Source organism: Protomyctophum bolini, assembly GCF_963924005.1.
Source record: "Protomyctophum bolini genome assembly, chromosome: 21".
In the NCBI taxonomy this organism is placed as follows: Eukaryota; Metazoa; Chordata; class Actinopteri; order Myctophiformes; family Myctophidae; genus Protomyctophum; species Protomyctophum bolini.
In genome coordinates, this window is record NC_137882.1 from 3,773,915 (window position 1) to 3,846,003 (window position 72,089).

Consider the following 72,089-nt stretch of genomic DNA (forward strand, 5'->3'; position numbering starts at 1 on the left):
TATTTTTATTAACATTAACAAATTAACTAAATCGATACATGCTGTTCCCTGGAGTGCATATAGCCCTTATTACTATAGGACGCTGGACAGAAGACGGTTCTTCGTGTCATATGTAGGCCTACAAACAAATGTAGGCTATGTTTTGGGTGAATTAAATAACATTGACCTACATGTAGTGAGGACTTACAGCGCCAGAGATGTCTGCGTAGGGCGAGAGGCATATTAAGACCCCTCTCATCCAAACGCACGCAAATAGATAGATTTATAGATCGATGCATATATATTAATCTATCTATGAATCCATGATTCCACCTGGTGAGGTGTAGGAGGTGCCCGGCCACGAGTCAACCCACAGTTCATAGTCCCTCCAAGTGCCGGATGGCCCGCCCAGTACCGGCAGAGTAGTTCTGGAGCAGCGGATTGTGTGTTCCTGGTTTTCCCCGATTGGGACTGATCGAGGGTATAGCTACTGGGACGTAAGTCGGGACTTGATCACCCTGGCTGGGTCACCCGAGTGAGGGGTATGATGTTGGAACTTGGAAGACCCGAAACCCCGATGACCTTGGGATACGTCCCAGTTGCATCCTAGCGATATTTTTTTTTATAGTTCTGTGAAGTTGCGTGAAGCAAATGAGGGAGTTTCATCTCCGTTCTTAGAATACTAAGAATAGAGTAGAAATTTCCTGAGAACCACAAAGGTCAATTTTCAGATTTGATGTCCGAAGTGAGAGTATAGGTGACTCGGTTGTCCCATTTGTCTTTTGGTCAGGCAACTCCTTCCACAGTGTGTGTTTGGCTGTGTGCACGTCAAGTGCACGCTGTTCGGCGTTTGGTGTGGGCGAGATAACATTTTGTGCACATGTATGCTGCAACAAGGTGTCCAGTTGTCATATTCCATCAATAGACTACATTCAGATAGATATATAGATATTAATCAACTACATCAATATTAGTCCATGAGCCAGACCCCCCTAATTTGCGCGTTAATTACGAAATTGGTGGGCAAATTCTTGTTTGAATTTTTGACTAGCTGTAGGCCTACATCTCTACTTCACATTTCTGTATGATAACAGACTAGCAGCTTAGTGGTAGTTATCATGCATCGAATACATGCACACCTATAAAGTCACACGCAAATTGTGACAACAAATATATGATCAACTTTTGAGCCTTACTTTGTGCAGAGACCAATTAAACCACTTCTGCATACCGTAATTCAAATATGGGGAATTGATTAGATTGGTTATTTTACTTCCACAAAACTTCCATATAGGCTTAAATGGCCATTTAATGCAGTACATTTTGCACAAACACACAAGACATTTAAAATAAGGCTCGTAAATATCCCCATTTTGTAAGTGTGTGCTGAGAAGCAACATGTTCCTAATGGCTATAGAAAACTGCTCACCATTCTAAGCTTTAACATGTGTTTGTAAGTTTTGTAACTCTAGAGATACAATCAGAAACACTATTATAGTGTGATAACACGAGCCGGGGCCCTAAAATCGAGCTATAGAATCAAATGGGTGGGCAAAGCTGGTGCGATCGTTTTCAACTTGCTGTGCATCTCTACTTCACAGTTTGTCATGGTAACCATTGCAGACATGTAGCTTAGTGGTCGTTATCATGCATTGAATATGTGGACCCCTATATTACCACACATTGTTACAAATATATGATCAACCTTTGAGCCATTATTGTGTAGAGACCTATGAGCACACCTTTCTGCATAATTATGGGTAATTGATTGGAATAGTTATTTTACTTATTCAATACTTTCATGCTTAAATGGCTTTTAATGCAAGATTCTGCACACTAATTGAATAATTATTTCCCAATTTGAAAGTATGTGCCGAGAACCAACATGCTCTTAATGTCTGTAGAGATCAACACGTTTGATAAACGGATCATTTGGTCCTTCATAAAGCTCTTTCATATATGAAGTAAACCATTTTAGTTCATTTTGACTTGAGGTAGCCTATATAAAAAGGTAAACAAAAATAAATAAAGGTTGATGATATGTTCATGAAGTGTGGGTCATGACCGAAAGAATAAGGTCGCGAATACAAGCGGCCGAAATGAGATTTCTTCGACGGGTGGCTGGCATCGGGCGTCTCTCTAGCCGGGAACCCCTTTTGGTGTCTTACCCCCTCAGGCCGGGAACCCATATTTGGGTTCTGTACAGTATATACAGTATTCAAAAATTACAAAAAATTGATGCTGCTATATAAATATTTGAAGTTTTTCAGAAAGCTTAGGTCAGGCTTTAGAAGGCGTTTTTAGAATCGGCCTTAGGCCTAAATGGGCTAGGGAGGTCCTCGAGGCACGTCCCACTGGGAGGAGACCTACGGGGCAGACCAAGGATCACGTCCCACTGGGAGGAGACCCCGGGGCAGACCAAGGATCACGTCCCACTGGGAGGAGACCCCGGGGCAGACCAAGGACCCCGTCCCACTGGGAGGAGACCCCGGGGCAGACCAAGGACCACGTCCCACTGGGAGGAGACCCCGGGGAAGACCAAGGCGCAGTTGGAGGAAACACATGGACTCACTGGCCTTGGAACGTCTCGGGATCCCCCCCAGGAGGAGGTCACTAATGTTGCCCTGGAGGAGAGGGAAGTCTGGAGCACTCTGGTGGAGCTTAAATCAATACACATAATATGCGTCTCATCATGCCGAATAACTTTTGTGCACCAACTTGCATGTACAGTGCTCCTTTGAGAACTAGCCCAAAATTATTATGTACAGCCCTGTACATAGTATACATGTTTATGAAACTTTACAGTACAGTAGAGGGTCATGCCAAATAGCACTGAAACCAGTCTTACTCCAATTGGCCAAAGGGGGGCGCTATAGCATTTTTTCTTTATGAAACCTTTGAACAGGCATAACTCATGCCTCATTTGGCCAAATGGCATGGCACATGTTTCCACATGTTCCTTGACTCATTGGGAACACATCTGTCACTTTGACCAGCAAGCTCGGCCCTCAGATTTCCGCCATTTTGAGCAGTTTGAAAAACGCTTATTCCTGATTTTCTGCCTGGACTTTTGAGTAAGTTTGTAAGTCAAAACATGAACAGCAAACACATTGTCCAAAACCACACACGTAATTGTTATCAAACAAACTGAATGATTTTGCGTTTACAATAAAACTGATTGTGTCCGTATAGCTCAGTGGGTAGAGCTCTCGCCTTTGGACCACAATTTGTTCAAATCCAGGCACCGCCAACTTAGATTGGTGTGCGCAGAGGCTTCAATAACCCTGCCCCCGCACAACTAAAACCTAACTTGTCACAACTACATGGTCTTCTTTTTCTAAAATGCAGTCTTCATTTTTTCTTTGGCTTATTGTTGTGCATATTGTTCTTATTGCTTATTGCCTTCCTGCTTGGTCCCGCCTTATCGCTGCTTGCAGCTATATTTTTCCCTTTGGAGTTCAGAGAAGTTAAATGACTGAAACTCTTTTTCAAAGGATTGTCTGCAGTGTGGCAACGCTGGTGATAGTTTAGAGAAGTTAACTGACAGAAACTCTTGTCACAAAGTTTACACTTGAAAGGTTTTTCTCCAGTGTGGATACGCTGGTGTGTCTTCAGCTCCCTTTTCTGTTTGAAACATTTGTCACAATATGTACAATGGAAAGGTCTTTCTTTAGAGTGGTAACTCTCATGCACCCGCAGATAACTTGATGTACTAAAACTCTTGTCACATTGTTTACACTGGAAAGGTTTTTCTCCTGTGTGGGTAACCTGGTGTGACTTCAGTAGGTTTAACGCAGTGAAACTCTTGCCACAATGTTCACACTGGAAAGATTTTTCTCTGTAACTGTGAATACTCTGGTGCTTCTTCAGGGTATTTGCACGGGTGAATCTCCTGTTGCAATGTTTACATTGGAAAGGTTTTTCTCCAGTGTGGATATATTGGTGTCTCTTCAGGTCAGTTGGATGAAGGTAACTCTTGTCACAATGTTTACATTGGAAAGGTTTCTCTCCAGTGTGGATAGTCTGGTGCCTAATCAGAAAACCTATCCGGCTGTAACTCTTTTCACAATGTTTACATTGGAAAGGTTTCTCTTCTACATGTGCGTCACACATGTGTGTCTTAAAGCCCATTTCTGTAATGAAACCCTTTTCACAATGTGTACAGATGTGAGCCTCTGAAGACCGGGAACTCACTCCTGAGAGAGAGAGAGAGAGAGAGAGAGAGAGAGAGAGAGAGAGAGAGAGAGAGAGAGAGAGAGAAAAGCGTTGAATAAGCAGGTTAATGCTTTTTTCAAATTTAGCTTTTGTTCTCCTAATTTAGTAACTGTACCAACTCTGTTTTCCCAACAAATGTAGTTCGTGTCCCTGTGTTTAACACTGACTGACCTCCACCATGCTCCTCCCGATAATCACTGTCTTCAGTGTCAGATTCACTGGACTCATCGGTGTCTTCAGTGTCAGATTCAACTTTGACGTGCGAAGAAATGTCTTCATCTTCTCTTTTCACTGCTAGTAATGTCAACGTTGACCCATCAGGCTCCTCTGGTCTTTGAAGTAGCTCCTCCTGTTCTTCTTTAATCCCTGGAGGCTCTGGTTCCTCCTGAAGCAGACTGGGGCTCCTCTCCCGTTTAGGAGAAAACTCCTCTTGGATGTCTAGGAGCAGAAAAACAACATGATAGTCATCAACACTGGAGTCCATTTTCTGTCCTTTCCATGTACAACATTAGCTATTACCAGTTACGAAGTAGACTTCTGATATAAAACAAAATTAATTAGTACGATTTAAGCAAAATACATTTCCAACAGTGTTCATGAGGCAGAGCTCCCATGTGCGTACTTATGCACTGAAACTACCTCTGGGAGACTCATTAAAGAATATAATAATATGCATCCATGATTACTTAATGTTATAATATACAAACGTACAGGTATCACTATCTGTATAGCACTATCAAAGAGCTGTGCTTTCCTTTGGAGTGTCTATGGGACTAAATGCTTTTTTTGCCAACTGACTGAATATGACGCTACACAGCCCAACCATGATGCGATTACACATCAGCCTTCCGATGCCCGTTATTCTGACGTGTCGCCATTCCGACTAGCCGCATTACTAACCGTGTCGATAACTGCAGGCGGAAGCTACGTATAGTCGGAATGGCGGAATGACACTCTGCCCCCCCCCCCCCATGAGGGGATCCAGCGTCCCCTAGTTAAAACCCACTCACCGAAGTCAAAGTTGTGGAAGTGCTGCGGTAATTGTCTCTGTCTCCGTCTCTTCCCCCGTCGTCCTGCTGGGAGCTCTGGAGAAATGGTTCCGGCTGCTTCTGGAGAACTCATCTTCACCTGCAGGCTGGACTCCATAGACCGGCCTGGGGTCTCTGACATGAAGGAACAGAATAAGGACGTTGACATTGACGTTTACAACGTGTGTTGTGTTCGCTCCCTGTGTCATACAGTACCATATACTGCCGTTGTACAAACACAGGCAGTGGTTGGCACTAGTGGTGCAAAATAAAAATCGATTATTAAATTAATCGCGATGCCGTCAATGGACGATAATTCATCAATTCACACAAAAATCTATTATATAAAAACAAAATACCGGAGCGAAAGCGTGGAACTGATCTGCGACTGTTTTCTATTATCTATTATCTAAAACCATTGCTATAATGTATAAAGCTAAACCTATTCTGAACCAGAACTCACTATATATGCTGTATTGCTCCCTCGTACTCCCATACATCAATTGGGAAGCACCCTATGATCCGACCGTCCGAGGTGCGCTGGGGGTCGGGAGAGGGTGGGTGGTTAGGTTTAGGTGTCTGCCCCGGGGGAGGTTAGGGTTAGGGTGAGGGTTTGAGGTAGGTTGTCGATCGGACCAATGGACCGTCGGCATATTGACGCGGACCCACATCAATTACTGTGTGGAGGTATGGGGGAACAACTACAAAACCACTATCCAGCCAATATTCGTACTATATTCCTAAAAAAGCCATAAGAATTGTCACCCAATCTGATTATTACGCACCAACCAACTTATTATTCATTCAATTAAACACCCTAAAACTCCAAGATATAGTCGATCTAAATACCGCAATAACAATGTATAAGGCACTAGAGAGAGCCGCTACAACCTAAGAGGCACTTCCATATTCAAACCAACTAATGCTAGAATAAACATCAAAGAGAGGTGCATATCGGTCAGAGGGGTCCAGCTGTGGAATGGATTGGATGACGAACTAAAAAACTGTAGTACAATAAATATTTAAAAAATCCAATAGGACTTTTTCTATGGGATTATTATCCTATAAGAAATTATCCAATAGGATTTGTTCCAAATTCTTATAGGATTGTTTAATTGGATTTCCAATAGGACTTTTTCTATGGGATTATTATCCTATAAGAAATTATCCAAAAGGATTTGTTCCAAAATCTTATAGGATTTTTTTCTCATAGGATTTACTTCTATAGGATTATTATCCAATAAGAAATCCAATAGGATCCCATTTGATTCTTGTACTGGAATCCTACTGGATTCCTCTGCTGGATTCCTATAGGATTCCTAGACTATAATCCAATAGAATTCTGAAAATAAATTCTGAAAGAAATGAAAGCAAACACAATCGAACAGTATGCTAATTTATTTCAGTTTCAGAGAGATAGAAATGTCATTAAATAGGACTGTAGACTATTATGCATGTCAAACTGGGGGTCCTTGAAATTCTGTTTTTTTTTATTTATTTAAGCTATATGCAATACTTGCCATTAATATAGTGGTTGCAACTGTATTAATTGATTGCCCGATTGAGTCCCGTGGTGGGAGTTGCAACACATGTAATTTCCATTATTATTATTGTAAAAAACAAAACAAAAAACATACCTTCCCGGATGGCGTATTCTGGTAGAAAACACACTTTAACACATCCAAAGTGGGGGAACTGTTCTAGTCTCGACTCTCGAGAGTCTCTCCACTGTACTTGAAGCTATCTTAGCATTAGCGTTTGCATACAAAACAAACAGTCTTTGAACCGAACCTATAATGTGCAAATTCCTCCGGTTTTCACAACTAGCCAGTCACTCTTTAGACTGTCGCGCAAGGAGAATCTCAGACACAAGTTGCACAAAGGGTTGTACTGCAAAATGTATTATCATCATCACACAGACATTCTGTATCACGTTCAGGTTTGTTTGGGAGGAGAGCTGTGTCTAGTTAACACGGATAATGGAGCACGGATAAGACTTCCGGTGGCCGACCTCTTCAGAATAAAGGTGCTCTCTAAAGCAAGCAAACAAAAACTAACAATTATAGGCCTATACTTCAAAATACTAGTGTATACAACATTCTTTTGGTTTCTGGTTGAGACGAAAGCCCAGGAGGTCGAGGCAGATCATGGCCAAAGGCAAAGGTCAAGACGAGTCGCTGCGGTCGAGCATGGAGTTGGCTCTACCTGACATTAGCAACAGAATGATAAACATGGCATTATAGAGATTGATTGATTGATTGAACATGTTATTTCACAGTAGGCCTACGTAGAATGGGTTCATTTCAAACGATTGCCAATACAAAAACTATTCCTACTTTCAGGACGACACCGAAAATCACTAGACTTTATTCCTCCATTTTCAATTCATCAGAACATTTAAAGAGGTACAGATGTGCACTTCTATGAAAAAGAGGAAATCGTCATATAAAGAAAGTAAAAAAAAAAAAAAGAAAATGTAGCCTACAGTAGGTTATGGGGAAAAGGGGGGGGGGGACTTTGACTTATTTTTTTAAGGGGGCCAGTTTCGAATTGCAGCCGTCCGTATACAGTAGGCTATAGGTGCTCTTTGAGAGCGGTTTTGAAAGAGTCAAGGGATTCACATTTCTTAATGGCGAAATGTATTTAATCCCAATTGTTTGAGTCTGGGTTGCACGTGGTTTGTTGAGTGACACACACGTACACTGTACACACGCACGTGCCCACACAGGCACAGGCACACACACACACACACACACACACACACACACACACTTGCTTGAGAACATTAATCCTATAGGCCTATACCCGTATATATATATATATATATATATATATATATATATAGTGAGGCTTTTAAGTAAAGAAAGTGAGCTCTTCTTCCACCACTGCAGTGTTGTTTTTGGCAGTAAATTTAGATTTTAGTTTTAGCCATAGTCTCTTCTCTTGAATAGTTTTAATTTAGTTTTAGTCACATTTTAGTCACCTGGAATGTTGTAGTGTTAGTCTAGTTTTAGTCAACTAAATCTACAGTTGATTTAGTCGAACAACATTTATTTTGTCGGGCATTGATGCCGTCGTAATCACTTGCTGAAAATAGGTAAGTCGATGAAAAAGTTTCGTCTTGGTTTTAGTCGACGGAAACAACACTGACTGCACCACTCTTGCATCATCATGGAAATAGTCTTATCAGCCTGTGTCGTCACTTAATTGTCGTCATACCAGCTTTCTTGCGTCATACAAGGAAGCACACACACATGAACATGCACTCCCACACGTACAATGCACACACACACACGCGCGCACACACACACACACACACACACACGAACATGCACTCCACACGTGCCTGTAGCAGTGGCACAGCCCCTCCCCGTTGGGAATCTCCATCTATTTTTAGCACATCAACGTTGGTGATATTTTTAGCCAAGGGCCAGCATGCTATAAAAAGAACTTGCGTACAACCATCAACAGCATGCTCTTTAATTAGCTCAGTGTCCGTGGAAGTCACGGCATCGTTTTCATAGATGAGCAGTTATATTGAAGTTATATTGTTGAGTCAAATACTCACTCAGCAGAAACAAACAGATGTTTATTGGGCATGTTGTATAGACTGGTCAATGCATGTGTCATGAAGTACTCTATGTGTAAGAAGAGAGATGAGGCATTATGACTGTTTCTTCTATTAAAAATTAAGTTCTGTTGACCTTCCATAAACCTGTTACACTCTAACCAAAGTTAAAGATAAACGTTCAGTGTTTCTTAAAACAAATTCTGGACTTCCCCACAGTGGAACAGTAGGCATATACATACATATATATATACACACATTAATAGTTAAATTATTAAGCTGTGCATTGCACATGCTAACTTGATAAGTATACACACACACACACACACACACACACACACACACACACACACACACACACACCTTTATTCCATAATGCATTCCTATGCACTTAATATGCACACAAACCTCTCTCACTCTATTACACAATCCTGTCCTGGCATGGAAAGCCCCAGCTACAACCTACTTAAGGAACTGGTAGAGGCTGTCTCTCAGCACACCCGCAGGGACAGACTAGAGACACACTACACACTTTGGGCCCTGGACGCTTTGTAAGAAGAGGAAGCTGACAGTCGCACACCTGCACAGACAGACACCTCACACAGAGACACCTGGCAGTCAGTCACACACCTGCACAGACCAGACACCTCACACAGACACCTAGCAGTCAGTCACACACCTGCACAGACTAGACACCTCACACAGAGACACCTGACAGTCAGTCACACACCTGCACAGACCAGACACCTCACACAGAGACACCTGACAGTCAGTCACACACCTGGACAGACAGACACCTCACACAGAGACACCTGGCAGTCAGTCACACACCTGCACAGACCAGACACCTCACACAGAGACACCTGGCAGTCAGTCGCACACCTGCACAGCCACAGACAGACACCTCACACAGAGACACCTGGCAGTCAGACACACACCTGCACAGCCACAGACAGACCCGCACAGAGACATGGGCAAGCCGACCAATCATTGTGGAGCCGGGACTAGAGTCCTGGCAGCTCTGAGCATCCTCCTCATCCTCTCCAGCCTCATCACCGGCACACAGTCAGGTGAGTGTTGTGCACAAACTCTCAGAGTGGAAGAAGGATTTTTTTTTTTTATTATTAATATTATAGTTTACTTTTGCTTTATATATAGTCAATGGGAAATATGTGTAACCATTGTAACTATATTACTAATACTTACATGCTACACTCATTTGATATCACATGGCTATTCTACAATTTACAATTCAGGCATTTAGCAGACGTTAATTAATCCAGAGCGACTTACATTAAGCAAGAACAAAAACATGACGATACATACATAAAAACTAGTTATTATCAATCATAGCTAAGAACATAATAGTGGAATATCTATATAATTAAACCATGCGTATATTATACTATAGAGTGCTATGTCTACATAAAATGCTATCTGCCTAAGTTGAACCTTTGCATTCGCCTGTAAGGTCGTCGGGGCTAGGGCAAGTGCTACAGCAAGTGCTACGGGCAATAAAGTGCTTCCCACATGTTTCCAAACCAAGGCACCCCTTCATTAATAGTACATTTCTTGTCATGGTCCGTGGCCCAAGTAAAAATGTGTTTTTAATCTGAATGATTATTGCTTGTTTCTTTCTTAAATGTAATTCAAATGTAGCCTATTTAGTATTTTCATGTATGGAATGTTAACCCATTAAACTTGGGAAAGCATAAACGATACGTGTGCTTTACATTTTTTGCGTTTTGCAAACTTGTACATCTGCTATTTTTGGGGGAAAAAATCTTGAAATGTGTGAGAACTGAGAACCACTGATTTAGAAGACATTCGTCAAATTTCCGGTATACTTTTACTTCTATTCCACCACTACATATCAGAGGCAAATATTGTACTTTTACTCCACTACAATTATGTGGCAACTTTAGTTACTAGTTACTTTGTAGATTTTCATTATTATTACAAAACAATAAAACATACAATGAATGTTTACCACTTCAGCACTATATACAGTACATTTCAGTACATTTGTAAATATCCGATCCAGGCACAATGTGTCGCATCGCGACAGATTGTGAGCTTCTACTTAAGAGTATTTCTACATTGCAGGATCGATGCTCTTATTTAAATTAACCCATTTTGGGCGGGAACCCCTTTTGCATTACGTTATGCTTTAGCCATTTAAAAATAGCAGATCTACAAGCTCGTGGCGCGCTATGAGCTTGTAGGTCTGCTATTTTTGAAAAATCGAAGAACGACTGACGTAGAAGACATTTTTAGAATCTGATCTCAGGTCAGAATGGAAAACTGTCAGGATGTAGAAGACATTTTTATAATCTGATCTCAGGTCAGAATGGAAAACTGTCAGGATGTAGAAGACATTTTTAGAATCTGATCTCAGGTCAGAGAATGGAAAACTGTCAGGATGTAGAAGACATTTTTAGAATCTGATCTCAGGTCAGAATGGAAAACTGTCAGGATGTAGAAGACATTTTTAGAATCTGATCTCAGGTCAGAGAATGGAAAACTGTCAGGATGTAGAAGACAATTTTAGAATCTGATCTCAGGTCAGAGAATGGAAAACTGTCAGGATGTAGAAGACATTTTTAGAATCTGAACTCAGGTCAGAGAATGGAAAACTGTCAGGATGTAGAAGACATTTTTAGAATCTGATCTCAGGTCAGAATGGGTTAAATGGTGAGTATACTTTGTGTGTGTTCTGCAGCCAGCTGCTGCGTGCGGTACCGGCGGCGGCCACTGCACTGCAGGCGGCTCTCCGCTTACAGCCTGCAGACCATCAACAAGTCCTGTGACATCACTGCTATCATGTGAGTATAAATACTTTACCTCCTCAGTTCACACCATTTCAATTTCAAATTCCAAGTGCCAAGTGTCACAATATAATAAAAACTGTTGAAAATGGGGGAAAGTATATACAGTTGCATTTTGTAAAACAGCTATGTCACATTGCAACGTTATCAGTTTCTGTGCCGTCACTTTTGGGATCCACATTTCTTAATGGCTGTTGGTAGGGCGTTCAACATATTTGTGGCATAGGAGCGAAATTAATTTTAAAGGAGCATTCAGTGATTTGAAACCACTGGGGGGGGGGGGGGGGGGACGCGGCAGGCCAACACCACACACACCAAGGCCCCGCCCCCGCTCGATCATAATTGGCGGATTAAGGCCCCTGTGTAATGCTGCTTGTTACTGATTGGCCGTGGTCATGTTTCAGGAGTAGACTGAAGGCTCATTCAATAGTCTATATTTTCGGTGGTGAGGTGAGGTGACCAACGAACTACAACATGACGTCACTGAGGTGACCACAGAACTACAACATGACGTCACTGAGGTGACCACCGGACTACAGACCACATACATCCAAACAGAAAAAAACCCTGTCTGAATGACAGCCCATGTGCATCCAAACAGAAAAGTGCTATCCGTAGTATATCTGATTGCATTAAACGTTAAGCAACATTAAACTCACTTCGCCACTCACTTTCTGCATCTGCATACCCATATAGGCTATACTGCTTGTTTCCCCCACTCATTAACACACAGATGCATCATCTCATCCTGTCTTGTGCAGATTCCACACTCACACAGGTTTCGAGTGTGCTGACCCTTCCAAGGACTGGGTTCTTCGCCTAATGCGCTGTGTTGAGTGAGTACAACGAGCCATGTTCCTCTCTTTTGTTCTTCTTTGTATGTTGTATCTGTGTGTGTGTGTGTGTGTGTGTGTGTGTGTGTGTGCGTGTGTGTGTGTGTGTGTGTGTGTGTGTGCATGTGTGGCGTGCACGCCAGCATTAACATAACATCTCATTGAATATACTGTCTCTCTGGTGTTTCCTTACAGTGAAAAGAGGAGAAAAGAGGAAATCTACTCCGTACCACAGTAGCTGTGTATCTGTACTCTGTGCTACTAGCTGTGTATCATCATAATCACCTACCTTTTACCTGCACTATATATAGTTACTGTTTAATACTGTATTGGATCATGTAGCCTGCTGTTTTTGAGGGCCTCCTATTTCTTACTCCTAAGTCACACGCTTTGTGTGTTTGTGTGCCCCCCCATAGCGATGATTTGATTGTAAATTCATGCTCAATTCATTGTCAATGGCAATGATATGTGCCATAATCTACACTATAGCTGTTTATAGGAGGGGCTAGCACTCCTCAAAAATCTATAATTGATACCTTGATCAAATAAGTAATTCATAATTGATCGGTGGGCATGACATTACAGGTGAAAAATTTCGAAAAATGTAAAAACTAAAGTGAAATCACCCACGAGCTATACAAGCTCACAATGTGACGCATAGGGACTTTATGTGGTTTTCACACTTTTTCATGTCACAGACCCCTAAATCCATAATGTATATTTGGCCACAGAGCCCATCTGATAATGTTTTGTTTTCTGCCAGCTGGGATTCCTAGAAGAGAAGATTTAAAGTGTTAAAATAGGTGCTATTGTCATATATGAACTTTGACATCATTGTCCTGTTCTGTTTTATAAACAGAGAATGTATAGTATTATTATATGTACAAAACTGTAGCTTCAATTGATTGAAGAAGCATGAAAACATTATGTTTTATTAAGTGACCACACTCAAATTATATCTCTGCTGTCAGGAAGAAACCTCCAAAATGTTCATTTTTCAGAAAATGAAAAACATAGTTTTTTCAGGAAATGAAGAAAACCTTATAGTATGAAAACAAAGCAATACTGCCTCATCAAAGTCGGCGGTGTGACTTTATATATTGTGATCGTCTTGCATGAGAGGGGGAGAGGTGGTGGAGTTAACTGCTTTAGCAGACAGTTTGAGGGTCCAATGGAGATGAGAGGTTTTGTCCGAAGCGCTTTTTTGTACTTTCCATTGGTTCAATATATGTTTTAACCAACACACAGATGTAAATGGTGTTGAATAGCACTGATGTATGCAAAAAAGAAAAAAATATACAACCTCAAAAATGGAGTTAGGTGGTTTCCTCCCCGCAGCAACGATATGTGTACAAACTGTAGCTTTGATTGATTGAAGAAGCATGAAAACATAATTATTACACAGATTAGTATTTGTTTTGATACTGAGCCTCTCTGAGAGGAGATTAAACACTTTGTTCTATGAAGATGAATATTTAACTGATGTACTATGAAGATGAATATTTAACTGATGTACTATGAAGATGATTATTTAACTGATGTACTATGAAGATGAATATTTAACTGATGTACTATGAAGATGAATATTTAACTGATTTACTACCAAATAAAGATAATATGTGCTTCTTATTTCTGTGTGTCTAAAATAAAGTTGTCATTGAACCATATAACCAAACCTGCTGCTTTTTCAGTTAGATAATAATGCAATATCATTCAAACAGACACATTTCATAATTGTATTACAAATTCAGCAAATATATTATGTACAATAAACATTTTGTTTAGGTCAAATATTTGGCTTAAGTTCATGAAATCATGAGTCATATTAGCCACTTGCCCAAATGTGAAGACCGTTTTTGTGCAAAATGAATGGTTGCAATTTATTCAGAATCATGAATAATTCCTAGTTCAACCCCTGAATTTAACATGATCCACAATTTTTCAGTTATTTAGATGACCCTAAGGATCATACAAAAAACCTTGAACGATTACTATTGCAATTTAATTTGTAGATTGACAATGACTAACCTAGTCTATACTCTGTCTCTAATGCATGGTTGCTAGGAAGCATTCTGCACAAAGCTGCAAGGTGTAATGATAAATGGTCCAACACTGACACCTAGTGGTCTCTTTCAGCCATTGCCTACAAATGGATTCAGGAGTGATTGATTGAACATTGTATCCACAGTTACTGTAGTAGAAATGGGTACAGTCCAAATGAAAGTACACGTTAATACAAACAGGATAAAAAGGATACAACCAGAAAAAAGGAGTGGTTTACATCAGGGTCCTCCATTTTCAATTCATCAGAACATTTAAAGATGCACAGATGTACATTTGTGGTACCAGGCAACAGGTATTCTGATTGGCCAGTACGAGATGATGCATGATGATAAGAGCGCCCCTCACTTCACACGGGTGTGATTTTTACTAAACTGCAATATGGTAGAGAGCTATATGCCAAACAGGCGAAGACAAGGAAATCATAACCATTGGCCAAAGGGTGCCACTGTAGCTATGGACTGAAAACTGCAAACATTGAACAGGCATAGCTCATGAACCGTTTGATCTACAGCCATGAAACTCCAATACACATACAGTAGGCTATGCGTCTCCTCATGAGGAACAAATGTGTCAATTTGACCTAACGACCTGTGACCATTTATTCTCCCAACATTTTGAATTATTATGAAAAACTGTTAAACTCAAACTTCTGTCTGATCAATCAGAACAAAACCTTCTACACACAAATGTCGGACCGATATCTAAAGAATGTTTTTCTTCTGCATACATGCAGAGTCAGATTCTCATGATCATGCATTAATGACTCATAGGAACAGACTACATGACAACCAGGCAGTGTTGTTTTCGTCGACTAAAACTAAGGCGAAAAATGTTCGTCGACTACCTTTTTTCACTGACAAAAACAAATGGAAACTAAATGAAAACTAAGCTACGATGACTAAAACTAAGACTAAATATACTGACAATTTCGTCGACAAATAAAAACTAAAATTAAATGTTAGGAAGGGACTAGTGGACAACAGATCCACTATAAGTCATTTTACTCTTGGTTGCATGCTGAAAATATAGCCGGTCTACAAGCTCACAACGCGTTGTCATGAGCTTGTAGATCGGCTATTTTCAGCAAGTGTAAAAACACTCATCACGACGGCATCAAGACCCGCCAAAATACATTTTAGTCGACTAAATCAACTGTAGATTTAGTAGTAGTTGCCCAGGTGGAGCATTGTATCTATCTTGACCTACAGTTTACAGTGGCTGTGCTAACTGTGAACAAAGCTCAGTGTGTGCCTTCTTTCAGGGACACACAAGAAAGGACTCTGCTGGGAAGCAGGGCCGTCATTATTAGCAGGTCCATCCTTATTGGGTATAACAGACAATCAAGGTCCATTCTTATTGGTTAGCAGACAATAGCATTGTGTTCTTCTGACCTGTTTGGCTCCCATTTCACTGACCCAGTCCGCTGAATGGACAGGACAGCTCTCTGCAACTTTTAAGACCAAAAATAAAAATAAATTAATGATCATATTTGCACTGGGTACAGTCAATATATTCATATTTGAACTGGGGAACCCCAATATAATTACATTTGAACTGACAAGCAAGAGTTGAGGCATTGCATTTAGTTTGACCCTGACCTACAGTAGGCTACATGATCTACAAGGCCCATCTCCTATTTTCACTACATTATTATTGTTTTAAATCATAGCAAAATAAATGATGTTTTTGACCTTATTAGGTTTCCTCCGGAGACCGTCGTTATTCAGGGATATTGTGTTGCATGTGAACAACGAGCAGCTCTCTGAAAGGGAGCTGGTGAGTATATAAGACACTGCAGTGGCCGGGGACACTGTCAGTGAAGTCAGGTTTGTGTTGGGTCACTGGTAGTCAGTGAAGTCAGGTTTGTGTTGGGTCACTAGTAGTCAGTGAAGTCAGGTTTGTGTTGGGTCACTGGTAGTCAGTGAAGTGCAGGTTTGTGTTGGGTCACTAGTAGTCAGTGAAGTCAGGTGTGTGTTGGGTCACTAGCCTGTGAACTTAGTCTTGTGTTGCGGACTCACCTGTCAGTTTCAGGATGAAGGCTTGCCGACGTGCTACTAGGGCTCAGGTTGGCGTTAGGTGTGGTTCAGCTGCGTGGATCAGTTCTGTCCTTCTGGTTTTGCTCCTGGTGTTTGAGGCTGAAACGAGCGTTCACTTTGAGCTCAACATTGACCAGCATGACTGCAGTGTGACGGTGAACAACAATGCAGGTAAGGAGAGAGACATTATACTTTCAACCACAACTAGGGATGCACCGAAAGGGATATTCTTGGCCGAAACCGAATACCGAATATAGGAAACAGTTGGCCGAAAACCGAATACCGCAAATCCGAATATGATTAATATTATATATATTTTTTCTATACCATTGCTGTCATGGTCGTACCTTAAAGCTACCTGATTTATGGCAAAATAAATGGTTATGGCAAAACTTAACTTAAATAATAATCACTATTATGGGTCCAGAAAACATTTATTCCGCTCTTTTGACTGCATTAATTGCATACACTATTCTGTGATATATTATCTGCCTATTTGGGCCGAAACCGAATAGGCCGAAAATGCGTTTTTAGCCATTTTCTGCCGAATATTTTCTCCGGCCGAATATTCGGTGCATCACTAACCACAACCACTGCTTTACTTTATCGCACAGCAAATAATAGTTACATTCACCACACTCTAAGAAAAGGGAGGACAGTCACTCAACCTGTGAGTCACATGGAAAGCCACCAGATGTCGTTCCGTCCGAGAGCGTACAAGCTTTACCAGAAGTAGAAGAAACATTTATATTCTTGTCTTTTGTTAGTTGATGATTTTGTTTTAATATAGAGCCGGTCCTCTTCTCTTAATTGTCTTAAACAGAAACTAGTGCTTCAAAAACAAAATTGATTATTAATATTAATCGCGATGCCGTCATGGACAATATTATTCATCAATTCAAAAATGTCAAACATTGATTATATATATTTGTTTTACATAACGTTACCGGAGTAAAAGGATTGTTTTACTCGGGATTGTATGAGGTTGAGGGGACACGGGAACTCGATAAAACTCACACCATCGACCATCTGTGAAATGTCTCAGAGTTGGGGCGATGGCTCCAAAGTGCTCCAAAGTAACATGGCCCGGAATCGGTCGTTCTCCACGACCGAATATGAACATAAATCGTTGACAATAAAAGTGCCAATGGACTTCGTGATTCCAGTTGCAGGATGGTTTATGATTCATTCATTCCTCTTCTCACAGATTCTGATTTGAAGAAAGAGAAAGATGATCTGGTCAAAGACCTGGGCCGGCTTCAGTCCAGCTTCAAGAACCTGACGGAAGAGAAAGAGCAGCTCCAGTCCAGATACAACCAGATCCAGTCCAGTTTGGTGCAGCTACAGAGGACCAATAACAACCTTCAATCCGGTTTGAACCAGTTACAGTCCAGATGTAACGACATCACCGATATGCAGAGGAGACTGTGTGGTAGGTGTTCTTTTAGTTCGTTGTCCTTGTAATAGCTGGCTCAGGCTATGGCAAAGATTGGAGGCAGGAGACAAAGTAAAAGTGTAACAAAAACTGGATTTATTATAAATTAGGCCTAATGACCAGAACCAAGAAATAAACTGGAGAACTGAAAGCAACATAAGATACAGTACGTCAATAAGGATCCTATGGGGTGTGGAGTCAGTAATCAGTGATGTAAGTGTGATTGTGTGTGTGTGCGTGCGTGGAAAGAATAGCTCAAAGCATAAACACAAAAGGCATGGAGCAGCAGGGGAGTGGAGGCATGAATGGCAGGGTTTGGCATTTATACCCCCCTGAGAAAAGTATATTATTCATTTGTGTGTTTAGTATAATCTAACTTTATTCTTTGTGTCATCAGTATAGGCCTATAAACTAACGTTATATTCTTTGTGTTTGTAGTGACAGAAGGATTCACACTGGATGGCTCTGTGTGTTATTACTACTCCAAATCCACTGAGAGGAAATCCTGGGCCGAGAGCAGACAATACTGTCGGGACAAACAATCTGACCTGATTATCATAGACAGCAGAGGAAAACAGGTGTGTGTGTGTGTGTGTGTGTGTGGGGCTGTATGAATGTGTGTGAATGGATGAACGTAATGCACCATCAATGTAAAGCTGTATGAATGAGTGTGTGAATGGATGCATTTAAAGCGCCTTGGATAAAGGCACCATTTTAAGTGTTATACACAGTGTATAACACTGAACTACCAGAGGCTTCTCTCTCTCTCTGCGTGCACACACACACACACACACACACACACACACACACACCTAACCTAACCCTTATTCCAAAATGCATTCCTATGCTCCTATGCAAGAGTATATGCACCCGTCCACACAAACCTGCCTATCCATATCTCTGTCTCTCCCTCTCTCTCTCTCTCTGTGTCCAGGAGCTTATGGACAGAGTTGTGACCAGAGGCTGGGCTGTGTGGATTGGTCTGAGTGACAGAGAAGAGGAAGAATCCTTTAAGTGGGTCGATGGGACTCCACTGACCTCACCAACGTAACTATATTACTAATAATACACTACTACTACTACTACTGCTACTACTGCTACTACTGCTATTACTACTTACTAGAAGAAGGATCGTTTAACCCATTTAGGCCTGATGTCGAAATTAAAATAAAAAAAAAGTTCTAAATCCTGACAGTTTTCTGAAAAACCCATGTTTCTATGTCAGTGGTTCTCAATATTTCGTGTCAAGGACCCCACAAATTATATGTAATTGGCCACCGATCCCCTTCGGAATATTATATATTCAAAGATTTGAGGCACATTTTCACGATTTTTCAAAAAATAGCAGACCTCCAAGTTCATAGTGCGGCACTCAGCGCCACGCTACGAGCTTGTAGATCTGCTATTTTTGAATAGCTAAAGTATAACATAATGCTTTAAACACCAATAGGGGTTCCCGCCTAGAATGGGTTAAAGGTATACAGTTCAGATTTTTTTAAACTTAAGCTGTATGAAATACAGCAACTGCATTAATTGAGTGGTTGCAACTGCATTCATTGACCGTGGTGGGAGTTCTGCTCTGGTTTTGGTCAATATTAAGTAGTTCCGGTCATTTTGTGGGGGGCACTGCATGGGGCCACGCCAGTAAATTAATTCACAAAACTAACGTCATTTGTATCGTTGACCTATTTCTAAAATATTACCGCAACTTTCGTACAACTTTGAACTATTTTTTTGGGCGTAGTGATATGGACACAAAAAACATAGTTCCGTGTGATAGAGGGGTCAAACATGTACGATGGAACTCCACTGACCTCACCAACGTAACTACTCACTATACTACTAATAACTAATAACAATACAAATCCGTCCTAGTTTCTGGGCCGATAAAGTATCCGCCGTCTCAAGCCAACGTGAGCCACGTTAACGCATTCTGAACGGGAACCCCTTTTGGTGTCAGCATCATGTTATGCTTTAGCTATTGAAAAATAGCAGATCTACAAGCTCATAGCGCGCCACCAAGTGGCGCGCTACGAGCTTGTAGGTCTGCTATTTTTGAAAAATCAAATCTGCGACTGACATAGAAGACATTTTTTTTTAATCTGATCTCAGGTCAGAATGAAAACTGTCAGGATGTAGAAGACATTTTTAGAATCTGATCTCAGGGTCAGAATGGGTTAAGCACCACCGCGAATAGTGAAGTTGTCCCCCCCCCCCCACCGAGTGACACTCAAAGTGGCTACTGGCCAATCGCAGCGCGTCCTTGCACAAGCCGTATATAAGGATTTCGAATGACAAGAGGAATGTTCTTTATTAATTTATACAGGTTCTGGTTAGTCTAATTATGATGTTATTTGTTTATACAGGTTCTGGGGTGCTGGCCAGCCTAACGACAGCGAAGGAACCAAGGACTGCGTTTACTTTTATTACGGAGGTTCGGGAGAATGGGGCGTCGTGGTGTGTTCTACGGCGTACCGCTTCATCTGTGAACGAGTTGTGTCTTAAATATAAAGGGCTGTATTTTGCGTGTCTTAAGTACCAGGTCTTATTCCCTAACTTGAGTAAACTAAAGACCTGGAGGCGTGGTCAATGCCATTTGGCTATTCTGAGTGGCCAAAGAGCATTGACCACGCCTCCAGGTCTTTAGTTTACTCAAGTTAGGGAATAAGACCTGGTACTTAAGACACGCAAAATACAGCCCAAAGCCTCTACCACCACCTCTACCTGTCACACAATCACCCGCCACCATACTGGGTTCTACCACCCCTACCACCTCTACCTACTGCTGGATGTGTGAACGTGAACGTGTTGTGTCTTAAATAAACACCCTCCCTCCTCCTCCTCTGATGTCCCACACCAGCCACCGTATAGTCTGCTAAACAGACGTTATGATAAATGATCATATGAAATGGTAAAAATGGTAAATGGTGCATTTATATAGCGCCTTTATCCAAGGCGCTTTTACATAGCTTGTGCATTACATTCACCCATTCAACACACTGATGGCAGCGGAAACCATGCAGGCACCAAACCAGCACATCGGGAGCAATTAAGGGGTTCAGTGTCTTGCTCAAGGACACTTCAACACTAACTCTGGGGGAGCGCACAGGGTTCGAACTATAGCAACCAGACCTCCTGTTATCCTCTGACGCCGGCTCACTAAACATCCTCATTGACCTCAGTGCAGCCTTTGATAACATTCAACACTCCATATTCATGCCTCAAATCCACCCATGGAATCACTGACACTGCCCTCTCCTGGTTCCAATCATATCGTCAACAAAGTCCAGAACACCAGAGGGAGTTCAACAAACCATGTGCAACCCATATTAGGATGAAACAAGGGATTCAATTAATTCCACTTCTAGGTCACTAAAATGTGGAACCCATTAAGAAATGCAAATCCCCAAAAACCGCTCTCAACTACGGACGGCTGCAATTAGAAACTGGCCACATACTGTACATGTTTTTCCCATTTTCTTTTAAAACTTCTATATGACGATTTCCTGTTAATTCATAGAAGTGTATATTTGCACGTCTTTAAATGTTCTGATGAATTGAAAATTGAGGACCCTGAAAGTAAACAAGTCTTAGTGCTTTTCATGGTTTCGTCCACAAAGTACCAGTTTTTGTATTGACTTGTGCTTTCGTTTTGAAACGTACCCATTCTACATACTGTGAAATAAACATTTCCTGGTGTGCAGTGTTGATTTTGTCGACTAAAACTAAGACGAAAAATGTTCGACGACTACCTTTTTTCACTGACTTAAACTGAATGGAAACTAAATTAAAACTAATAAGCTATGGTGACTAAAACTAACTAAATATACTGACAATTTCGACAACAAATAAAAACTAGAAGAAGGGACTAGTGGACAAGAAATCCAGTATAAGTAAGTAAGTATAAGCAAATAAGGTTGCATGCTGAAAATAGCTGATCTACAAGCTCACAACGCGTCGCAGCGTGACGCGTGGATCAGAGGGGCCATCTAGGATGCCGCAATCTGCATGTAAAGATGTTTCTAGAAGCTTTGTCATTGGTCGAAGAAAATACCTGGTCGCAATGACTAACCAATCGGGAAGCAGACAGGCAAATCGACCAATGACAAAGCTTCTATAGGAAGATGATGATGAATGCAGATTGCGGCCCCTAGATGTGTCACACAGAGACACATTTTTTGGGGAGCGTTCCACCCATTGCTGGCTGTATGAATACCAAAAAACCCCCCCAAAAAAGTCATTAAAATGTTGACAAATTATTGCTTATAACAGCTTTAATAAAAGGGTATAGACTTAATAAGCTTGGGCTCCCAGACTAAGAATGAAAACTTGAACTAAGAAGGTTTTTGTATGAAAGAAGAAAAAAAGAAAACGAATAAATTAAATTAAACTAAACCTCGCTTGCGATGCTGCTCGATTCCACTATTGTCACAATAGAGGGTATGGCGTGACATCGTCATCATGCCCGGAAGTTATGCGGGAACGCCTACCGAGTGGCAAAACATTTTACTTTCTGGCCTTCACAACCCATACAGAAAAGTCCTATTTGATTGCATTAAATGACTTTTAAACAACATTACATTCACTTTGTCACTCAATCTGCCAATCACTTTATGCATGCGCATACCCTCTATATTCACAGTGGAAAGGTATTTGTCTGGTGTGGAATTGCTGGTGTGTCAACAGATGACTTGAATTAGTGAAACTCTTGTCACAAAGTTTACATTGGAAAGCTGGTTTTTCTCTAGTGTGGATATGCTGGTGTCTCGTAAGGTGAGCGAACCGACCGAAACTCTTGTCACAACGGTTACAGTGGAAATGTTTTTCTCCTGTGTGGATACGCTGCTGTGCCTTTACAATACCCGACTGATCGAAACTCTCGTCCCAATGTTTACAGTGGAAAGGCTTTCCTCCAGTGTGGATACGCTGACTTGAATTAGTGAAACTCTTGTCACAATGTTTACATTGGAAAGGTTTCTCTCTAGCGTGGATACGCTGGTGTGTATGCAGGTGACCTAATTGACTGAAACTATTGTCACAATATTCACAGTGGAAAGGTTTCTCTCTGGTGTGGACATGCTGGTGTGTCTGCAGCTGACTTGAATTAGTGAAACTCTTGTCACAATGTTTACATTGGAAAGGTGGTTTTTCTCTAGTGTGGATATGCTGGTGTCTCTTAACCGAACTTGGCCGACCGAAACTCTTGTCACAATGTTCACAGTGGAAGGGTTTTCCTCCAGTGTGGATACGCCGGTGTGCCTTGAGTCGATCTGAATGGTCGAAACGCTCGTTACACAGCTTACACTGGAATGTCTTTTCTCCAGTGTGGACACCTGCACTTACCTCCCCCCAATCACCACTGTCTTCAGTGACTTCCGTGTCAGATTCAAGTCCAACTTCAACTCCAGAGCAGTGTGGAGAGATGTCTTTATCAACTTCCTTTTTCACTGCTAGTAATGTCAACATTGACCCACCGGGCTCCTCTGATGTTTGAAGTTGCTCCTCGTCTTCCTGTGGAGGCTCTGGTTCCTCCTGGAGCAGACTGGGACTCATCTCCTGTTCAGGAGAAACCTCCTCTTTACACACAACCATGTGCAGGATGTCTAGGAGAAGAAAAATAAAACAGAACAGACACTGGGTTCCTTAAAAAAGAAATATATACGTATATATATATATATATTTGTCCATCGTTCATTCACATAGTTATCACCTACTAAGACTGACCAAGTAAACAAGTAAGCAAGTAGGCCTATGTGTTGTCAACACGGAGAAAAGTTATAGAAAAAATATGTAAACGCAGTCGGATAGGTCCAGAGATCATGTGTACCGATTTCTGTGAGATTCAGACAAAATCTGTAGGTTTAGAAAAACAAAGTGTGTTTTGAAGAAAATTCTAAATGGCGGAAAATCTATCCTGATGGAAATGGGCATGTGGGGGAAATCACTTGGGAAAATATATTTTGATTTTACGACATTAAGGTTCAAGAGTTATAAGCCCCATCCAAATTCTGTCTATAGACTCGGTACCGTTGCCAGCGGTGCAGCATATTATGCATTTATCTCACAATGTTACATACTTATCAAATCCATAGTAGTGTAACTCACTAGAAAACATGAGTTTCTTGACAATACACAAAAAAAGTTAGTTAATAACCGTGAACTTGCACAAATTCAATCAGTGGAATGCTAACTTGTAAAACTAATTTTGGTGGCAATCTAAAGCCCTGCGTAGGCTATGAGAATAAGCAGAGTTTTTCTAACATGCCCCGGACAAGCGGGCAATCCTTATTGCCTGACCCTGGATATAAAAAGTGAAGTGAAGTGAAGGGCATCATCATATGTCATCAGTGAAGGGCACTCTTATCATCATATGTCATCATACATCTCATTCTGACTAATCACAATTTGGGTCGACACTTTTGTCATAAATGTTTGTGTTTACACACTTTGGGCTGTATTTTGCGTGTCTTAAGTAGCAGGTCTTATTCCCTAACTTGAGTAAACTAAAGACCTGGAGGCGTGATCAATGCTCTTTGGCCACTCAGAATAGCCAAATGGCATTGATCAAGCCTCCAGGTCTTTAGTTTACTCAAGTTAGGGAATAAGACCTGATACTTAAGACACGCAAAATACAGCCCTTTGTCTTCAATGTTTGCGTTTACAGAAACCCTCAAAGCTGGACCCTAAAAAAATTAATAGATATAAATACACGTAAATGGTTGTCGTTAACTCTTAAAAACTAATTGAGGAAATTGAGCAAAGAACAAGAAAAATGTCTTCAAAAGACAAGTCCTTGCTAAATGAGACAGAGTTGAAAGGATCAATATGAATAGCCATAATGGTTCTGCTTTTCTATTCACCTCAATTGTGTTTTCCCTTGGTGTGAATGCACTGGTGTATTTTCAGAGACCTTGACTCACTGAAACTCTTGTCACACAGTTCACAGTGGAAAGGTTTTTCTCCTGTGTGGACACGAAGGTGTCTCTGCAGCTGACCCGACTGACTGAAACTCTTGTCACACAGTTTACAGTGGAAGGGCTTCTCTCCGGTGTGCATACGCTGGTGTGCCTTTAGAGATCCTGACTGACTGAAACTACTGTCACAATGTTGACAGTGGAAAGGTTTTTCTCCAGTGTGGATACGGCTGTGTGTCGTCAGAAGACTTGACTGATTGAAGCTCTTGTCGCAATGTTTACAGTGGAAAGGTTTTTCTCCTGTGTGGACACGAAGGTGTGTCTGCAGCTGACCCGACTGTCTGAAACTCTTGTTACACAGTTTACAAGGGAAGGGCTTTTCTCCGGTGTGCATACGCTGGTGTGTCCTTAGGTAACCCGACTGTCTGAAACTCTTGTCACAATGTTTACAGTGGAAAGGTTTTTCTCCAGTGTGGACAAGCTGGTGTGATTTCAGGTGATCTTTCCGAATGAAACTCTTTTCACAATGTTTACACTGGAATGTTTTTTCTCCAGTGTGGACACCTGCACTTGTCTCCCCATCATCTTCAGTGACTTCAGTGTCAGTGTCAGATTCAAGTTCAACTTCAACTTCAGAGCAGTGTTGAGAGATGTCTTCATCAACTTCAGTTTGAATTGCTAATAATGTCAACTTTGACCCACCAGGCTCCTCTGACGTTTGAAATTGCTCCTCGTCTTCCTCTTTAATGTGTGGAGGCTCTGGTTCCTCCTGGAGCAGACTGGGACTTCTCTCCTGTTCAGGAGAAACCTCCTCTTTACACACAACCATGTGCAGGATAGCTAGGAGCAGAAACATAACATGATAGTCAACACTAGGTTCCTTAAATGTAAACTATGTTGTAGTGTCCCATCTTCCATGTGCATAGCTACATACATACTAAGACTGACTAAAGAAGTAAACCAGGTTCCAAAGCTTTCATTTGAATCATAAAAATTTGTTTTTTGTGATATCCTATTTAATGGTATACTGCACTTCCAATCAATCAAATCAATCAATATGTGAGCTCTGATTTGGGAATTAGCTAAGCAGGGCTTACACCTGCTGACTTTTCTAACAATAAAAGAAAGTCGGGGCAGAGTCTGAATGAGTATGAAATATAGGCTAGAGCGCCAAAGTCCTGACTTCACTCGCTCATCCCCTCGATTCCCCTGGTTTAATTTCTCTATGGAGAATAACATGGGGTGATCTTAAGTTAATATAGTCTACTATAAGCATTTGTGGTCCAAAAATAAACAAGCTGTCTCAGCGTTATTGTCAGGGAGGTGTCTCTGTATCGTTTGCGACAGTCAGTCACTCATGCAGTCTGTTCCTAGCGAAAATGTAACAAATTCAGCAGGAGTAACGTTAGCGTTTTCTCTCAGTCAGTTGATTCTTCTATCTAATCTAATCTAATCTATACGGCCTGGATGATTTGTTTATTTTTCAAACTGTTCTTATACGAGGCAATCTAAAATCCCCCTATGGAAGGGTTCCCCAATTAATTTTCCTCAAGGGCCATATTTTGACTAGGGTACCAGACTTCGGTGCTTTATTGCCAACCAATAGAGGCCCTCTCCCGAACATAAACAGGAAGTAACAAACTCAGCCGTATACAGTACACACAGACACGCACGAAGCAACAAGCAAGGTCTGGCGCACGCATGGAGCCGCAGACGAGAAAGAAGAAAACCACAAAGACATTCCCAGGCTGGACAGTAGCAAATGGTAGAGTTGCGGAGCGAAATCTCTGCAGCCTTCAAAATCCCCGGTGAGTATATGCTAGCTACTGTATAGCCTCCAGCTTCTTGCATTCGCAATTAGCCTATGAGCTTACCTCGCTATGATTATGATAAAGTCGCTCGATAATCCCTCGCATTCATATTTTAAACGAGAGGCTTGTTGAAGTCAGAAATGAAGAGCTTAGTATATCCATCTGGTCAAAACCACGGAGAGCTCTAGGAGATACGAGCCTTTCTTTCTGAGCGGTAAACAGGGAAGTGAACGGCAGCGTGCATGCGCAAACAGCAAGGAGGTACATTGCATTAGGATAGGCCAACCCCCCAAAAAAGTAAAAAAAATCTGAATATTTTTCTGTTTAATTGACAATTGAAAATGTGCTAGGCAAGACAAGGCAAGGCACGGCAATTTTATTTATATAGCACCTTTCATAGACAAGGCAATTCAAACTAAGTGCTTCACAGAATAAAAACAAATGGGCTACAGTTCACTTGAAAAATGAACAAATTACAATACGCAATTAAATACTGTACGATAAGGGAGCATATTAATTAGAACAAATACTCCCACCTTTGATTAAAAGCCCAGGCAAGACCTGTTATTGAAAATCATTAGGATAGGCAATGTTAAATAAATACGTTTTTAAATTAGAAAATTAGCTTGGTTGGGGATTTCCTAATGTAACCTGGAATATTATTCCAGGTTTGTGGTGCATAATAGTGAAATGCTACGTCCCCATGTTTTGTTCCAACTATGGGGTGAACAATTAGTAGGACAGTCCCAGATGACCTAAGGGTTCTAGAATGGTTCATATGGCTTCAGCATGTCTGAGATGTAGCTGGGCCCAGAGCCACAAACAGATTTATAGACAAGTAACACAATTTTAAATTAAATTCTCTGGGATACTGGTAGGCTACCAGTAGGATTTTAGGACTAGTATAATAGTCATATTTCCTAGTTTTCGTGTGTACACATCCTCTCAATCCATCGGTTGGATTAGCTAGGACGGCTCCACACGTCCTACGGTCTAGATTATCTAATCTAAACTATATGGACATAATAGCGTGAGTGAGCGAGCGAGTGTAGAGAAAGAGATCAGCGGGCTGACGGCAGCGGACCGGTCCCCCCTCTCTTGCATCTGTTTTTCTCTCAGTCCAGGCCGCTGCACTGTTTACAATGGTAAAGTTTTTCTACACTGGTGTCTTGTCAGGATAGTTGACCTAGCGAAACTCTTGCCACAATGTTTACAGTGGAAAGGTTTTTCTCCAGTGTGGGCATGTCGGTGTCTCTTCAGGTCATTTGACCGACTGAAACTCTTGTCACAATGTTTACAGTGGAAAGGTTTTTCCCCAGTGTGGACACGTTCGTGTGCCTTCAGGTGAGACGAATGATCAAAACTCTTGTCACAATGTTTACAGTGGAACGACTTTTCTCCAGTTTCTCCAGTGTGGCAACGCTGATGTCTCTTCAGGTCATGTGACCTGCTAAAACTCTTGTCACAATGTTTACACTGGAAAGGTTTTACTCCAGTGTGACTACGCCGATGTATCTTAAGGTCATACGTCCTACTGAAACTCGTGTCACAATGTTTACAGCGGAAAGGTTTTTCTCCAGTGTGGACAATCTGGTGTCTCTTGAGACAACTTGAACGGCTGAAACTCCTGGTACACAGTTTACACTGGAATGTTTTTTCTCCAGTGTGGACACCTGCACTTGTCTCCTCCCAGTCACCACTGTCACTGTCAGATTCAAGTTTAACTTTAACTTCAGAGCAGTGTGGAGAGATGTCTTTCACTGCTGGTAATGTCAACATTGACCCAACAGGCTCCACTGGTCTTTGAAGTAGCTCATCTTGTTCATGTTTAATGTGTGGAGGCTCTGGTTCCTCCTGGAGCAGACTGGGACTCCTCTCCTGTTCAGGACAAACCTCCTTACACACCACCATGTGCAGGATGTCTATGAACAGAAAAACAACATCATTGTCAACACTGCGTTCCTAAAAAATCTAAATCTATGTGTAAATCTATGGGGCACGGTGGCGCAGTCGGTAGCGCTGTTGCCTCACAGCTAGAAGGTCCTGGGTTTGATTCCCGCTGTGGACGTGTTTACTCCTCCCGTCAGTGCCCATACCCTATAGGTGGGGTTGGCTAAAGGATCTTTCCGTGTAGAGTTTGCATGTTCTTTGCATGTCCCGTAGGGTTGGTACCCTTGTAAAAACAAAACATGCAGTAATCCTGGTCTCTAAACTAGTCTCCCACTGGCCACCTGATAGAGGGGACAGGAACTTGTTGGAATAACGTATTCCTTCCACGTCCTGCGTCATGGGAAAAGCAGCTTGGAAGGAAGCATGAGGTCAATCCGTTGCTCTCCCCAGGTTGGCATACACAATGTATGGGATAAAAATGTAAATAATAAAACACAATACAGTTTTATTTTAGTTATTTAACTGAAATTATTTATTTAACTGAAATTAGTTATTTAACTGAAATGTTATTGAACTGAAATTAGTTATTTAACTGAAATGTTCTTTTACATTATTTTCGTTTTTTTTTGTTAGTTTTAGTCAACTATTACAACGTTGTTGTGGACAAGCTGGTGTCTGTTCAGGGAGCTTGCCAGACTAAAACTCTTGTCACATTGAGTACACTGGAAAGGTTTTTCTCCGGTGTGGATACGCTGGTGTGAATTCAGATTTTGTGACTGACCGAAACTCTTGTCACAATGTTTACATCTATAAGGTTTTTCTCCAGTGTGGACACGCTGGTGTCGCTTCAGGTGACCTGACGAAATGAAACCCTGGTCACAGTGAGTACACTGGAAAGGTTTGTCTGCAGCGTGGTCAAGCTGGTGTTTGTTCAGGTCATTTAACAGACTAAATTTCTTGCCACAGTGAGTACACTGGAATGTTTTTTCTCCAGCGTGGACAAGCTGGTGTCTTTTCAGGGAGCTTGACAGATTAAATCTCTTTCCACAGTAAGTACACTGGAAAGGTTGATGTGCAGTGTGGACAAGCCGGTGTCTGTTCAGGCCGCCTAACAGACTAAATGTCTTGCCACAGTGAGTACACTTGAAAGGTTTATCTCCAGTGTGGACCAACTGGTGTTTCTTCAGGTTTTGTGACTGATTGAAACTCTGGTCACAGCGAGTACACTTGAAAGGTTTTTCTCCAGTGTGGACAAGCTGGTGTGCCTCCAGGTGACTTGGCCGATTGAAACCCTTGTCACATTGACTACACTGGAAAGGTTTTTCTCCGGTGTGGGAGAATCGCTGGTGTTGTTTCAGGTACTGTGGCCGACTGAAACACTTGTCACATCGAGTACACTGGAAAGGTTTTTCTCCAGTGGGGACAAGCTGGTGGCCTGTGCCTCCTGATTTCTGCCTGGTTACAGAGCCAATGGTTAACTGACAGGCTGCTGCTGAGGTGATGTGGTCACTCCTCAGTGTTTGGCAATAGACGTCGTTGTGTCTCCTCTTGAAGTGTTTATTGAGGTAGCCCTGAGACGTGAAGGAAGATGGACACGCGGAACAGGAGAAGAGCTCAGTCTGGGGAGAGCGGGGCAACCCTCCTGAGAGAGATTGAGAGAGAGAGAAAGAGAGAGAGAGAGAGAGGGCTTAACATTGCCCTACAGGCAAAAAACGTGCACTTTATGATAAATGTATGAAATTTGGCACACAGAGCATGCCATGAGGACAATTTGGCTAAATCGCAGATTTGTCCCGTGGTGACCATGGCATTTGGAAAATGTCCGCCAAATGGCCGTTATTCTACAAATGATTCTGGTGACTAATCCCACATTTTCAAGGATGAGGAATACAGTGGTACTGTTTAGGTTTGTCCGGTGACCATGGCAGCCACTTTTCAAAATGGCCACAACGGCACCACCTAGGATCTCGATTCTGGTGGCTAATCATACATTTTCAAGGATGAGGAATACACTGGTATTATTTAGATTCGTCCTGTGATCATTGCAGCCGTTTTTCAAAATGGCTGCTAAACCTGCTGTTATTTTACCAATAAGTCAAGTTCTAAACAATTTAGGATCTTTATTCTGGTGACTAATCATACATTTTCAAGGATAAGGAATACAGTGGTACTATTTACAACATGTTAGCTAATAGTACTGTACATGATGTGAGAGTCAAGTGAGCCCAGGACATCATCTGGCATACTCCATGTACTCCTCATCAGACCCCCTCTTCCAGCTCGCGAAATCAGCTGCTCCTGAGTCACCAGTACCCAGTGAGGTCAGAACACCAGTCTGTGTACTGTGTACTCTTACCCAGACCCCCTTCCAGCTCGCCAACCAGCTCTGCCCCTGAACTTAAGTTATTATTGGTAAAAATAACAGCAGGTTACCGGCCATTTTGAAAAATGGCTGCAATGGTCGCAGGACAAACCTAAACAGTACCAGTGTATTGCTCATCCTTGAAAATGTATGGTTAGCCACCAGAATCAAGATCCTAGGTGGTCTAGAACTGTAGTTATTGTAAAATAACAGTGGGTGGAGGCCATTTTGAACAATGGCTTCCATGGCCACAGGACAAACCTAAACAGTACCAGTGTATTCCTCATCCTTGAAAATGTCGGATTAGTCACCAGAATCAAGATCGTAGGTGGTCTAGAACCTGCACTTGTAGAATAACGGCCATTTGGCAGCCATGGTCACCACGGGACAAATCTGCGATGGCCCTATAGCCAAGAATGTTACTTATGGCATGCTCTAACTGTATTCCCACATTTCATACATTTATCCTAAAGTGCACGATTCCATCGAAGTTCTGCCTGTAGGGCCTCCGCTACTATTGGGAGTAAGTTAACCCCTTGACGGCCATGTATAATATCAATAAATTAAGCTTATGCCAGTTATTGAATACCAATAGAAAAATGTGTGATATGAGCACAATGTGAGGAAATGTCTAATTTTAAAGTCTCTACTCTACACAGAAAAAAAAATGTTTCTAGCATGTACCGTTGATTTCTTTTAATTGATTGCACCTTTAGTTTCTTTTTTTATAAATACCGTAGAATACTGAGGTATAGGTTATCAATACCTGTACTGTACCGTACTGTAAAATCTCATACCGTAACATGCCTAGTTAGGATAAAAGTTAATGCCAAAGCGTGTACAGAGATCCTGCACTTCTGTTTGGCCATATGATATATCTGGTTCATCAGGCCAATACTCTGTGTGAAGCACTTTCAATTCTTCAATCAAACTGGGTGTAATCTTCTCTTTCTGGATTTGAAGCTGATTTACGCCCTCCAGGTGACAACAAGCGACTTTCCAAGTTTCTCGCTAAACTTAGGAAAAAACTCCCCGTGAGAGATTCCTGTCGGTTCGTTTCCCAGCATGTAATTTGACTCCTTGGAACAGCTTTGTGTGACTCCCAGTGCCAGCCGGTTCTGCCATTGCCGCTAACACTTTAACCTCCCTGAAAAAATAGCCCGATGAGCAGAAACAATGTCAATGTCCCGCTTTTGTAGTTCAAGTGATAATTCTTTTAGTTCTTGCAAAGCGTCCCACATCAGACCAAGGTTATTGACAAAAGCACGAGAGGACAAAACGCAAAGGCCAGTCCTGCATAACTCTGGCGGGATGCGCCGTCTCTTTTATCACTTGCAGCTGCAGATGTGAAGTGCTGATAGAAAGCAGGATAGGGTTTTTTCCAGACTACATCAACGGTTCGAAAGCTGGAGGCCACCCCACTGTGTATCTAGAATACGACCAATTCTACACAGCTGGACATCAAGAGCGTCTCTGCACATTCTTTCAATTCCATTCGATTTTGTTCCTGATGTGCTGTACAGTGCATAGAGGCCGTCAAGACATGATTTGAAATGATTAAAATCGCTCCCGTCTCTTTGACGACATCATTAACAGTGAGCTCTAGTCGGTGTTGCGCAGCGATGCCATCCTATGATGTTGGGAAATAATTCCGCCGTGCCACGACCCCACCTTTGCGCCCAGACATGACCGATGCGCCATCACATGTCACACCAACAAGGCACTTCCTCATTGAAATTTAACTTTTCTAAATGCAGACAGCAAACTACAGTGATGTAAACAGGTTTTCAATGTAATGAGTCCCAGGATGCAGGGATGGCCTTGTAGATGAGTCCCAGGGACATTTTATGAGTCCACGACGTTAGGAGTCATATTTTGCCTTTTTTTCTTTTTTACTCCCATTTCATTTTTATATGGTTATAATGTGCTTATTTATTCATGTATAAAACAGAATAAGAAATGATTACTGTAACTAAAGCTAGCAAAATAAATTAGAATAAAAAAAACAGTACAGTAGTACAGTAGTGCATCCCGTGGATGCAGAGGTCGTTGTTTTATTGCGTCCCTTAACTATAACCTGCGTTTTGGGATGCAAAATGCAGCCTATTTTAATCTCTGAAACTTTGCACTGCAATCCTCCAATTGAACCAAGTCCACGGAAACATTTGCTGCCGTCTCTATCGTGTTGATTTCGTCGACTTTAAAACGAATACGAAAAATGTTCGTCGACTACCTTTTTTCACTGACGAAAACTAAATGAAAACCAAGTTGTGATGACTAAAACTGAGACTAAATATATTGACAATTCCGTCAACAAATAAAAACTAGACTAGAATGTTAGGAAGGGACTAGTGGACAAGAGATCCAGTATAAGTCATTTTACACTTTGTTGCATGCTGAAAATAGCCAATCTACAAGCTCACAGCGCGTGTGAGCTGAATAAACTATACTGAAATCTGCCAACTGCGTGCTTTGCCATCATTTGAATTGAGCCGGGTTGTGCTAAGAGGTTGGCACCCTACCCTTACCCAAGGCAGGGGTGTGACAGTGACACATGAAACAAATCTTAGCTTTACTGCTAAAAAGCATCACCAGATTTAAATCATTGATACTTTCTACACCACAAGGAAGCAATGCATGCATTTACCAATGCAAATACAACACCTATCCACCCAGCAGCCGTTACAATGCTACTAAATGTGTCTCCTACTTCAGAGGGCCGCTGAATACAAATAAAAATAAATCCATAATAATAATAATAATTCTGAAGCAACCCCAAGGACTACTTTGAAAAACGAATGTGAGCTGGTGGGAACATTCAGCACTTAATAATGAAAAATAATGTAGCTATTCAATGTAGCTTAATTACAACCCTGTTACTCTAATTACAACCCTGTTACCATATGATTTTAATCAAAAATAATCATACATGGTTTTCTCAGCTCACAAGTGTTTGACCTATTGTCCTTAAGTAATGATATGCATAAAGTTCTAGAGCAAATATTTGCAAATAAATATTGAAGTTTGTAAAGTGTAACATGGCATTATTGAAAAGTTAATTATTACAATACATTTTGAAAAAGCTGCTTAAATTAATTTAAATATACTCATCTGAAATCAAATAGTATTTAGAGAGAATATTACTTTCTTCACCTAATGATAAAGGAATTATATACATTTATTTAAATGATGGTACATTTTCAGGTTCCTGGGTGTAACAGCCTTGCGCCAAGTATAGCAAACAAATAAAATAAATTCCAAGCATTAGATAGTTTTGATGTGTATTGATGTGTACAAATGGTAAAAGATACAGTATTGTTTTCAAAAAGTCTGAAGCCCAATGTCCTCCCATTCTGGAATGATGATTCAACAGAGTAGATTCATACTTTTTCTACTACCGCTGTAGTGCCGAAATGATTTCAGCTCGTCAGACATTTTCAGTAGCACCGAAGAGCCGACTTTAGGACGGTACCCGCCCCCCCGAACCTCAAATGACGTCACATTGTAGGCTCTACAGAGCCGAACCGACTTTTATTCAGCTCTAAAATAGGAGTATGAATCGGCCGCATATCGCTCCATAACACAATATGTTTAGTCAGCTTCTTTTAGAACTGAATTCAATTGTTTTGAATAATATAATAAATAAGAGTCACCAATCAGCCAAAAAGCCTACAAAATAAAGAAACAATCTCTCATAACCTTTTAAACTACAGTAAATGCTTTCAAACGGTATAGGCAAACAAAAATGCGTAATATTGTAATATATGCCATTTTTTCATCAAACCATGTACACACAAGACACTGCCCCCGCTGCCACCCTTAGATCTCCATATATGGCGCTGACCTGTTCTGACCATATTCCATATGACAGAACATCTCATCAAACCCTGTACACTCAAGACACGCTCCATATATGGCCAGTACAGAATTCATTCCCCAGCCCAGCAGTCTGCCGTCACCCAGGCGGATGCGTGCACGCGAGCTCACCCTTTAGAGGGAGGTCGCTTCTCGCCCTCAGGGTCGTCTTACTGGTATTAAAGTTTGGCAGAGTAATTACCTTTCACTACTCGTTACTGGGTAATTGTATTACAGTAATATATTACTAGTAACTAGTAACTTGTTATTGCCCAACACTGCTAATGAATCATAGCCGTTTGAAAGACGACTTGACAAGTGCATTCTGAACGGGAACCCATTTTGGTGTTATAGCATCATGTCGTGCTTTAGCTATTGAAAAATAGCAGATCTACAAGCTCATAGCGCGCCACCGAGTGGCACGCTACGAGCTTGTAGGTCTGCTATTTTTGAAAAATCGAAGAACGACTGACATTTTTTAGAATCTGATCTCGGGTCAGAATGGGTTAATCAGACCAGTGTGTGTCCAGTGGAAACCTCGTATTAATCTGATCTCAGGTCAGAATGGGTTAATATAATATGTTAACATATTGGAGTTTCCGCCCCGATATCGGGAGGTCTGGGTTCAATCCCCCGGCCGGGTCTTACCAAAGACTATAATAGCAGGATCCATTGTCTCCCCGCTTGGCACATTTAGGACAATATGATTACACAAAAAGGTCCTGGGGACTTGTTTCTTAGATCAGTTGGTTTCCAAAGTGGAGTCCGGGGACCACAAGGAATCCTTGAGGGAGTTCCAGGGGGTCCCCCAGCTAAATTATAGTTAGGAACCAAATGGACCCGTCTTCTGCGTCTGTAACTCTGAGAGTGTACAAATGGAACCAAAAAATTAACCCCAACATTGATTTTACAATATAAATCGGGGGTCCCAGAGATAGAAATGCAATTCAATGGGGGCCTGTAGACTAATATGCAAATTAAACGGGTTGAGAATGACTGCTAGAGCAGTCAACATATTCTATAATAATAATAATAAATATTGGAGGTCCCTGGCATATACTTTTCAAATGGGGGGTCCGAAAGTCTCATTGGTGTCAATTTGGGGGTCCTTGACATGAAAAGGTTTGGGAACCACTGTGTTAGATTGTCATGATATTTCTGCCAATATTATCGTATAGTGAAAATACATACCAAGGTCTGGGTGGTCGTCTTCAGGTACCTCTTCTTCAATAGAGATGTCTTCAGGTTCCTCCTGGTTAACGGAGGGGTCTTCAGGTACCTCTTCTTCAATAGAGATGTCTTCAGGTTCCTCCTGGTTAACGGAGGGGTCTTCAGGTACCTCTTCTTCAATAGAGATGTCTTCAGGTTCCTCCTCTTTAATATATATGAGTTCAGGTTCTTCCTCTTTAATAAAGATGAGTTCAGGTTCCTCCTCTTTAATAGAGATGAGTTCAGGTTCCTCCTCTTTAATAGAGATGTCTTCAGGTTCCTCCTGTTTAATGGAGACGTCCTTCAGCGAGTCTGGAGAGTTCATCTTCACCCGCAGTCTGGACTCCACACACTGGTCTGAAATGAAGCGAAAGAGGGTGGTCTTTATGCGATGCCTTTTGGAACTCGCACCTGTGGCACCGCAGGCGTACATTAATTCATGACGATAAAGAACCTCCCTCGAGTGTAATATTGCAACTATAAAACACTTACCCTTAAAACTAAGATTATCGCTATGGTTCACTAACATGACGGTCTGACAGAGAGACTGACAGTCACTATAGGGTTCATTATATACAATGAATGGCATCGGCGTATTTGCAAGTCGACGTTTTTTTTATTTATTTTTTATCCCACGATTTTGTAACCCATTTTTCACCCCTGTGTCAATCATCTAATGTGATCCTGGGCTCTACACACCCTCCACCAACCTAGTCCCCATATATGGGGGACAAGGGGAGAGCAACGGACTTGAACTCATGCTTCCTTCATGCCTGAGTGTCCAAGTTGCTCCTTTACACCTGACAGGGGGGAGTTTCCCTGGTTGGACGTATAGCGCGTGGAAGGAACACGTTATTCCAACCAGTTCCTTTCCCCTCCATCAGGCGCCCCGGCTGGCCAGGGGGAGGCACAGTTTTTACGCAAGTCTACGTTTTAAGCCAGCTCTCCGGTGCTCTCCTCCAAAGTGAAGAAGGATGATCGTGGTTTAATGTCGCATGCCGGCTGCCTCACTGGGCACAGAATGATGTGCCACATAATTTTGTGGTATTAATTGGCTACTATATTGATCTCATCATGAACGACATGCCTCGGGAGTCGGTAGAGTCGGCACCGAACTTCCATCATGCCAAGTGAAGTGGCAACCGACTCTAAATGTCCCGCGAATCATTTCATATTATTGACATCATCTACGACTACATCATCATACTACTATAGCCAACTTTCTGACTAGGAAGGATGCACTACTGTATGCCGGTTGGAAATTGAAATAGCTACGTGTCCAGAACAAATGCATTCCCCAGGCATTCAGACAGACGACAGTGATGAGAGTAATCTAAAATACATTGTGAGAAAATTGCCTGTCAAAATAATGCTGATCTACAAGTTTATGCGTTGCGGAGCACCGCGTTCACCGTTGTAAGCTTGGAGATCTGCACATTTAAGATATTTCCCGTTGTCTTATATGGTGTGAAATGAGCATGGATGTTCTATTACACGTTGGCGACACCAGGCGAAGTCACTTGGGAAAGAGGTGAAACGAGTTACACCTGCGATATGCACAAATGAAGCCATTACGCCATCTTTGGTGAATGATACGTGAGATTTAAGCGTACGGAATATACACTCATTTACACACCTGGCAAATGTATTTATCCACACCCCTATGTGACAGTGAACACCTTGAAGCTGAAAAGGAGAGAGACTTACTGAGGTCTGGCTGGTCTTCAGGTTCCTCCTGTTTCAGTGAAACGGGTCTGGCTGAGTCTGGAGAGTTCATCTGCACCTGCTGTCTGGAAAGAAACAAAGTTCAAGTTGAAGATTATTAAAAGAGACACTAACTTCAAGAATAACAGACTAACTAACTAGAAAAAGTGCCCCTCGAGGCACAGGTCTCCACCAGGGCAGGGCAGGTCAGGTTGTGATACTGTGAAAAGATGAGCGGGATATTCCTATATATGGAGTTCTGTGTCAGGCATGCCATGAGTGTTGTGATGTCAGAGACTCAGGACAGCTCCATATATGGACACTGGGCAGGGGCCCTGAGGCTATGGACAACCGTGTGTCCGACCGACTCGACACTGGGCACTGCACTCCCTATGGGGGTGTGGAACGCGAACGCCGGTGTCAAATTTGAAATCGGTGGGGTGACCGTGGATTACACACACATCGAGTGGATCACACACACACACACACACACACACACACACACATCGAGTGGATCTCACACACACACACACACATCGAGTGGATCTCACACACACACACACACACACACACACACACACACACACACACAGACAATCTTGTCTTTTAATATGTGGAAAATATAATTGCCATCTTAACGAAATGATCTCTATGATAGAAGATATTCTCTTTAAAAAGGTAGGCCTAAAGTATAATTTATTTTTTAGAAAATATACATTTAAATGATTTGTGCACAAGATAAATTATGTTCTGTTCAGGTTCATTATGAATTCCCCTTTTCTGCCAGGCCAACATGATGTTATATAACATAACAGTCCAAAGTTACAAATACAAAATTCATCTTTAAAATCAAGTTAAAAGAACACCCTATGTAAATCATACTGCAGTAACCCTGGGAAAATAATAATTCAAATGCATAATGTGTTGAAAGTGATTTTTTGCTATGTTTTTCTTTGTTTTTTTATTTCTCCTATGTTTTTTTATTTTCTTATTTTATATTTTATTTTACTATGTTTTATTTTGAGTTAGTGTTTGTAAACAATTGTAAGTATTGCCTTTGTTAAATGTTAAATGTTTGTCTGTGTCGGACACCAGGAAGACTAGCTTTTGTCAAGGCAAAAGCTAATAAAGCTAAAAAAAAATAAACATTCTTATTGTATATAAACAAAACAAAAACATACCTTGCCCGATAATTTCTTCTGGTAGAAAACACACTTTAACTGAACACCTCCAAAGTGGGTAAGGATGCTAGTCTCGACAGACTGTAGGCCTACTTTAAAATAGCCTAGCATTAGCGTTAGCATACAAAACAACCCGTCTTTGAACTCCGTGTACAACTAGAGCTAGTTCACGGTCCTCCCGTTATCACAACGAGCCAGTCTGCTAGTCCTGTTACGCAAACTGTCGTGCGAAGACAATCTCAGTTCACTCTCTCTGCACCGAGTTTGTTTGGCTCTCCTGTTCACAGCGGACGGAACGACGGACGGACGGTGGAGGACGACAGACAGTGTTCAGTGTTCCGTCAGCAAATACAAGCTAGCAATTATAAGACTTCCTATGGACGACAACTTCAAAATAAGAGAAAACGCTAGAGTAGCCTGAATCCTTTGGTAAAACTATTCATTTGCACATTAAAACTATTAAGCATTTAAACAATGCTCTACAACACACACTATGTTTCTTTAATTTAATAATAAATAATAATAAAATTACAACTATATGTAAATGGGTACCTAAATGATCAGTTTTGTTATTTTTTTTTCTTTCTCTCTTTTTTTTTTTACAAAGAAACATACAGTGTATTCTTGCAGCATGCTTAATGTATAGTTTTAATTAGCAAATTAATAGTTTTTCAATGGATTCAGTTTAGGTTACTCTTATTTTGAAGAGATCGTCAACCGGAAGTCTAGCTAGCTCACAAACAGGAAGTTCTAAATTTGCTCACTAGACTGAGCCAGGATATCTGCACAGAGCCAGCAGTAGCACATCTGCAGAGAGAACCCTCACCCTGCTGCTATTGGTGATCATATTACACTGGTTCGTTGTGATAGCGCTCTGCTAAACTACGTCCATCGATCGATCGCTGCTGTTTCTCTGCTAAAGTAAGTATACTAATGTATAATAGACTAAAACATCACGTTAATAACACGCTAACCAGTAGCGTATGCAGGAGTTGGCTAATCAGTGGCGTATGCAGGAATTACATCAATAGGCAGTCAAAAAACCCTCGCGGGTCCGCGGACCTACCGCAGACCACCCCTGGGTGCACAAAGAACCCAACAACACTTCAAAACTGAAAAACGTCAATGAAGAGAACATGCAAGTATAATCAATGACATTGATTCAATGCATAGGCATATGTGTTTCTATTAGAAAGAAGAAAGTAAACACTGTAGGCCTATGCAGCATTAAGATAAGATGAACATGACGTCCTGCACAAATTAGTGACTAATTTCAACATTGCATGTGCATTGGGATACAAAAAAAAGATTACAAAAAATGTCCTATTTGGGGGGAAAAGGAAGGCTTCACTTTGTTTTTAGCAGAGGCGACATACACACATCGCTCCTCGATGCACAATAAACAGTTTTAAAACTAAACAGTAGGTCGGGACCTGGTATTGATGAGCTTTGTTTCCTTGGCACGTTATATTTAAACCAACAACACGTTTACCTCAGTGTTTGGAACATGTTCTGTGTCTGCGTGGATGTTACACAGGCTTTACTGTACACCCCCCGCCCGTGTGCGTGGCGTGCGTGAAGCATCTATGTCCGATGGTCATGATGTTGGAGACAGCATGTCAGGATGCTGCTATCATCCAGGTTGCTGAATGATAAGTAAACATTCTTTTCTGTTGGTGATTTCCACAGATCTCACACCATCAGGAGAGAAGATGGCCTCCAAAAGATATTTCACGCGGTCAGGGGCCCAGCGGGAGATGGACCAGGGACACGGACTGTTTGACGCAACGCTGCAACCCGTAGTGAAGTTGCACAGGATACGTAGGGGGTGTGGCGTGTTATCTGGTAAAATGGCATATTTGATACAACAGATTATCAATAATACAGTGATTGGGCAGTAGGTGTGGTCACTGCAGACCATGTATGATGTTGTTGTCGAAGCTATACCACTGTATTTATACCTTCTCAGTGTCCAGTATTGCTTACAGTAATAGTTCCGTTTTCCTTTATAGTATTAACTTAATTTCTATTACATAAGCTTGCAAACATACACATGTGACTTACTAAATAGTATGATGTGTGTGTGTGTGTGTGTGTGTCCAGTCTCTGACCAGTCTGCTGTACTTTTTAGAGGAATGTGGGGTACATGGAGCTTCTAAGTTCATCGAGGGCCACCCAGGTGTAGAAAAGGAGAGACTGACCGAGACCGACCGAGCCCGGAAGACCCTGCCTCCTGTATTTCAGGTATACCTATATGGCCTACACACACACACATAAAGGAGAGACTGACCACCCAGGTGTAGAAAAAGGAGAGACTGACCGAGCCCAGAAGACCCTGCCTCCTGTATTTAAGCCGGGTATAACCTATGGCGTACATTCGCTAGAAACAATGTAGGCCTATATAATATGCAGTCTAACACACAATGGGCCAGATTTAAAAAAGGAAATCTACACCCAGGTGTAAATAAAGTGCGTAAATGCATTTACGCTCTGATCCCGACCGTGATAAGTCAGCCTGTCACTTGACTTGAGAATGGTCGTAGAATACGCACAAAGTCACAAACCCCCACCCCACTCCCCCGAAATAATTCCATGCATACGGTAGCGAGTGTAAATTGCTTGATGAATCGGGGCGTGTGTGTGTGTGTGTGTGTGTGTGTGCGCGTGCATGTGTCATGTCTATGTCAGATGGTGGACAGTTTTGACACATCACAGCATAATCAGGATGGTGTTTAATAACTAAAATAACTAAATAATCTTTTCTATTTCCACAGAGCGCCACAGGAGGAGGAGATCTCACGCCGTCAGGAGAGATGCCGGCCTCCAAAATATATTTAGCACGGTCAGAGGAACAGCGGGGGACGGACCAGAGACTTGGACTGTTTGATGCAACGCTGCAACCCGTAGTGAAGTTGTACAGGATAGGTACAGTATGTGCCGTTTTATTTACAGCTATAGTTAAACAGGTGCTCCTCTGTGACTGTCCTGTTGTACCTTGGATTCAAACCCGGTTCTCCTGACCTGCACAAGTGCTGAAGTATTTTCCCACTGAGATAATATGGCCTGGCAACGTACGTGTCGTCAGCAAAGGGGATGTGGCGGGCGTGTGATATGATAAATGACTTATTTGATACAGCAGAGGTTTGGTCACTGTAGAGTAGAGACCATGTATGTTGATGTTGAAGCTATACCACTGCATTTATACCAGCTCAGTGTCCAGTATTGCATACAGTAATATTTCCTTTTCCTGTATGTATAGCATTCATTTCACTTCTATTAAATAAGCTTTTGAACATGCAAATGTGACTTACTAAATAGTGAGCGAAAGAGTGTGCGAGCGTTGTGTGCGCCACTGTAAACGGTCCAATACGGAGCCGCAGAGCAGTTGCGCCCTTTAGCTGCGGTAAAAAAAAAGATTAGCATTAATAAATGATTTTTGACATTTGTGAATTGATTAATTAGTCCATGACTAACACGATCGACGCTGTGGTACGACGCAGGGAGCGAACACAGCACGCGTTGTAATCTTCAATGTCAACGTCCTTATTCTGTTCCAACACTCCAGAGACTCCAGACCGGTCTGTGGAGTCCAGCCTGCAGGTGAAGATGAGTTCTCCAGAAGGAGCCGGAACCATTTCTCCAGAGCCTCCAGCAGCAGGACGGGGGAAGAGACAGAGACGACTACCCCAGCACTTCCACGACTTTGACTTCGGTGAGTGGGTTTTAACTAGGGGACGCTGGATCCCCTCATGGGGGGACAGTGTCATTCCGATGCACCGCCATCTGCAGTTATAGACACGTTTAGTAATGCGGTGAGTTGGAATGGCGATCAGACATGCAAAAGTGTAGCTTTTCAGCGAAAATCGCAGTTTTTTTTATTCCAAATATGGTGACGCGAGGTTAGCAAGCCCTGCATCTGCATGCAGGCATGCACCCTGCCGCAGGCTGTGCTACTAGCAACATTACCATTGCGTGTGTGTGTGTGTGTGTGTGTGTGTGTGTGTGTGTGTGTGTGTCCAGTCTCTGATCAGTCTGAGCCTGAGGAGAACTTTTTAGAGGAATGTGAGGAACACGGAGCTCCTACATTCATCGACGACCACCCAGCTGTAGAAAAAGGAGAGACTGACGGGGCCAAGGAGACCCTGCCTCCTGGATTTGAGGTACACTGTATGGTGCACATTCACTAGAAACACTGAACAATATGCAGAGTGTGTGTGTGTGTGTGTGTGTGTAAAGCATCTATTTCCGATGGTGATGATGGACACATCACAGCATGTCAGAAAGCTGCTATCATCCAGGTTGCTGAACGATAACTAAACATTATTTTCTGTCGGTGATTTCCACAGAGCACCACAGCAGGAGGAGATCTCACGCCGTCAGGAGAGATGGCCTCCATGACATATTTAGCACGGTCAGAGGAACAGCGGGGGAGGATGGGCCAGGAACTGTTTGATGCAACGCTGCAAGCCGTAGTGAAGTTGTACAGGATAGGTATGTACCGTTTTATTTACAGCTATAGTTAAACAGGTGCTCCTCTGTGAATGTCCTGTTGTCTCCTGCACAAGTGCTGAAGTATTTTTCCACTGAGCTAATTTGTGTCGTCAGCAAAGGGGGTGTGGAGTGTGATATGGTGAATGGTTTGTTTGAGACAACAGATTACAACGATATACTGCTCCTTCTCAAAAAAAATAGTACATTCTGCAAAAGTTCATGTTATCCTGTAATATAATTAAAAAAGTAAAACTTTTATATATTATATTCTCAATTCATTGCGCAAAAAGTAAAGTATTTAAAACCTTTTTTTTGTTTTTATCTTGTTGATTATGGCAGACATACAGCTCGTGAAAATCAAAAAATCCTATCTAAAATTTTAGAATATTTTACGTGACCACTAAAAAGGGCACCTTTTCTAGTTTCTACCGATTACGCTTTCAATCATACAAATGTGACTTACTAAATATTATGTTATGTGCTTGTGTGTGTGTGTGTGTGTGTGTGTGTGTGTGTGTGTGTGTGTGTGTGTGTGTGTGTGTGTGTGTGTGTGTGTGTGTGTGTGTGTGTGTGTGTGTGTGTGTGTGTCCAGTCTCTGACCAGTCTGAGCCCGAGGAGTACTTTTTAGAGGAATGTGAGGAACACGGAGCTCCTACATTCATCGACGACCACCCAGCTGTAGAAAAAGGAGAGGCTGACCGAGCCAGGAAGACTCTGCCTCCTGGATTTGAGGTATACTGTATAGCGTGCATTCACTAGAAACAATGAACTATTATACAGTCTAACAACAATATCTTAAAATCTGTGTGTGTGTGTGTGTGTGTGTGTGTGTGTGTGTGTGTGTACGTTTTCAGATTAGAAAGTCACGCATTCGCGGTGCCGGTCTAGGAGTATTTTACTGTGGACAATCTAAGCTTCCTGCCGGAACTCACTTTGGTCCGTATGAGGGCGTGAAGACTGTCAAAGAGGAAGCTGAAAAAAGTGGATACTCCTGGGTGGTGAGTGTGTGTGTGTGTGTGTGTGTGTGTGTGTGCATGCGCGTGTGTGTAAGTGGAAATGTTGGCCTAGAGGCTATGTGTATATATTATATACAGTATGTAAATTGTCTTGTTCTTTGTGTTATGTGAAATGTGTGTATATACTGTATGTTCTTGCATACATGGCTGCTGGGTCACAAGACAAATTTCAGTGTGAACTGACAATAAAGTACTATATCATATCATATCATATCATGTTTGCCAATCAGAGATTTGAGAGGATTTGTTACTCGCACAAAAGTGATCCATACAGGCGTGCCAATGCAAACACTTTGGGGTGGCGTTTCAATTGGTCCCAACTTCCCAAGCAAGCCATCTCCATTTTATTCTTCACTGTGTTCTCAAAGGCACTCTTTCACCACCACCAACACCTCCATGATTACTGCTCGATTGGACCGGCCACACTACCACCAACAGGAGTTAAACAAACAAACAATGCAATTCACGGTTGGCAAACCTCCGCCCGTTTTCAAGGCAGTCGAGCGATAATCATGGAGGTGTTGGTAGGGGGTGGACTGGTTAGACATGATATATGATATGATATGATATAGTACTTTATTGTCAGTTCGCACTGAAATTTGTCTTGCGGCCCAGCAGCCTTGTATGCATCACATATACACACATTTGACATAACACAGAAATAAAAATACAGTTACATACATAGAGACATAAGGGCACAGAGCAATGTCCACAGCTCAGTCTAGTCCTGGCCAAAAACCTGATTAAGCCTCAAAGTCGACTGATGGACAAAAGACTTCTTCAGTCTGACCTTTATTGTCTGCTGGAACACCATATCTCCTCCCTGAAGGCAGCAACCTCTACTCCATACAAAACATGGCTAGTATTAGAGCCATGTGGTACTGGTCAGCATAACGTATACTTAAGTGGCCATAGGCCAGGAGGAGATGTGTATGTCAGTATAGGCTACTTAAACATAAATCCTGTCTTTCTTTTTGTTTAGATCCGCAGGGAGAAAGACCACTACGACTACATTGATGCCAAGGACGAGACTTGGTCCAACTGGATGAGGTATATAGGACATAAATATCTGGTTGCAAACGCTTGTACTGGAGATCACCGCTCTCTCTCCCACAAAATATTTGTTTACATCTATACATATTATGTAAATGCAGTGTGCAGACCTCTAGATTGTACTTTACACATATATTTGTAGAGCTTGTACCAGCCACAGAAAGACAGACCTACCGCCTCCACTCTGGAACAACAGGTTCCTGCTAGAGATGTCCAGATACTGTAACGTTATCGGCCCTTTTTGGTCATATCGGTATCGGCAAATATGCCAGTCTAACCACAGATCCGACACAGGGGTGTAAGGGGTTGACACTATGCCAGTCTAACCACAGGTCCGACACAGGGGTGTAAGGGGTTGACACTATGCCAGTCTAACCACAGATCTGACACAGGGGTAAGGAAGGGGTTGACACTATGCCAGTCTAACCACAGATCCGACACAGGGGTGTAAGGGGTTGACACTATGACAGGTAAATAAAATGTTGGGGAATATGGAGTTTTGCTTTCGAGTTGCCCCAAACTGCAAGTGCACATATCACATATGAGTGAGGAAGGAGTCTGCTATTAACAACACAAGATAAAATAGTTTATTTTATATTATTCTCTGGTTATCGGCCAACACAGAAATTGTGGCATTGGGATCGTCCCTAGAGTTCCTGCACACAGACTTAAATATCAGTAATATACTAGAATACTATCTATACTAACTAGGGCTGTCAATCAATTGAAATATTTAATCTGATTAATCGCATGATTGTCCATAGTTAACTGTGATTAATCGCATATTTTGTATACGTTCTAAATATACCTTAAATCAGTGGTTTTCAAGGTTTTTCATATCATAGCCCATTGTTCATTCTGCATTTGAGCCACGGAACCACCATTTGATGACATTTAGCCTTCCAGACCCAAACTAAAGAACTGTATTGATGTTGGCCAATGGTACCATTACGAGAGATAACAGGCCATGTTGATCAAAATAACATGTTTTCTAAGTGTGTGAGAGGGGGGGAGAGAGGCGGGGCTCACTGACTGCCTGCATTCACATGCATGCGTCTCTCAACCATTCTGTTAAACTTCACAGTGCGTTAATCGCGCATCAAAAAAAATAGTGCCGTTAAAAGGGATTGTGAGTTAACTAGTTAATAGTGCGTTAACTTTGACAGCCCTAATACTAACTATAAGTTGTGCGTGTCAGGTACGTGAACTGTGCTCGTCATGAAAAGGAACAGAACCTGATAGCGTTCCAGCATGGAGGAGGTGTCTGGTACTGCTGCTTCCGTCCCGTGGCCAGGGGAGAGGAGCTGCTGGTCTGGTACGGGGACGAGTACGCCAAGGAACTGGGGATAGTCTTTGACGAGCTGTGGAACAACAAGAGCACTGCTAAAGGTGGGCTATACGACCCGTCCCATCTGCCTGTTGAAAAACCCATTCTGGGCGGGAACACCCTTTTGGTGTTTTCAAGCATTATGTTATACTTTAGCAGCGGAAAAATAGCAGATCTACAAGCTCGTAGCGCGGCACCGAATGCTGCTTTTCTAAATCCCTCGTGGGGGGGGCCTTGGACGTGTATACACATCTTTAGGTCTTCTTTAATGATATCAAACGAGATCGCTGTAATTCTTTATTTTTTTTAATCCTTCAGCGATCTCCTTGTGTTTCACGCATGCACACAGCCATTCACTTCCTTGTTCACGGGCCGACTAAAGTGGCTCATAACTTTGACCAAAAGGGCAATATGTTCTGTCTTCATTTCTGATTTGAGGAAGCATCCCGTTTGGGATATATTATTAACGCTTCTAGAGAGACTTTAGATATGACAGCGTGACGTAATAATGGAAGATTATGTCACCCGATTTTGGGGGGAAATGGAAGAAGTGACGAGGCAGGCACCGGATGGGGCGGGGGAGCGTAGTTCATTTGTGCTGCCTGTAGCTTCGGGCCTGTGCATTAATCTGGGTTGGGGTTGAGGTGGTCTAGAATCTAGACTAGTTTTGACTGATTTTATCTCCTCTCTCTCTCTCTCTCTCAGGAGGGTTGCGCCGCTCTACCCAGACTGAGCTCTTCTCCTGTTCCGCGTGTCCATATTCCTTCACGTCTCAGGGCTACCTCAATAAACACATCAAGAGGAGCCACAACGACGTCTATTGCCAAACACTGAGGAGTGAACACATCACCTCAGCAGCAGCCTGTCAGCCAACCAATGGCTCTGTAACCAGGCAGAAATCAGGAGGCACAGACCACCAGCTTGTCCCCACCGGAGAAAAACCTTTCCAGTGTAGTGAATGTGACAAGTCTTTCAGTCGGCCACACTACCTGAAACAACACCAGCAATTCTCCCACACCGGAGAAAAACCTTTCCAGTGTAGTCACTGTGACAAGTGTTTCAATCGGCCAAGTCACCTGGAGGCACACCAGCATGTCCACACTGGAGAAAAACCTTTCAAGTGTACTCGCTGTGACCTGAGTTTCAGTCAGTCAACAAACCTGAAGAAACACCAGTTGGTCCACACTGGAGATAAACCTTTCAAGTGTACTCACTGTGACAAGACATTTAGTCTGTTAGGCGGCCTGAACAGACACCGGCTTGTCCACACTGCACAACAACCTTTCCACTGTACTTACTGTGGAATGAGATTTAATCTGTCAAGCTCCCTGAGACGACACCAGCTTGTCCACGCTGGAAAAAAACCTAATTTCCAGTGTGCTCGCTGTGACCAGAGTTTCAATCATTCACAAGACCTGAAGAAACACCAGCTTGTCCACACTGGAAAAAGACCTTTCCAGTGTAGTCACTGTGACAAGTGTTTCGAGCGGCCAAGTCACCTGGAGGCACACCAGCATGTCCACACTGGAGAAAAGCCTTTCAAGTGTACTCAATGTGGCAAGACATTTGGTCTGTTACACGGCCTGAACAGACACCGTAATGCCCACACTGCAGAAAAACCTTTCCAGTGTACTTACTGTGGAAAGAGATTTAAAATGGTAGACTCCCTGAGAAGACACCAGCTTGTCCACACTGGAGAAAAAACATTCCAGTGTACTCACTGTGACAAGAAATTTACTCTGTTAAATGACCTGAACAAACACCAGCTTGGCCACGCTGCAGACAAACCTTTCCAGTGTACTCACTGTGACCAGGGTTTCATTTCGTCAGGTCACCTGAAGCGACACCAGCTTGTCCACACTGGAGAAAAACCTTTTAGATGTAAACATTGTGACAAGAGTTTCAGTCAGTTACAAAATCGGAATTCACACCAGCTTATCCACACCGGAGAAAAACCTTTCCAGTGTACTCAATGTGACAAGAGTTTTCGTCTGGCAAGCTCCCTGAACAGACACCAGCTTGTCCACACTGGAGAAAAACCTTCGTAATGACTGTGACAAGAGTTTCAGTCGGTCAAGTGACCGGAACAGACACCAGCTTGCCCACACTGGAGAAAAACATTCCCAGTATAATCACTTTGCCAAGAGTATTAGACAGTCGGAAAACCTGAACAGACGCCAGCTTGTCCACACCAGAGAAATCGTCTTTAATCTTTCATCTGTAAAGAGAGTTTCTCTGAGTTACGTGACCTGAAAGTGCACCTGCATATTCACACCAAGGGACAAACTTGGCCAGTGGGTTTGAGAATGAAAGGGGGTAGGGTCCGGTTTGGGCAGAACTTTAGAACTTTTGTAAACACAAACATTGTTTTGCTACAGCTTCCTATGACTAGTTTTAAGTGTTTGTTCATATTAGTCCAGTGTAAACACAAACATTGATGACAAAAGTGAGGAATTGCTGCGATGTGCGAGAGACTTCTGTGTATGTTTGAATGCACCGGTGTGGACTTTGCCACAATGAGAATGAGTATATTCAACAACTGAACCAAATTTTGTTTCTTCGTGTAGTTTTCACGGTGTCTTGGTGTATGTTTGGAGGAGTTGGAAAGGCGCATGCAAAAATTGAACTAAGATAAAGACGATGCGTGGACATTCATGTGTGTGGACATTCCATTGAACCTGTGGCAGGGCTTTCTATATCCCAATGGGGGATGATCAACACTGATGATATATGCCATTGCAGTTTTTTAACTAAAGATCTAAATATGAATCTGGCAGCTATATAGGGAGTTATATATAAATTCAGGTGAGGTGATAATTACAGTTTTGTTTATGGTTTTTCAATGTTTCTTACTGTTGTGTAAACGTTACGTTCGGTCTCTCGCAGAGCTGCCAATTATTTCATGCAATTGACCAGAACTGAGAAATCCAGTGACAAAGGCAATTAAATGATTGTAACAGAAGTAGTCCCAGCCTTCCGTTAAGTACACTTGAGGTATTTGTACTTTACTCAAGTATTTACAATTTCCAATACTTTTACTTCTACTCCACTACATCTCAGAGGAGCAAAACATTTTATTTTTTACTTTACAATTATTTGACATTTGATTAGAAAAACATACGTTAACCACTTCAGCCCTATATATTCTGGCCAAGGAAAATGGTAGTGGGACGGTTAAGCTCATATTATGGAAGGTATTGTGCATTTTATGATTAAAGCATGAAACTTTCTACAGTGTTTCTAATTCTATATAGCCTACCATGAAGTTTGTTTTCAGACGTGGAACGACTTCTGAATCGACCTCTGGAACTTGTCTGAGGCTGTAAACATTTCGGGCTGTCAAACTATATACCCATGTTAAACCCAGAAATGTTGTTTCCTATAAACTTCAGCGACACACATAGCTGTTCATTGGCAATTATTTAAGACCTGAGGCTGACCCTAAACATGCTACATTCCTAATGTTGCGTTCACACGAGGGATATGCAAAGATGACGGCATATTTGTCGCTTTATTTGTACTGTATATCTGTTACTCACATGGTCGTTGGCGTCATCAAGCGTGAGCTAGTTGCAGCTTTGCAACTTTGCATCTGGAAGTTAGATGTCTTTCTTCATCACCGACCTACTTGGGAACGATGTAAGTTAGATGTCAGGTCTTCAGAAACCTTCTCTCGAGCATAGTCTTAATGACAACAATAATGTGAAGTACAGAGCATAACAATTGGTGAAATACATGTATGTTTGTGTGTGTGTTCTACAAATTACACTACAGCAACTTTGCATCTGGAAGTTAGATGTCTTTCTTCATCACCGACCTACTTGGGAACGATGTAAGTTAGATGTCTTCATCACCGGCCTACTTGGGAACGATGTAAGTTAGATGTCTTCATCACCGGCCTACTTGGGAACGATGTAAGTTTAGAGGTCTTCATCACCGGCCTACTTGGGAACGATGTAAGTTAGATGTCTTCATACATCATCACCGGCCTACTTGGGAACGATGTAAGTTAGATGTCTTCATCACCGGCCTACTTGGGAACGATGTAAGTTAGATGTCTTCATAAATCATCACCGGCCTACTTGGGAACGATACAAGTTAGATGTCTTCATCACCGACCTACTTGGGAACGATGCAAGTTAGATGTCTTCATCACCGGCCTACTTAAGAACGATGTAAGTTAGATGTCTTCATCACCGACCTACTTAAGAACGATGTAAGTTAGATGTCTTCATCACCGGCCTACTTGGGGACGATGTAAGTTAGATGTCTTCATAAATCATCACCGGCCTACTTGGGAAAGATGTAAGTTAGGTGTCTTCATCAACGGCCTACTTGGGGACGATGTAAGTTAGATGTCTTCATCACCGGCCTACTTGGGAACGATGTAAGTTAGAGGTCTTCATCACCGGCCTACTTGGGGACGATGTAAGTTAGATGTCTTCATCACCGGCCTACTTGGGAACGATGTAAGTTAGATGTCTTCATCACCGGCCTACTTGGGAACGATGTAAGTTAGAGGTCTTCATCACCGGCCTACTTGGGGACGATGTAAGTTAGATGTCTTCATCACCGGCCTACTTGGGGACGATGTAAGTTAGAAGTCTTCATAAATCATCACCGGCCTACTTGGGAACGACGTAAGTTAGATGTCTTCATAAATCATCACCGGCCTACTTGGGGACGATGTAAGTTAGAAGTCTTCATCACCGACCTACTTGGGAACGATGTAAGTTAGATGTCTTCATCACCGGCCTACTTGGGAACGATGTAAGTTAGATGTCTTCATAAATCATCACCAGCCTACTTGGGAACGATGTAAGTTGGCAACAACGGAAATGCATTCCCCACCCTGGTATAAAATACCCATTACTGTACATATCCGTTGTCGTATTAATTGTAAAATACTATATATATATATACATATATAAATGTCATAAGAGTTGTTAGATTATACTATATGTAAATGAATGTCATAAAAGGCGTTATAGGTTTTTAAATATTGACAGCTGGAAGAGAAACAAATGGACACCGAGGTGACATCATGCATCGACGTGCGTTAAAGCGGAGCTGTAAAAAAAAATGTTTTATTCAACTTTATACAAAAACACCTGCTTTTCAAAACAAGCATTTGGTTACAAACATAGGCTACTTCATACAGTATAAATACAAAACTAAATGCAACGCTAGTTTTATTAAACCTTAGGCCTAAAAATAAAATAAAAAAAACATCTCTGCCCAGATGAATACCGTATAGGTCGAAACATTAATAACGTTTTCCTCCTTTTAACATCAAGTGTGCCCGGATCTCCCCTTTGTTCTATAAAAAAACATCTCTGTTGAACGTCCAAAACTGTTACTTTTCAGGATTCAAATTGAAAAGCATCAAAAGCATCAGATCTACAAGCTCGAAAAGTGACGTGAACGTGTAGTTTTAGAGCTTGTAGATCTGCTACTTTTGACCGTTATATAGTGTCAAACCCCGTGCTAGTTTTCACAACTTTCTAACTTCTAATTAAAGACACCTGTTCACCACCTGCCACTCACCTAAACGATGGAACGACGACAACATTTAAAACTCTTAATAAACATAAATACAATGAAGCGTATAAAACAATAAATATGTCTCTTTCAAAGAGCATTCGACTAGTTGTTACTAACTTGAATCATGCAGTGTTGGAAAAGTTACTCAAAAACTATATTACATATTACTAGTAGTTACTTACTAGTTAGGCTATACGTATTACTTTATTTTTGTTTTTTCGCCACTAGTAAATTCCATCTTTTGTACCCAAAAGTGTCACTCTACTCAGTTATTTCCCCCGGGCGGTTTAGTAGTCTAGAACAAGGCATTCTAATGACATACAGCTTTTCTCCCATCATGTGTGTCTGCATCCGAGCAGGCTGGAGAAAACACACAGACAAAAATAATACTGAATCAGACTACTAGCGTGGGAAAGTTTGGATCATTTGTTATTTGTAAACGGCATCGTGAATCGGCCCCTAGATCTAGACGGTATCAGCAGCCTGCAAAGCAACTCCATCCCAACCCAGTCTACCATTATAAATAAACACTCAGCCCCACAGTAACACCATACAAGGCTGGTGAAAATAGTAATACTTTTGGAAAAAATAGTAACATATTACTATTATTATTACTCAAAATGTAAAGTAATTAATTATATTAGTAGTTACTGGAAAAAGATAATACTATTAGCCTACTTTAAGTAATACGTTTCCAACACTGCATGCATGTAACAATTAGGGATGGAGCTCGATAAAGATACCCGATAGCAAGCTTACCCAGTTATCAATACGCTGTTGTCTTATTGAGTACCCATTATCAATAAGCGTTGGGCTTATCGAGTACTCATTATCAATAAGCTTTGGGCTTATCAAGCCTGTTAACGAGCATAGCGGCCCATGACGTCATGTTTAAATCAAGACAAGAGGCGATCAAGAAATAAATGTACTCATCCACGCTGTCTAACAGTGTATTGATACCATGCCAACCAGCGCTGTCCGGGTAAACAAAATTACGCTATTAAAGTGACGGTATATTCACCAGTTAAAGGAGAATTCCATGCTAGAAGGCTTTCTTACCTTTCTTTGTAGTCGCTACGTCCCCACCAAAGAGGTCCAGGTGTTTTTTTGTGCAAAAACTCCTTATTGGCTATTTCCCCTACCATAAGCCCTCAATGAATTGCATTGAATTGAATGGGGCTATGGGGTGTTGTGCTAATACGCTTATTTCCATCGAAATAAGTAGTAAAGTGTGCCGCTTGGGATATTATTTACATTATGAAGAGAGGATATATACAAAAAATTTATAATTGTGAGCGATGGAAATAAGCGAATTAGCACAACACCCCATGGCCCCATTCAATTCCCATTCAATTCAATGCAATTCATTTAGGACTTATGGTAGGGGAAATAGCCAATAAGGAGCTTTTACACAAAATAACACCTGGACCTCTTTGATGGGGACATAACAACTACAAAGAAAGGTAAGAAAGCCTTTTAGTATGGAATTCTCCTTTAACAGGTCAATTGCCTTCCGTCTGTTAGAAAAGTAGTGTATTTGAAGGCCCGGCTATAAGCCCACTATACTGGTCGATAGTGGGCACGATAAGAACCTGGCTGGATAAGCGTGATCGATAAGGTGCTGGTAATCAATAGAAATGAATGAGCTCCATCCCTAGTAACAGTACATTTCTACTCCTGAGAAGGAAGTGCAACATATCACAACATAACACTCTGGGTAACATTAAACACATGACATAAACAATAAAAACTCCTTTGGAAAACTGACCATAAAGTCTTTGGTATCATCAATGAAGTCCTTCAAGAAGCAAACATGGCGGGCGGGGCCTTAGCAACCGGCCCGAGAAACCAGGCAGATTCTAAAAATGATATAAAACGCCTTAAAGGACCACTTTTCAACCTATCTTCATATAATAGGACCTCACTAATAATCATGATAAAATGGCACGATGTTTTTCTACTCAGTCTGTGTCTCATAGGAGGGCTGTGGGCAGTTTAGAAACCGTCTTCCAGTGACATCATCATTACTAAAACAGATTATTTTTTAAACAAGATCTTTTTGCAAAAATGTTTAGATTTGCATGATCGTGAGAACGATGGCATCGCATTGCAACTTTTCAGAACTAGAAAGCCTGCAGTTTTTAATAGCTTGTATTCCCCATCGATGATGTCACTGGAAGACGGTTTCTGAACTACCCACAGCCCTCCTATGAGACACAGACCGAGTAGAAAACAATTGCGCCATTTTTATCATGATTATTAGTTAGGACCTATTATATGAAGATAGGTTGAAAAGTGGTGAAGTGGTCCTTTAAGACGAGTAATAGTATACTCGTCCAAAGCATCAGGTGGAATTATTACATAGGACGAGTATACTTGTCCTTAGCAAAGAACCACCCGGTTTCCATTTAAACTGATGTAATATAATTGTATAAGTGACAATAGTAAATTCCAAATATTATGAAAATAGTGTGTGTCACCCATTTTTACCCTCACAGGAGGTACAAGCTGTGTGGGCTTTTCATTGGCTCAAAGACAACCTGAACTCCTCCTCCCTCAGGCTCTTGTCCAATCGCTGCGTCTCGGACTCCAGCATGGAGGTGATGATTGGCTGCTGGGAGACCAGAGCCAGCGATTGGTTGAGGTCGTTGCGCAGCGAGAGCAGCCATTGGCTGTTGTGGGAGGAGCGCCTGATGAACTCCGCCTTCTCCCGCTCGTCCAGAGATCTCGAGAGACGCAGACGAGCCACCTGAAAAACCACCGAAGAAGAAGAGTCACAATTTACAATGTAGGCATTCAGCAGACGCTCTTAATCCAGAGTGATTTACAGTAAGCAAGAACACCACATGGTGATACATCAAATACATAGAACGTGGCCTGGGCCGTGGCTCAGCGGTCCAGGCACCTTGGCTGGTATAATCCAGTCTGGCAGTGTGGTCGCGGGTTCGACTCCCGATCCCTATACGGCCCTTACTGCATGTCACCCCCCCCCCCCCCCCCCCCCCCCCCCGCATCTCTCTCCCCATTTCCTGTCAGCCTAACTGTCTGTCCCTCCATGAAAAATATAAAATAAACTATGCGTACTGTGCTGTCTACATAAAATGGTATCTAAGTTTAGTTTTAGTTGAGCCTTTGCATAGGCCTGTAAGGTCGTCGAGGCTAGAGAAAGTGCTACGGGCTAAGATGGAGTCTGAAGGTGGGTTTTCACACTCATTCATTCATTCACTCACCCCTCCCTACCTCCCTCCCTCCCTCCATCCCTACCTACCTCCCTCCCTCCCTCCATCCCTACCTCCCTCCCTCCCTCCCTCCCTCCCTCCCTCCCTCCCTCCCCCCCTCCATCCCTACCTCCCTCCCTCCCTCCCTCCCTCCCTCCCTCCCTCCCTCCCCCCCTCCATCCCTACCTACCTACCTCCCTACACCTCCCTCACTCCCTCCCTCCATCCATCCCTCCCTCCTACCAGTTCTTCCAGTTCTTGGTTTCTGGATGTGAGTCGTTGCAGTTCTTCTGAACCAACAGCCTGCAGAAAAGCGTGCGCACACGCACACGCACACGCACACACACACACACACACACACACACACACACACACACACACACACACACACACACACACACACAGTGAACACATGGAAGCATCTCTACTGATGAACCAACAGCCTGCAGACACACATCAACAACAACAACACGTAAAAGTTAAACCAAGAACAAATCTCGTCTGATCTTTTATTACCGTATACATTTACAAATAAGCTGTCAAGGCATTTATGAACCCTGGGCGTTTAAAATGCTTCTACTATTGCAGTAGGATTTTAATTATTATTTTTTTACACCGGCCTGCACCGGGACATTATTTGGTTACAATTAGCCCATTCGCTAAGTCCCGTTCTTAGCGACGGTTACTAAGTAAGGATCCTGGTCAAGCTTTCAATGCGGGTCAAAATGGTTAAGCGGTGACAATAAATATATTTGCTGTAGCATGTGTGGACCTCAGAAAGAGGGTTTATTTGTTTTCTTACCTTGTTATGAGAAAACTAGTCCATTCCATTAATTATTTCACTCCGTTGTGCAGTTTAAGTAAATATTAGAAATAGGCTCTCTTTGACTTGCATTGTAACGGAAACAGCTCTCAAAGTCACTCTTTTAGCACATAAGCGAACACAACGAAAGCTGATTCTGTCAGGTATCACATCGGGAAAACGCATGCCCTTGCAATACAAAGAATAGTGTCAGACCACTACAATAATAATAGATTTTTGTAAATCTCTGTGGGGGTGAAAAAAATATGAATGGCCGATTTTTCCAGAAAACCACACCCACTGCTATGCCCTGTAGAGCTGTGTCAGGATGGAGCTCACCTACAGGGTTGATATATAACTGATAACAATATATATCAGCCCTGTAAGGTTGATAACAGATATCAGCCCTGTAAGGTTGATAACAGATATCAGCCCTGTAGGGTTGATGACACTAGTTATCACCCTGTAGGGCCGATAAGGACATACTGTCTGTACTGACCAGAGGTGAGCGGCCGGACGCAGACACACAGACGTGATGTTTCAGTGTCCTCCTCTCCTCCTCTACCTGAGGAGAAACATGAATAATTCATAAGCTCTACCCGAGGAGAAACATGAATAATTCACAAGCTCTACCTGAGGGGTAACAGCAGCAGACAATGTGTTAAAACTCAGTCACTGCCAAAGATTACTTTAACCCATTCTGAACGGGAACCCATTATGGTGTTGGCATCATGTTATGCTTTAGCTATTGAAAAATAGCAGATCTACAAGCTCGTGGCGCGCTACGAGCTTGTAGGTCTGCTATTTTTGAAAAATCGAAGAACGACTGACATTTTTTAGAATCTGATCTCAGGTCAGAATGGGTTAATCAGACCAGTGTGTGTCCAGTGGAAACCTTGTATGAATCTGATCTCAGGTCAGAATGGGTTAACAACGTTGTTATAGAGCAGTGTTGCTGCTATCTGCTTTATTCTTTCCATTTATTATTTGGCTGTCATGGCCCCCAGATCCCCCCTGATGCTGTGTGGGAGTTCAGACTGATCCAGACCGTACTGAATAACTGCCAGCTTGCATAAGGTCTTCAGACTAGGACTCAAGTCTAAGACATATAGGTCCTCACAGGGTGAGGATGATCCTTTTCTTCCAAAGAGGATGATACGATCGCCCACCATGCACCCATTTTTTGTATGCATGTAAAAATGCAAACATGGAACATTCCCTTTGGACTCAACCTTCTTCCAGGTGAAGGTTTGCTGGACTGAATATCCACAAATCATTTAAGGCTTTTTCATTCCTGCCACCAAATATGTACAGCTCTCCATTAGTAGGAAAAGGCAGAATGACCACAACGTCCTTCTGGAAGAAGCTCTGCAGATGGAGACTTCCGAAAAGTGTTGGTCTCTGTATCAAACACTCTGATGGTGTTGTGGAATTTTTGGAGGCCTTATAGCCCCCGAATACAAACATATTTGTCCCAATGATGGTGGAAGAGTGCCATACTGAGGCAGACGGTGAGGTTCCTCTGAACTGAATTAAAGTCCAGCCCATTGTGGTGGTGTCCAACTTGTACATCACATTAGACTTAGAGTATCGATAAGGCTTAAGTCACATATCAGAGATTGACTATCACCAGTGAGCAAACCCAACCTATACAGTATGTGCAAACTAGAGACAGTTCACAGAGAGGATTGTGTGCACATCTCTTGCCTGTATTTAGGACCACTATAGGTGCTGGATGTCAAGGCATGTCCTGTCGTGTTGACGACATAGTAGTCTAGGAAAATTGGCCTCAGATCCTGTGCAGCAGGGGCGTGGCCCAGTGCGTTGCATTTCAAATGAAATGCGAATCAAAAAACAGGGGCGGGTTCCACATGGAGTGGGCGCTACATCTAAATAAGACGGAAGGGAAACAATTGCTCCTTGAGCGGTGGTGGCCTACTACAATTCAATTTGGAATTGGATTCCCTTCGGACTATTTTCATGGTATGCAGTGCTTCAGATCGGAATGGGGAGTGTCCGCTCAGATTCTGAGTGCAACGTACTTCCCTCACAGGGATACGATCCTTTTTTCCCAGAAGTTCCTTTTTTCTCGCCCGCCTAGTGGCGAAAAATAAAACTTCTGGGAACTCAGATTAACGACATAGTGATCTCCAGCAAAGAAGAGATTATCTGGGCCGTATTCTTGACAACAAACTGACAGGTGAAAGCATGGCAACACGTGGAATCAAATAAGTTAACCAAAGAACAAGATTGATGGGCAGAATGACCTATATACGTACCCCCCAGCTATGGGACGTTATTTGCTAGGTACGTGTATATATACCACCACTATATACTCTGTGTACATAGCGGTGGTTGAGCCCCAAAGCAGCTATTAACATTGATCCGGTTGCTATGCAACGCCTCCGTCACCACCAGCTATGGGACGTTATTTGCCTCGGTTTCAAAACAGGATTTTCAAACCTCCATCGCCAGCTATCCGATGTTCTGGATGTCATTTGTGACTTTGTACTGCAACGCTCCAGACATGTAAACGTTTCTGGCGACAGGTAAACAGTGTTTGCTAAAGCTAATGAATCTAGCCAACGGTTACAGTGAGTGTATGCAGGGGGCTACAGGTGGGAGGAAACCGAGACTATTAAGTGGACGCAGGCGGTGGCACAGGTTAACTACATTTATGCTACCAGGTAGTAGCAAATAAAGAGTTAAGGAGTATTAATGTACAGTAACAGTGTCTCTCTCAGTCGGTTTCTCTGGGTTTTAACGAGTATTTTAAAGTGTATTTTAAGGTGCATTAGTACCTGTCCCAGTGACTCCCTCAAGACATTCCTCTGTGTTTTCAGTAGTATTTTAAGCAGTATTTTAGTGTACCTGGCCCAGTGTCTCCCTCAGTTGGTTCCTCTGTGTTTTCAGTCGGGTGTTCCGGGTATCCCATCTCTTCTTCTCCACTTCCAGTTCAGCCACAGCTCTCTGCAGTCCGGCCACGCGCTGCTGAACAGCGCCATCCCCTGCTGGAGACTGGAAATGCACATGTCCTTTTATGAGCCAATGGAAATTGCAGTTTCATCATGCCCCCGATCCCTGTTGATTTTGTCGACTAATACTATGACGAGAAATGTTGGTCAACCACCTGTTTTCACTGAAGAAAACTAAATGGAGACTAAAATCTTATATTTAGTCGAATAATAAATAAATAATAAATAAATATCGAAACTAGACTAACACTAAAACATTCCAGGTGACTAAAATGTGACTAAAAATAAATGAAAACTATTCAAGACTAAAACTAAAATCAAAATTTGCGGTCAAAATCAACACGGCCCCTACTACATCCATGCAGCGTCACATGTGTATGAAACTTTACAGTATTTACAGAGGGTCATGCAAAATAGCACTGAAACCAGTCTTACCCCAATTGGCCAAAAGGGGGCGCTATAGCAATCTTTTGAAAATGAAACCTTTGAAAAGGCATAACCCATGCCTCGTTTGGCCAAAAGCCATGGCACTCGTTTCCAAATGTGCCTCGACTCACAAGGATCACATCTGTCACTTTGACAAGTAAGCTCCGCCCTCAGGCTGGAGATACAACCATCAATAATGCTTTTTTTGCTCAGTATTTTACCGCAGGACTTATAGCCAATCAGAATGAAGCACCGGAACTATCCGTTTCAGGGGAGTAAAATGAACGCTGATGATGATTGGACGGATGTTGAGATGCACTGCAGGGCTCGAAATTAACTTTTTTACTTGGTAGCACTGGTGCTCCAAATTTCAAAATGAAGGAGCACCAGAAAAAAATTAGGAGCACCCACCAAAATCTAAGGAGCACTAATATGTAATCGATTTTTTACATTCATAAAAACAATAATATAACGTGTGGTTTACAAATAACATAAAATGACTAAAGTATAAAAATACATGCCAGAATTTAAAATGTAGTGTCCAGACTTTCTGTCCCTCATCCATCCATCTCTTCAAAGAGCCCGAGGCATCAAACATCTCCAGTTGAGGACCCTCGATCTAGTCTACACTGATTCCAGCCAGTCACATCACCCGTTTTCTTTTTCTTTGTTTTGTGTTTTTCACCTTCATAGCCTATTTAGATCATATAATTAGAATTTCTAATATAAAATAATTTCTATGTAAAACATGGTATTTATAGCTATGCCTACTCACTATGCCTACCACTTCAGTGCTGGAAAATTACTCTAATGTTATACTTAAGTAAAAGTAGCAATACTGCTGCTATGTAGAAACCAGGTAGAAACACTTACAAGTCTGCTATTCTCTCTCCCTACCGCTCTCTCATTCCCTCTCTCTCTCTCTCTTGCAAGCGCGCGAGCGCACACACACGCACACACACACACACACGCCGGTCCGCCTCCTCCTCCTCCTCTTTTACAAATTACAATCACAGAGTCCGTAGCGTACCGCTCCGGTCTTTTCTGAATCGCTGCCTTGAAATAATGTACTTTCTGACACATAGTGAAGTTGCGAGCCGAGGCGCTCTGGAATGTGAGCGATGCAGCGCTCAACGTTGTCCCGTACCGTTGTGTCAAAGAGTAGTTAACTACACACGTTGGTTTGTTAGCATCAAGTGCTAGTGCAGCTAGCAGACAGGAGTCTGCAGTGGAGTTGGATAGAGCGGCTGCGGCTCAGAGCGCCCGTTTTTCGAGAATTGATCGTTGTAGCCAGGCGCACCACAGTAATTATTTGTAGTAGCACTGGTGCTCCCAAATATATTTTTAGGTCGCAAAGGTTAAAATTCAGGCGCATTTGCGACCAAAATGGTCGCTATTTCGAGCCCTGCACTGACCGGACATTGGCCGAGCAGCGCCCTATCAGCTGCCTGCTCCTGTAGGCGGGCCCTCTCCTTGTAGCCAATCAGAGAAGCCTCCGTCTGCTCCAGGGCCAATTGGACTTGGTCTCTGTCCATAGCCAGCTCCTCTGTTCTCTGGGTCAGAGTGTACACCTGATTAGAAGAAGGAGAAGATTTATTATTATTATTAGTAACCAGGAGTCAGCCCAGCTCCTCATCCATACCTCATTCATACCAAAACTCCCTCCATACTGTTACTACAAATACAGATACAACTACTATAATCAATAATTAACTACTTCTAATACAGACTACAACTATTGTAATGCATAATTAATTAACTTGATGAATAAAATAAAAACATACCTCCATCTCTCTCTGGCTGAGGACAAGCCCACTGTCCTCTCTCTCCTGGAGCAACAGCTGCTCTCTCACCCTCAGAGAGGAGATCTCTCTCTCCTTCTCCTCTTTCTCCTTCAAGGTCTCCTGCGCCTCCTGCTCTCTCTCCTGCAGCAGCAGCTGCTCTCTCACCCTCAGAGAGGAGATCTCTCTCTCCTTCTCCTCTTTCTCCTTCAACATATCCTGCGCCTCCTGCTCTCTCTCCTGCAGCAACACCTGCTCTCTCACCCTCAGAGAGGAGATCTCTCTCTCCTTCTCCTCTTTATCCCTCAACGTCTCCTGCGCCTCCTGCTCTCTCTCCTGGAGCTGGTGGATCTCCTTCCTGAGCGTCTCCTCCAGAGTGTGTTTCTCCCTCTCCACCTCCCTCCTCCTCCTCACCTGGAGTGTGTTGTCACAATAATCAAAACCAAATACAAATGAAAATGAGTCTTTACATAAAAAAATATAATGAACTGAAAAATGTAATGTGTTTAGAACTAAAATCGTAGAAAATTGGAGCCACGCTAAATGTGTACAAATACTTTCTATTATCTATCATTTTAGTTGCCTTAAGTTTGTTTTCTATTTTCTTTTCTTTATATATATTTTTATTTTTTTTTATTCTTTTTGGTCAATTTGTATTTATCAATCGTCAGTGTTCATTTTACTCCACTGAAACGGATAGTTCCGGTGCTTCATTCCTATAGACAGCTGTGTGTGTGTGTGTCTGTGTCCCTGGGTCTGTCCCTGTGTCCGAGCACGAATATATATAGCCTTTTTTCACCACCAAGTGTCACTGTTGCACAGCCTAACACACAGACACACACAGGCCAGGGGTTTGTACAGCACAGCACCACTCACTTCAGACGGATGTCTGTTCTTTTTTTTATCTCACTTTCGTATATATAATTAATTTCAGATTTAATCAACCATAATAATAACAGCACCTCCTCCTCTTTCTCCTGCAGGAGGAGCTCTCTCGTCCTGCTCTCCAGGGCGTTGCTCCTCCTGGGCCCTCTCGGCCCCTCCTGCGTGGTGTCTCCTCCTCCTCTCCTCTGGACCTCCTGCGTGGTGTCTCCTCCTCCTCTCCTCTGGACCTCCTCCATGGCGTCTCCTCCTCCTCTCCTCTGCACCTCCTGCCTCCTCTCCCTCAGGGTTCTGCTCAGTCGCTCCCCCTCTGCGTGGCTCTCCTGCAGGGCCAGGTGGTTCCACAATGAGGTGTGAGGACGATTCTACAAATGTCTTCTACATCCTGACAGTTTTCTGAAAAAGCTATGTTTCTATGTCAGTCGTTCTTCGATTTTTCAAAAATAGCAGACCTACAAGCTCATAGCGCGCCACTCGGTGGCGCGCTATGAGCTTGTAGAGCTGCAATTTTTCAATAGCTAAAGTTGTACATAATGCTAACACCAAAAGGGGTTCCCGGACCAAAATGGGTTAACCCATTTAGACCCGAGGACGATTCTACAAATGTCTTCTAAATCCTGACTTTTCTGAAAGAACCCTATGTTTCTATGTCAGTGGTTCTCAAACGTTTTCATGTCAAGGACCCCCAGAGTTATAAATTTATTTTGGCCTCCGACCCCCATCTGAAAATATGTTTTTTCAGGGACCCCCCAAGAAGCTAAGATTTGAGTTAAAAACAATATATATATTCAAAGATTTCAGGCACAGAGGTGCAGTACCCTACTCTACCTGTAGGAGGCGTTTCAGAGAGTCCATCTCCTTCGTGGCGTCTCTCAGACCTGCCCTCATCTTCATGTTCTCCGTCTCCCTCTGCTGGCCGTCCTGAGCAGCGTGCTCCCTGCTGCTGCTCAACGCTGACACCTGCTGGTACACAGACAGCACATGGCTGGTCACTGACCAGGAGGGTGAAGTACACCCCCCCCCCTCCCCTAGTGGTGGAACAGATGGTATTTTTGAAAATCGTGAAAACGTGGCGCACTCAGTTTTTTTCCTCTACTCAGATAGCATTCGTTTTCAATCTCTACTCGGATATAATCCGTTTTTAATCTCTACTCAGATAGCATATCGTCCACAATGTCAACATCACACCCTAACAAACGTCACCTCCTGCTTCAGAGCCGTCACCTCCTCCTCCTTCCTCCTCAGCTCAGCGGAGAGGACGTCTCTCTCCTCCTGTAGGAGGCGCTGTCTGCCCTGCGCCTCCTGCTGCGCTCCTGTCCTATCCTCCTCGGCTGTCCTCAGCTCCTCTCCTAGTCTCCTCGCCTGGTGGACAAAAAGGACAATGCAAATGTCCCCCCAAGTATTCAAGAGTTCTCACCGGGCCTGAAAATTAAAGGAGAACACCACACCAAAACACACTGGCCATGCATCTACCTTCATCCCTGTGCCATCATCCATAGTGCCCTTGATTTTTCTCATAGATGCCCCCTCCTCTACATCTCCCTCTGACTCCCCCCTCCCCTCCCACAGCTTGCATTTGCGCATGTTGTCCTCCTTCTAATGTGGGTATTTAGATAGCTCCAAACTTTATTTTTTTTTCACGTATCGTATTATTATAGTATACTGAGACTCACGCATGCGCAGTTTTCACTCTAGGCCAGCCGTTACATGTAATCCCAGACGTAGTCGATTCCAGACGAGATTCTCGCGAGACGCGCGAGACTTCAAGCTGGAGCGCTCCTTTCAACTGTGATCCACTATCTCTCCCAGTCTCCCTCTTGTTTGTTTACATGCAATCTGATGACTGATCGCGTCGCATCATTATAGTCCTTATCTTTCTGTATTATTAACAAACTAGACTAGTTTCATAATGGCCGAAGTTGAAGAAGATGTTGAGTATATGTCTGAAGATTTTGAATATGGCGAGGAGCCCTACTTATACGAGCCAGAGTATACCGACGAAGATATGCGTCTAATGGAGGAGGCACGGATGAACGAGGCAGCTGGTGGTTCTACTGTTCCCCTTCCAGGCGTACGGCAGAGAACCGAGGATTTATTTTGGTGTTCATGTGGAAACTGCGATTTAAAGCCATTGGAAGTGGAATGTAAATGCAGCAGAGAATGGGAAGAGTGGAGGTCGAAGCCTGTATAGTGATGATGAAAACACAGACAGAGTAGGTGTTTCTCGTCGTCGCTCATGCATCACAGACAATGCAGATCTACCTCTACCCCATCTACTCGACAGAGGAGTATTGGAATTATTTTTTCTGACCAAGAAAATAAACTGGGACAAACGACCAAAACCAGAAGGAGAAGACGGGCACCTATCCGTTGAGTAAGTATAGTCTACAACAACGTAGCCTACTATTATAATTACTAATACCTACAATGATTATACATAAGTGAATAACGGATCTAAATCTAATCATTCACCATTACATGACTTGTATTTATGAACGTTGACATTCTGGAAAATAAATAAATGCATGCAAGCAGGGAGGCTATTCACCCCCTCCCCCTGAATATTATACCTCAGATAGAGGCCTATATCTACCAAGCATACACATTGTTGTAAATTGTAATCCTATTGTAATCCTTTTCTAAAACTTTTCTCTTCGAACACAGGCAATGCAGACTAGCCTCCTATAGGATTGTGTTGGAGTTCGTCCTCCGTGGAGAAACGCTTGGGAAAGGCAACAGAATTGTTTTGCCGTTTCCAAAATAAGAAGCATCTACCCCTCACCATCCGGGCTGTATCGTGGATTCTTAGAGGAAGCAGGAGATATCAGTGTTGGTTTTTCCTAGAGATGAATAGCCTAATTTCTACAATGTTTCTCTCCCTTGTTCATTTCAATCCATTTTCAAATTGAAAGTAAATTACAATATAACGACTGGCTTTTATAATGTTGTCATTATAATTAATAAATGTCACTGTTATAAAAACCTATTTGTATTATTTATAATTTCCTTCCATGTGACTATAACAGTTGCCATAGAAATTCATGCTGTTGGCTCATTATTTATCTAATCTAAATGCCAGTGTTATTTCAAATATAATTCATTATATTGTATTTCTATTGATACTATATATATTAATATTTTAACATTGTACTATTGACAAACCTTTAAAATAATGTCAATCATACATACTATTTTGGGGTGCATTTTTTAAATGAGTCACAGAATGACACGCTTCAGCCAATATGCTCAATTCTTATTGGAAGTAACAACAATATAGTGTTACACAGATTCAATACAGGAAAATGAATGAAAAAAATATATATATATAATTTGTATGTAGATAAGTAACATAAGTCTGGAGTAGGTAGTTATAAATTGACGCAGCACCATTTTAGCAGTAGTAATTCCCACTAGTTTGGCATTTACATTTTTTATTCAAAGTGTTCAATGTGCAGTGTGAAGTCAATAGTATTTATCGGCACGGTGGCACATTCAGTAGTGCTGTTGCCTCACAGCTACAAGGTCCTGGGTCAGACTGTGACCCTTCTTTTTATGTAGCGAGGCAGTAGTTTCTTCTTCTTGTTGTTTTGGACGAAAATCATCTGCCTTGAAGTGATCGCTGCAAATAATGCGTCCTTGAGTCTGCTCATCTGAGCTATTGAGATCCATCTGTAGTGCTAGAAGCCAACGTCTCCTCAAAGTAGGTATCGCATGAAAACTTATCGCATGAAAACTTTTTCTCTTTAGAGTTGACCTAGTCTTTGCGGTTGAACAGCCTGGATATATACAACGAGGCATGTTGTTGCTCAAATAAATGAAACTAGACAACTAGTAGGAATGCTTGACACGCGTGCGAATGTAATTAAACAATGTAAACACAAGTGGTAGGCGGCGGCGTGGAAGAGCAGAGCACAGAGTTGAGTTGACAGGAGCTTGAAGTCTCGCGCGTCTCGCGAGAATCTCGTCTGGAATCGACTACGTCTGAGATTACATGTAACGGCTGGCCTAGAGTGAAAACTGCGCATGCGTGAGTCTCAGTATACTATAATAATACGATACGTGAAAAAAAAATAAAGTTTGGAGCTATCTAAATACCCACATTAGAAGGAGGACAACATGCGCAAATGCAAGCTGTGGGAGGGGAGGGGGGAGTCAGAGGGAGATGTAGAGGAGGGGGCATCTATGAGAAAAATCAAGGGCACTATGGATGATGGCACAGGGATGAAGGTAGATGCATGGCCAGTGTGTTTTGGTGTGGTGTTCTCCTTTAAGGCCCGGCTCTGGGTTCTGTATGAACGGTAGCTCGAGGGTGACAAATGGTGCATGTGTGAGTACCAGAGACTTGGATAAAGGCGCTATATATATAAATGCACCATTTACTATTTACCAGGACACTACACTTTGGTTGCCACCAAAGTCCTCCTGGCGCTATCAGTATGTTGGGACAGGATTATAGGCTGATTCAGTTGATTTGTTTTGGTCGGGAAATTCGTAACGGCACTCAAAAGTAGACTCATTCACCTCCTCGCCGGCTCTCCTCAGGCTCCCCTGCGCCTCCTCCTCCGTCTCCTCCAGGGCGCGCCGCAGATCCCGCGCCTCCTCCTCTCTCTCCCTCAGGAGCCGGGCGAGTGCGGCGGCCTCGTTCGCCCGCTGCTCCTCTCTCTCCCGGCACTCCCGCGCCTCCTCGCGCAGCGCGCGGACGGCCTCCTCCTGCTGCCGCCGCGCCTCCTGCATGGCCGCCTGGCGCTGGGCGAGCGCCTCCTGTACCTCCCTGGCTCTGTAGGAGGAGGTGCAACACGTTAACACAGTGGTTTAAAACCTCCTGCACCTCCCTGGCTCTGAGGAGGAGGTGCAACACTTTAACACAGTGGTTTAAAACCTCCTGCATCTCCCTGGCTCTGAGGAGGAGGTGCAACACTTTAACACAGTGGTTTAAAACCTCCTGCACCTCCCTGGCTCTGTATGAGGAGGTGCAACACATTAACACAGTGGTTTAAAACCTCCTGCATCTCCCTGGCTCTGTATGAGGAGGTGCAACACATTAACACAGTGGTTATAAAACCTCCTGTACCTCCCTGGCTCTGTACGAGGAGGTGCAACACGTTAACACAGTGGTTTAAAACCTCCTGCATCTCCCTGGCTCTGAGGAGGAGGTGCAACACTTTAACACAGTGGTTTAAAACCTCCTGCATCTCCCTGGCTCTGAGGAGGAGGTGCAACACTTTAACACAGTGGTTTAAAACCTCCTGCATCTCCCTGGCTCTGAGGAGGAGGTGCAACACTTTTACACAGTGGTTTAAAACCTCCTGCACCTCCCTGGCTCTGTATGAGGAGGTGCAACACGTTAACACAGTGGTTTAAAACCTCCTGTACCTCCCTGGCTCTGTACGAGGAGGTGCAACACGTTAACACAGTGGTTTAAAACCTCCTGCATCTCCCTGGCTCTGAGGAGGAGGTGCAACACTTTAACACAGTGGTTTAAAACCTCCTGCATCTCCCTGGCTCTGAGGAGGAGGTGCAACACTTTAACACAGTGGTTTAAAACCTCCTGCATCTCCCTGGCTCTGAGGAGGAGGTGCAACACGTTAACACAGTGGTTTAAAACCTCCTGCATCTCCCTGGCTCTGTATGAGGAGGTGCAACACATTAACACAGTGGTTTAAAACCTCCTGCATCTCCCTGGCTCTGTATGAGGAGGTGCAACACGTTAACACAGTGGTTTAAAACCTCCTGCATCTCCCTGGCTCTGAGGAGGAGGTGCAACACTTTAACACAGTGGTTTAAAACCTCCTGCATCTCCCTGGCTCTGAGGAGGAGGTGCAACACGTTAACACAGTGGTTTAAAACCTCCTGCATCTCCCTGGCTCTGTATGAGGAGGTGCAACACATTAACACAGTGGTTTAAAACCTCCTGCATCTCCCTGGCTCTGTATGAGGAGGTGCAACACATTAACACAGTGGTTTAAAACCACTGTGTCCACAATAAACATAACATAATTGACAGAATATATTTCTCAATGGATTCTGTTACTATTGGGGGTGAAAATGACATACAATAGTATGAATGAATGAATGAATGAATGGTTCATTTCAGTCGTAAATCATGTACAGGGTACAGTGAATATTTGGACCGAAAAGGTGTATCCTGAAGCCGTAGCTTATAGTGCCTACCATTTTACTATTATAATATAAAAGGTGTAGCCTATCCTTTTAAACTTTATACTAATACAAATAATAACAAAACAAATAATAACATTTGGTCACCCCCTTAGATAGCAATTCTGTAAACTTAGATAGCAGTTGATACAGACTTATAGCATGTTATGTAGACAGCATAAGTGCATTGTATGTAGTCATAGCACGGAAATATGAGGTTTATAGTAATTTTTATATTTATCAACTGTATTATTCGTAAACATTGATTTAATTTTGGTCTTTGTCACAACTATTCCATATTTGTGCTGCCATTGTGCTGGCCCGTAGCACTTGCCCTAGCCTAGCCCCTTAGATAGCATTTTATGTCGACTTTGATCGTATTTTAGACAGACTTATAGCTCGTTACGTAGACAGCACTAGAATTGCATTTTATGTAGTCATAGCACTTTATAGTACACATGTATATTGTATAATATATAATATAGTATAGTATGTATCGTTGGCATAGATACTTCACTGTTACGTTCTTAGTTTATACATGATTCACGATAACTACTTTTTATGTATGTGATGTGATGTATGCCATGCTTTTGTTTTTGCTCAAATGTGTCACTCTGGATCAAGAGCGTCTGCTAAATGCCTAAATTGTAAATTACCGATGGACACATTTTTAATGTTGGTTCTTGCTGCTAAGATTTCAAACATCAGTGTACGCTCATAATGGTCTTCTTTCATTTGGAACAGTTTCTGAATGCAGCTTGGAAGCAATTCATGTTGCGCTTTGAAGGCCATCAAAGCTGTTTTCTGAGCATTATATTTAATAAAGAGTTCATCAGTTGGTTCTAGATAATTTTTTAGGAAAAACGAACCACTAAGAAAGGCAACCATTGATCACCTGACGTCCAGCTCCCGCTGCGCCTTCTGTGTGCGCTCCTCTTGCGCCTCCCGCGTCCTCAGCAGCGAGGAGAGCCGCGCCTCCTGGCGCTGCGCCTCCTTCAGCGCCACCCGGAGGAGGTCGGCGCGCTCCTCCCCCGCCCGGGCCGCGGCCCGCGCCTCCTCCTCCGCCGCCAGCAGGAGGCGCCGCAGCGCCTGCGCCTCCTCGTCGCTCTGCCGGGCGGAGCTCGTCTGTCTCTCCAGGCTGCCGTCTCTCCTCAGCACCTCCCTCCTTAGTTCAGGGAACGTTAAAGGGATAGTTCAGATTTTTTTTAACTTAAGTTGTATGAAATACTTGCCATTAATATAGTGGTTGCAACTGTATTAATTGATTGCCCGAGTCCCGTGGTGGGAGTTCTGCTCTGGTTTTGGTCAATATTAAGTAGTTCCGGTCATTTTGTGGGGGGTACTGGGGGCCACGCAGTAAAAGTAAATCAATCCACAAAACAAACGTAATTTGTATTGTTGACCCATTTCTAAAATATTAGCGCGACTTTCGTTCAACTTTGACCCCTCCATCACATGGAACTATTTTTTGGGCGTAGTTATATGGACACAAAAAACATAGTTCTGGGTGATAGAGGGGTAAAAAAAAGAACGAAAGTTGCACTAATATTTTAGAAATAGGTCAACAATACAAATGACGTTAGTTTTGTGGATTAATTTACTTACTGCTGTCTGTGCCCCCCACAAACTAAATCAACTGTAGATTTAGTCTAGTGAAATGTGGGACCTATTTATAGCTTTGCACTATAGAGCGTCGCAGTCCCGCCCCCTCGAGAGACCCGGAAAATAATTCCTCCTTAATTTTCCTCATAGACTTTTCAAAAAGTAGTTATTTAAGGACGTTTACGCCGCGGACAAAGACAACTCTGGTCGTGACAAATCATGACAATAAACAATGTTTTGGGCCGAACAAATAATTAGAAAGAAGAACAAAATGGCAGGTTACAACACTTTTGTTGTTTTTCTTCTTTGTAATTATTTGTTTGGTCCAAAATATTGTTATTGTTGTCATGAGTTGTCACGAGTACTCGAGTTGGCTTCGTACGACACTTATAAGGAGGTCTTTAAATAAATACTTTTTGAAATGTATATGGGACAAATGCATTGGGAATTATTTCCTGGGCCATGACAGGGGGGGCGGGACTGCGACTGTTATTGTGGTTATCATTGTTTACTTGTCATTCTCGTTGTCATGTGTTGTGTTTTTTTGTACAGAAGAAAATCAGAAGAAAAGCATGCATTTGTTAGTTCTTTTGTACTAGGAAGGGTTGAGCGTTTTTTTATGTTTAGCTAGGAAATGAAATGTTTAAAAAATTAAATCAGACCAGTCTGAAGTGAGTGGTGCTGCTGTACTCCTCCCTGGCCTCTCTCTGTGTGTGTGTGTGTGTTCTACAGGCCACTTTAGGTGTTGCAACCACGTACGTACACACACATACAGTACACGTACGTACGCAGTGAGAACATTTTCGCTAACTTTCCCGGATGGATTACCTGGCCTCCTGCTCCTGCTCCTCTGCGACCGCGGCCCTGGCTCGCAGCTCCTCCACCTGACCCTGCGCCTCCTGCAGCCTCCCCCGCAGCACCTCCTCCTCTCTGCTCGCCTCCTGCAGCCTCCCCCGCAGCACCTCCTCCTCTCTGCTCGCCTCCTGCAGCCTCCCCCGCAGCACCTCCTCCTCTCTGCTCGCCTCCTGCAGCCTCCCCCGCAGCACCTCCTCCTCCTCTCTGCTCCTCACGCTCCTCTCCTCCTCCGAGCGCCGCGCTCTCAGCCGAGCGTTCTCCTTCTCCAGGGCTGAGGAGCGATGGCGCTGCACCTCCATGTCTCTCTGCGCCTCCTCTTTCTCCTTCTCCAGGCCCTCTATGCTGAGACAGAGTGCCTGCGCCTCCTCGCCTCTCTCCCGCCATCTCTCCTTCTGCCTGTGCGCCTCCTCTGCTCTCTCCCTCCATCTCTCTGACTCCTCCTTGGTGTCTCTCCTCCTCTCCTCGCTGCCCCTCAGTCGTTTCTGCGCCTCCTCTCTCTCCTCCTCCAGCCCCTCAGTGCGGAGGCGCAGTGTCTGCGTCTCCTCCTGCATGGAGGTCAGGTTCTCCTCCAGGAGCTCCCTCTCTCCCTCCGCCCGCTGGAGTCTCTCCTTCAGATCAAACACCTCCTGGTCTTTGTGACGTCGTACTTTATGCGCCTCCTCTCTCTCCTCCTCCAGCCCCTCTATCCTGACGCAGAGAGCCTGCGCCTGCTCCTCCATGGAGGCTCGTTGCGCCTCCTCCTCGTCCAGCCTTAGTGACAACCTCTCCTTCTCCCGCTGCGCCTCCTCTGTTCTCTCCCTCCACCTCTCCGACTCCTCCCTGGTGTCTCTCCTCCTCTGCTCGCTGCTCCTCAGTTGGCACTGCGCCTCCTCCATGTCTCTCTGCGCCTCCTCTCTCTCCTTCTCCAGCACCTCTATCCTGACGGAGTGTGTCTGCGTCTCCTCCTGCAAGGAGGTCAGTTTCTCCTTCAGATCAAACACCTCCTGCTCTTTGTGACGTCGTACTCTAAGCGCCTCCTCTTTCTCCTTCTCCAGACCCTCTATCCTGAG

General features: G+C 42.8%; 4 protein-coding genes across 6 annotated transcripts; 2 read left to right on the top strand and 2 right to left on the bottom strand.

The window, feature by feature from the left end:
* Window positions 1-3,289: 3,289 nt before the first annotated feature.
* LOC308336712 (uncharacterized protein) lies at window positions 3,290-7,035 on the bottom strand. Its single transcript, XM_080794218.1, has 4 exons — window positions 6,860-7,035; window positions 5,205-5,357; window positions 4,366-4,632; window positions 3,290-4,175 (listed from the first exon to the last, which is right to left on the bottom strand). Exons 2-4 carry the CDS (start codon window positions 5,338-5,340, stop codon window positions 3,331-3,333), a joined length of 1,248 nt encoding a protein of 415 aa, XP_080650344.1. The 5' UTR covers window positions 5,341-5,357; window positions 6,860-7,035; the 3' UTR covers window positions 3,290-3,330.
* Window positions 7,036-9,316: 2,281 nt separating this feature from the next.
* Window positions 9,317-13,312, top strand: ccl20b (chemokine (C-C motif) ligand 20b). The gene is made up of 4 exons (XM_080793475.1): window positions 9,317-9,860; window positions 11,513-11,615; window positions 12,380-12,454; window positions 12,647-13,312. Exons 1-4 carry the CDS (start codon window positions 9,761-9,763, stop codon window positions 12,687-12,689), a joined length of 321 nt encoding a protein of 106 aa, XP_080649601.1. The 5' UTR covers window positions 9,317-9,760; the 3' UTR covers window positions 12,690-13,312.
* A 7,548-nt stretch (window positions 13,313-20,860) lies between these two features.
* Window positions 20,861-39,141, bottom strand: LOC308336825 (uncharacterized protein). Of its 3 annotated transcripts, none has more exons than XM_080794400.1 (4): window positions 38,913-39,141; window positions 37,735-37,813; window positions 36,010-36,384; window positions 20,861-23,589 (listed from the first exon to the last, which is right to left on the bottom strand). In XM_080794400.1, the coding sequence occupies exons 1-4, from the start codon at window positions 39,033-39,035 to the stop codon at window positions 22,598-22,600; spliced, it is 1,569 nt and encodes a 522-aa protein (XP_080650526.1). In that variant the 5' UTR covers window positions 39,036-39,141; the 3' UTR covers window positions 20,861-22,597. The 3 variants fall into 3 exon arrangements, with proteins under 3 accessions (XP_080650526.1, XP_080650527.1, XP_080650528.1); XM_080794401.1 differs by having other exon boundaries at window positions 37,735-37,817; XM_080794402.1 differs by lacking the exon at window positions 20,861-23,589 and adding an exon at window positions 27,807-28,633.
* Window positions 39,142-40,419: 1,278 nt separating this feature from the next.
* Window positions 40,420-49,052, top strand: LOC308336031 (uncharacterized protein; the record flags this gene model as incomplete). Its single annotated transcript, XM_080793275.1, has 14 exons — window positions 40,420-40,474; window positions 40,602-40,733; window positions 41,044-41,156; window positions 41,687-41,837; window positions 42,478-42,624; window positions 42,933-43,072; window positions 43,259-43,403; window positions 43,996-44,135; window positions 44,258-44,401; window positions 45,402-45,469; window positions 46,671-46,861; window positions 47,505-47,945; window positions 48,213-48,395; window positions 48,811-49,052. The coding sequence occupies 14 exons, from the start codon at window positions 40,420-40,422 to the stop codon at window positions 49,050-49,052; spliced, it is 2,292 nt and encodes a 763-aa protein (XP_080649401.1).
* Window positions 49,053-72,089: the final 23,037 nt, after the last annotated feature.

Bases quoted from the DNA above. Each gene is read 5' to 3' on its own strand.
- LOC308336712 (XM_080794218.1), bottom strand. From the start codon at position 5,340: ATGGAGTCCAGCCTGCAGGTGAAGATGAGTTCTCCAGAAGCAGCCGGA. The intron at 4,633-5,204 runs GTGAGTGGGTTT...TTCTGCTCCTAG, and splicing joins CTTCCACAACTTTGACTTCG to ACATCCAAGAGGAGTTTTCT. The intron at 4,176-4,365 runs GTCAGTCAGTGT...TCTCTCTCTCAG, and splicing joins TCGGGAGGAGCATGGTGGAG to GAGTGAGTTCCCGGTCTTCA.
- ccl20b (XM_080793475.1), top strand. From the start codon at position 9,761: ATGGGCAAGCCGACCAATCATTGTGGAGCCGGGACTAGAGTCCTGGCA. The intron at 9,861-11,512 runs GTGAGTGTTGTG...TGTGTTCTGCAG, and splicing joins CATCACCGGCACACAGTCAG to CCAGCTGCTGCGTGCGGTAC. The intron at 12,455-12,646 runs GTGAGTACAACG...GTTTCCTTACAG, and splicing joins CGCCTAATGCGCTGTGTTGA to TGAAAAGAGGAGAAAAGAGG.
- LOC308336825 (XM_080794400.1), bottom strand. From the start codon at position 39,035: ATGCTAACGCTAATGCTAGGCTATTTTAAAGTAGGCCTACAGTCTGTC. The intron at 37,814-38,912 runs GTATGTTTTTGT...CTTTCCAGACAG, and splicing joins AGAAGAAATTATCGGGCAAG to CAGGTGCAGATGAACTCTCC. The intron at 23,590-36,009 runs GTATGTATTTTC...TTCTTCTCCTAG, and splicing joins AGACGACCACCCAGACCTTG to ACATCCTGCACATGGTTGTG.